At 40.4% G+C, this 56,065-nt stretch overlaps 1 protein-coding gene across 1 annotated transcript; it reads right to left on the bottom strand.

The window, feature by feature from the left end:
* Window positions 1-16,639: 16,639 nt before the first annotated feature.
* Window positions 16,640-50,991, bottom strand: LOC119412129 (3'-5' RNA helicase YTHDC2). The gene is made up of 26 exons (XM_037679104.1): window positions 50,832-50,991; window positions 50,377-50,467; window positions 48,205-48,392; window positions 47,388-47,590; window positions 45,101-45,267; window positions 43,840-43,939; window positions 43,606-43,762; window positions 43,168-43,275; window positions 42,932-43,080; window positions 42,500-42,611; window positions 41,852-41,978; window positions 41,558-41,623; window positions 39,910-40,088; window positions 39,167-39,263; window positions 35,043-35,130; window positions 34,789-34,869; window positions 34,622-34,704; window positions 29,437-29,542; window positions 27,632-27,751; window positions 27,246-27,518; window positions 27,011-27,137; window positions 26,708-26,913; window positions 26,229-26,439; window positions 17,155-17,243; window positions 16,884-17,003; window positions 16,640-16,795 (listed from the first exon to the last, which is right to left on the bottom strand). Exons 1-26 carry the CDS (start codon window positions 50,989-50,991, stop codon window positions 16,640-16,642), a joined length of 3,564 nt encoding a protein of 1,187 aa, XP_037535032.1.
* Between the last annotated feature and the right edge of the window lie 5,074 nt (window positions 50,992-56,065).

Below are 56,065 nucleotides of genomic sequence, written 5' to 3'. Positions count from 1 at the left end.
CATGGGTGGCATGCCGGGGCTTCTCCGGGCCTGTGGTGTGGGGCTTTAGGGATGCAATGGTGCGCTGGGCCGGCCTTCCTCAGCTGCTGCTCTGGCCCCCGGCCTGGGGCCGGCTTGCGGTCACTGATGGGCAGGTGGGGCGCATGGACGGCCCGACAGAGCCTCTGTCGGGCTGTCTCTGTGTGCCTGCTTGTGTCAGGTTGGGTTTTGGGTGGCCCCCCTCTCTTGGATCAGTTTTGGCCCCCCATTTGGTGGGTTGTGCTCCCCTCCGGTGGTGGGCCCCCCTGCCGCCGGTGCATTGGCGGCTCTCAGCAGCTGGGGCTGGGTGGTGGGGTGTGTGCGGGCCCGCCCTGGTGGCTGCCTGCGGGGGCCTGGGTGCCCTGGCTCTGTCGGGCCTCAGTTGGGGGGTGGTATGACCTCAGGACTCGGGGCTTGGTGTCCATTGCTGGATCCACTCTGGAGGGGCGGGTTGCTGGCGGGGTCTGTTGACTCATCGCTACAGCCTCCTGGGGGTTTCTGCATTGTGGTTGCTGGGGATCGCCCGGGGCTTCCCTTTGCTTCTCTCTCTGGGGGGTGCAGGTGTCCCTGTTGGGGGACTACCGGAGTTCCGGACTTGGGGGCCGCTGTGTTTCTGTGGTTCTGGTCTTCCCTGTGTTTCCATCGTGTCCTGTGGGGACGGGTTTATGGGTCCCCACATCCACTATTGAACCTTTTTATGGAGAAACCTTATAGTGACATCATGCTCACACAGGTGTTTAGATTCAGGTGTTTATCAGATACACACTCAGTTGGGTTGTGGTGGCCATCAAATATATATTGTATTACCATGTACGGTATAAAATACTTTCTAATGATGTTATAAGTATCATTATACAAGTTGTTTGTTGTTGTGGTTTCTCGGTTTTGTCGTTTTTTTCTCTTTCTGCAGATCTAGAGTCAGACTTCAATGATGTTGATGTGTGTTCTCTTTATCCCTCTCTCTCTCCTCTATTCCTATCTCCTTCTTTACATTTGAACTCTTCTCTCACTTTTCTGCTTTGTTATCTTCTTTGTTTTCCGTCCCCGTGTCCATTTCATCTGGAACAAACCCAAAGCATATTCTAATAAAATTTAATTTATATATCAAGTGGAGCATTAAGGCCAGCCATAATGCTCTGCTTGTGAAAGTAAATCTGTTGGGCTTCACTTTGACACTCAGACAATAATTCTAAGTGTCACAATGCCGGAGAGGACAAGGGAAAAAAAAAAAAATAATATGTACAGTAGGTGTAGGTTAATACAAGGCTTAGTATTCCTTGAAGAAATGAACATCATGCCAGAGTTTTAAACTGAGATTATCTTGTGTTTAAAAGTTTGAGAGGGTTGTAAAATAGCATTACGAGTATTGTGAAACACTTAGAGTATGTGCAAGGATGATTCTCAACTGCTGACACCTAAAGTTTTAGCTCATGTAACATCCACTGTGTTGAAGTTATTTTGTGCTGGCTTATGCTGAATGGCTGTGGATTGGCTCACAAAGTTAATCAGCTGTCGAGGTACATTCAGTGATGACTCTGAATGTTTCATTACAATCTGTCCATGGTTCATAAGATATTGTTGCTGACATAAAAAAAAAAAACAGGATTGACGCAAACAGTTAACTCTAATTTTTAGCAAATATTTTGTGCAATTTATTTATGCTCATAATATGTGCTGGGGATCAGTCTCAACTCCTGCCAAACAAAATTTCAAGTCAATATCTGTCAAATTATCAGAGTTTGGGGTACATTTTTAGAATCTATAGTCAGTTAGCTGTGGCAACCATGGGGTTGACTCCAAGCATTCCGTTGTAAATGTACATTTAATAATAATTCTCTGCAAGCTTTATTAACATTCTTTCTCTGGTTTATGAGATATTTCGATGACAGAAAGACTTATAAACGCTCACAAATACAGGTGACAAGTGATAATAAAATGCATATTTTATTAATGCACGGCAGCACGACATGAACAACCAAAGTCTGCAGCTAGAAAATCCATTGCATTTAATCAATTTGATATGGATTTTGTTGTTGTTGGTATCATAAATATCCACATGGCACATAAAAGCTGGACTCAGACAGGATTTTAACAAAGCATTTGTTTAATCACAGTAAAGCTGAGAACAAACTAGTCTGATAGAAGTTGCACCTATTGAGATTTTAGCAGCAACTTGATCCAACATATTTATTAGGTGTGCAAATTAAAGTTGGACACAAAAAAATGTATGTCTTGCAGCCTTCACATGGCATGCAAAAAATTAATGAACAAACGTGGATGACTTTCATACATTTACTAAATTTTAACGTATGTGAGTTGGTTATGCATTTTTCTTGATTTCTACTGGTTGTTGAGTTATTCTGCTGTTTTATCTTCTAATCCTACAGCAAGGTTGAATTGTTTATTACTCATGGGCAAAATTCAACATGAAAATAAAGACAGCTCTTCCTCATTTCCATCTGTTGTGTTAAAGACTACACTGCATTCATCTAAACATATATCAACACATTTGTTCCTTTTCTGTTTGTCAGCAGCTGCTACACATCAGATTCAAATGTAGCTGACCAAACCTTCCAACTGGATCAAACAGCTGGGAGTGTTGTTGGTCCCTCACTAACAGGCAGCTCTGATAAACCAAAACTGATAGTGTAAATCAAAACAGGAATGTATCTCTGTCCCTTTTAGGGATGAGTATCTTATTCTGAACAAAAAGTGGAAGAGAAAGTGGCTGAATTAGCATTTGATGAAATGCACCAGAAATTAGCTTGTCGGACGTTTATTTGCCAACGAAACTAATGTTTCTTGGTAGAACCAGTCTGTATTAACCTCAAGCCATAAGAGTAACTTATCCTCCACAGGCTTGTTCGTTTGCCTCATATGTTCTCAGAACCAATTTAAAAATGGCTCAGATCTTCTCCAACGAGTTCATTTATTTGGACTATGCAAGCAGCCCGACAGACTTATGACACAGTCATCATGGCTAATGTAATTAGTCTGTAGTTATAAAAGGAATGGTGGTAATGAATTGTTTAATTCTGGAGCAGGAGTAATCCCTTTTCCTGCTAAGTTGTAATATCTCACTGTAACGCATGCTCCCCGAGAGCTGATATTAGGATTACTTGTTGAACGCCGTATTTGTGGAGCCCAAGGTGATGGATAATTCAGAGTTGTAATAACAGTCATAGAACCGTGCACACAAACGCACAAACCATCACTCTCTGTCCTGTTGGCCCTGTCAGTCTGATCTCCCCCAGGCGAAGAGAGAGAGGAGGGGCAGAGGTGAAGAACACCAAGCAGGAGTGCCTCGGGTCTTTTACCAAGGGCCACATATAGACTCTCCTGTCTGCTGGAGGGTGAAATGAGCCCAGGCAGAGCATACTGAGCAGCGGATACAAGTTTCTTCAATCTTTAGCCCTCCCGCATGTGTTCCAGCTGATAAATAGCATATCTGTGCTGGGTTTGTGGAGCGGCGATGGTCCGTTAGTTTTATGAGTGTTAATGAACGTACCTGGTGAGTGTACAAACTGTGATACTAATGCTGTCGGACATGGAAGCAGTGCTTCAAAATTCACAGAATCTTTCACAGCTGATGTTTGCTTGGTTGACCGGGAGTTGCTTAAAACTGATCAACTTCTGGAGGATGGTGCAGGATGAGGAATGAAGCACACCCTTAGATCTGCTTTTGAACACACACACGTTAACTACAGCACTAAAACCTCTGAAAATCAAGTAAATAAGCTGGTTCTGGCATTCTCGTGAGCAAGTTTCATCCCTTAAGCCAGTATTTTGACGAGCAGTGACTAGTTGGAGACACAAAAATCAGCAGAGTTTGCAGGTTTGTGTAAGTAACACAAATGTGGCTGTGTTGCCAGGTCTGAGACCAACCACATCAGATATGTGGATGATACCACGGTCCTGGGTCTGATTAGCAACAATGAGGATCAGGCACATCGGGAAGAGGTGGCACACCTTGAACTGGTTTGTGGAAAATAACCTGGTTCTGAACGTCAACAAAAGAGCTCATTATTGATTCCAGGAAAATAAAACATCACACGCTGCATAAACAACACAGAGGTGGAGGTGGTGGAGACTGAGCACCAGGTTCCTGGGGCGGTGTACATAACCAATCAGCTGTCTTGTCAAGAAACACTGGGTCTCTAGTGAAGAAAGCCCAGCAGAATCTGCACTTCCTCCGTAGGCTGAAGACAGCACACCTCACACCCCATGCTCTCATCACATTCTGCAGAGGAACCATCAAGAGCATCATGACCAGGGTCAGATTAACACTTCGCTGTAGAGTCACATCATCACGACCCCAGAATCACCATAATCTGGCAAAATACAGAATAAATTTCTACAATATACAGTCAATATACTTAAAATTCTAAGTATCAAGTGTATTTTTATGTATAAAAATCCAAACGCTCATAGAACTATAAATGCTACTGTGTCCTCTTGTTGCTGCAAATCATCAAGACTGAGTGAAGTTGAACACACTTTGAACACCGTATGACACCATGTGTACTTGTTTAGCAATGTGCTGGCCATTGGTGTCAGAAGCATTTGTAATGTGTGTGTGTGTGGGGGGGGGGGGGGCACACTGATGGGGGAGAGGGTCTGGGGGTCCTCCCCCAGTAAATTCTGAATAAAGTAGATGCAATTTCCTGCATTCTGGTGTTAACCTTACAGTTGTTTAACATCTAGTTTTACCTACACAAGTAAACACTTGATTCAATAACTATTTTAAAGTTAATGGCACAACAAGAAGTAGCCTGACCAAAAACCTGACGGGCTTGTCAGCAGGTAAGAGGCATTTACCTTGGGGATAAATTGCGGTCGTCGATTGGTCAGTTGCTGACTTGATTGATTGACAGGTCGCACTGTCGAGGATCCGACTCGGTGCAAAAAAGCCAAACAAACCTGAGAGCTGCAGCAGCCGGCGCTGGGAGGAGGCGGGGCGGCCCAAATGCAGTGGAAGCGCAGCAGTCTTTCTGTGCAGCGCAGGACTCCAAGTAAAGCAGGAGATAACCAGATGCTTTGCTTGTGCCCTCACTGCCCTGGGCCCCTTGGAGATCATGGGCTTAGTTGCCCATACGGTTAATTCGGCCTTGCATCTCTGTTTGTGAAGGAAGCTGCCCAGCAGCAGACTGGATGGATCTGAGGAGGATGGTGAGAACAGCAGAGAAGATCATTAGGACACCCCAACCATCCATCCAGGACATTGGTCTCAGACACTGTCTGACCAGAAAAAAAAAAAGAAACGAGGCAACTCACACCCACAATATTATGTAGTCTGTTGACCTCTGGCAGGAGGTACCACAGCCTGAGGACCAGAACCACCAGGTTCTGCAACAGTTCCATCCCACGAGCTTGCAGACTGCTGAACTCAGGTCATTAATGAAGTGACCACAATAACACACACAGCCACAGACATTTCTAAACACCAACGTCTATAAAATGCATGTGAATTATGCACTCCCACACTGCTGAGAAATGACATTTTGTTCAAGTTTGCATGGTGCGCTGTACAATTTTGAATGACAATAAAGTTTTATATTATTATTATTTTTATTATAAATGTTGCACACAATTTGGGTGAAAGTTTTCCTGGAGAACCTATAATCATTGTATCAGCCGCAATGACTCTGTGACTGTTTTGAGAGAAAATTAGTTGACATGCTGGCATTCAGAACAAAATCACTGGATGACGTCTACAACGGATTAACTTTTAGAGTAGATCCCATTCATTGACCAGCACAGCTAACAAACCTGACCCTCCTTGGGTCTAAACGACCACTGAAACTTTTTTTGTTTGTTTTTCTCCCAAGAACAGCAAGAGTAAAGCAAACACAAAAATGGCTAAAGCTCAGTTAATTTTGCATAGATTGCCATATATGTTGGTGTTGTGGTAGCTGAGAGTCATCCCAAACACACACTTTGAGCACTGACAGCTCGAGTGAGCTCTTAGTTTGAAATGTTGACTGCAAACGCCTTAGTTTAATTTTCAGTATCCAAGAGCGGTAGCCCAGGCGTGCATTAATGTGATTTTAACTGGAACAGTTATTGATTTTAACCACACGTCATTTGAATTGTTTTGTACATTCATGTTTGAGTTTTTAACTGCTCTGTTTTCTTCCAGAGAAACTGAATGTTGATTCAGTATTAAAAAAAAATCAGATGAACCAAAGTGTGAAAGCCTGATGCTCCATTCATTTTGTGCTCTGGGATTGTTGCGAGTCACAAGACGCAAAACATAAACTGCACGTTTTCCAGTGACTGACTTAACAGGGCTGAGGTTCTGTGCCCATGCCCTGAAGGGTCAGATGTGTTTAAATTGTGCTTTCAAATGCAATCAGAAAATATGCAAATCTAAACATGTGAAAAGGTCAAACAGGGGCTACTTAATCCAGCAATAAAATGTATAAGCTTGTACATCTCAGTGCAAAACCTCCTCCCATAAATAAAAAACTATGACTTTGTTTTATTCTTTGATTTAGATACAAATGATGTGCTCATCCATGGTAGTAAAGGGAACTTGTTCACTGTTTTCCCATCGCTCTCCTCCACTCTGTGCACAACTTTGCAAATGAAATGGGAAATATATGACAGATTGATGCTGATGGGGAGAAAAAAGCAAGTGGAGCTTAGGATAACAAATGTTCCCTGAGGGGGGGCGGCTCTGGTTTGATATATTTAATAAACTTCAAATCCGACAGGCTGACAGAAGCAGCACACTGCTGCTTACTCTGCTCTGTCTCCACCGTGAGGTATGGGGCCTTGTCGAAAAGAGAAAAGTCAAACTTTAGACACTTTAAAGAATAATCAACAAAGTAAAATTAGCATATTGTGCATTGTTAGCACACTTACAGTAGGGGAGTGTGTATCACTGGTATAAAGTGATTTTTATAACAAAATCATTCACGTTGCTTTCTTAAACTGTAAAAGTTCATATAGCTTTGCAGCCCATTGAGTATTTTTGTCTAAGATTTTGCAGAGTTCTCCTTTCAAAGGTGCTGAATCAGCTTCAACATTTTTTATGCTTTCAGGATGAATTGAATCTGAAGCTGTATATTTGGACGTCGGGGTTGCAGCTGTGCTTTATGTGGTAATATGTTTGCTTGACTCTGTAGTCTAGAGGCAAACACCACTTCCTTTTTTCTGCAAATAATGAATGCCTGTGGAGAATGGTGGTTGGAACAGAAAATAAAGAATAAATTATTACCATGAGAAAGTTCAGGAGGGAAGCAGAAGATGCGATGAAATATAAAAAGTGACGATAATCTTAAAGAGTAGATTTAGATCAATCCAGGAAGAAACTGACAAACTGGACATGACGTCATAATCCTACACATAATGTTCAAGTTTATTCTGTTTGAGTCCCACTCCGCTCAGGAAGGAGGTTGAGGAGCATTAAGTGTAGAACCACTAGACTGAGGAACAGCTTCTACCCTGAGGCTGTTAGACTCATGAATCTCTAACCAGAATAATCACTGTGAAAAATCACATCATGTTGCTGCTGATCTGTTTCATGTTGCTGCTGATCTGTTTCTTGATGTGTTCATGCGTGCTCATCTGCTCACACAGACTCATGTTCGTGCTGCTGTTCAACGTAGTTTTTATGCTATTAGTGCTTAGTGTATTTTTAGTTTAACGTTTTTCTTAGTTCATATCTTAGATCTTATTACTGTTTTTCTTTTACATTTTATTGTTGGATGTAACTGGGACCCTGTATACACAATTTCGTTCCACCACATGTACCACATGTGGTGCAAATGACAATAAAGAATCTATGACTTTAAATAAAAATTCTTTACATCGATTTGACTGCTTCAGTTACTTTAAGAATAAAGGGTTTGGCTTGCAAATAACAAATAACCATTGAATTATAAACTATATATAATTATATTATATATATATATATACATATATATATATATATATATATATATATATATATATAAATTACAAATTATTGCCCTACAATAGTCCCTCGTTTATCGATATTATATTTATTTTAGTATTTTTATATATTTTAAGGCTGTATAAACCCTTCCCACACTCTTGCAATGTTCTAAACTCTTAAACCTACGTCATTTTAACAACATACGTACGTGTTGTTGCTACTACATTTTACGCACCAGCTGAAAGAGCAGCAGCTGCTCTCGGTTCTGCTCTGGTTCTGTGCAACCGTTGAGCACCCAAGTGCATTTTTGGTGGGGCCGGACGTTCAGGTGGCCGGTGCGGGACTGGTGATCAGATAATGAGATTTTAAAAGTCCCAGTGGGCTCCAGAGAGCTTCAGCGGTGCCTCCGCAACTCGGAGGCCCTCGTGGGTCGGCTACCAGCTCTCGTATTCGCCGATGGGTCTGGAGGTCAGGATCTGGTCCAGTTCTGGTCCTGTGCGGCTCTCTGAATCCACTGGGTGCTGAAGCTACTGTAATAATCACCAAACTTTTTCCGATCAGATCAAAACTTTCCCTCTAGTATTTCAGCAGAAGGCAACGGGGCTTCTGGGCAGGGCACTGTTGGCTTCTGGGAAATGTAGTTATTATGAGTGGGGCTACAGTGTAGGCTTATTGAGAGAAAACTACTAAACGGTGGTGACTGTCCAAAGTTGTTTTTTTTGTTAATCTTTTTTGCAGTACAGTATCACATACTGTTCCAGTCAAGTGAGTAATATTAAAGTTGACAATCACGTGTCGTGTACAATATTTTTCATCGTGTTCAATCTTAGTTTGAAAAACTGCGAAAGAGCGAGTCCGCAAAAGTCGAACCATGAAGTAGCGAGCGACTACTGTAATTTACATGTATAGGTGCAAAATGAATTGTAGGCGCCAGGTTATTTAAAAACTAACGTTATATAAACATTGGTATATGTTGTGTGATTGTCAGGTAAAGAGGAAGCTATCACTTTTATAATTCATGCAGAGGTAACAATGCAAATTCACTCAGTTGCTGTTAAAAGTTTGCTTGTGTTACTGAAGGCTCTGAAACTTCTTACAAGGATTGGAGGGTGAACTCAGACAGCTGACTTGTGGTAGACATCCCTCCCATGTCTGCTACACCTTCCTCCACCTATAAATTACATCAGCCTAGCTCATTCTCAATTAAAAAAAAAGCCTACCAGCAGGAAAGTGCCATAACATAATCCTGCAACATCTCTCAGGAGCTCTTTTTAATCCCCCCTTTAGTAAATTAAAGAGAGAAATTGAATTAGGGGCTTTTCTTGTCCAGTATTAAAGATTTAGAACAAAGTATTTGATAGGAAGAAAATACCTAGTCTCCTCTAGTCTGACATATCCTCAGAAGTCTAATCTCTCACATCCATGCGGTGTTTGATGTCCAATTAAACAGAATGCACACGGCTGAATATCCCTTTTAAACCCCATTATCGAGACAAGAGAAACACTCTCAGCTGCATCAGTTTTCTGTCAGAATGCCCATGATCTGCATTTTTAACAATGCAAGGATATATCAGAGCTTTAAGGAAGGATAAGGAAGACAAAACAATACTGGCAGGTAAAGATTTGCATAAAAAAAAACACATTGATACAGAGTTTAGGCTTTCCAGTACTTTATCACACTATTCTTGAGCAGCACAGATTAAAGCCAATAAACGTCAACTTTTCAGGGGATACTGGTGAATGGTTGTAGCTCAGGATTTAGGGAGTTTATTATTTAATCTCCTTCATAAATATCCAATACAGAACCCAACATTTTTCAGTCAGGTCATCTGGACAGTTTCTTTTTTTTGTGCTGAAACGTTTCACCTTCCATCCAGAAGGCTTCATCTGTCAAGGAAACACAACAAAACTGATTCTTCCCCCAACAGCTTACTCCAAAGTGGAACAAACCAGTTCTGCTTGTGATAAGATGGTCTCTTTGGTATGCCCCCTCCTCCATTGCCGGCCCTCTTCCTTGTTGACAGTCGTGTCAAACTGGTTGAAAACAACAAAGTCCATGCTCAATAATCCAGGTATACAATCCAACAATTTTCAGTCAGGTCATCTGGACAGTTTCTTTTTTTTATGCTGAAACATTTGCTGAAAAATGTTGGATTGTATACCTGGATTATTGAGATTATTGAGCATGGACTTTGTTGTTAACAAAGTCCATGCTCAATAATTAGATTATTGAGATTATTGAGCATGGACTTTGTTGTTTTCAACCAGTTTGACACGACTGTTAACAAGGAAGAGGGCCGGCAATGGAGGAGGGGGCATACCAAAGAGACCATTTTATCACAAGCAGAACTGGTTTGTTCCACTTTGGAGTAAGCTGTTGGGGGAAGAATCAGTTTTGTTGTGTGTTTCCTTGACTGATGAAGCCTTCCAGACCGAAGGCGAAACGTTTCAGCACAAAAAAGAAACTGTCCAGATGACCTGACTGAAAAATGTTGGATACCTGGATTATTGAGCATGGACTTTGTTGTTATCCAATACAGAAGTTACACTGTCAGATGTTTTCTTTCTCGTAACTAATTTCCTATGTGAACAAAGAGTACAATCATTCCTGCTCCTGATTAGATAAGGACACTAATAGTTGTGCTTCTCTGCATGTGGCCTCGTACAACGAGAATATAACCCTAAATGTGGATTATGCTCCTCCACGTTTGAGTCAAATCTGTAAAAGCTGCATTTTTTACGCAACAGTGGCTCTTCTGCTCAGTTCTGCAGAGCCGCTGCAGCGAGAAGGTGTCTGAAGTCTTGGGTGACGTGAGCCTGGTAATTGTGAACCTCTCCCTCCTCCATTCCTCCTCTGACTGTTGGGAGGAGAGCCAGCGAGTGTGTGCTGTGGTTCTGCGGAGCTCCATCGTTCTCTCTAATAAGCTCCTGTGGGATTTTCACGAGCACAGACACCACTACATGCAAACCATCTGAGAAGTGAAAATGCCAACTACTCTTGTGTATGCGTGTGTGTTAGAGCACTAAAATGTTGTGAACTGCTTTGGTTTTATCACTTTTTATATAAATAGTTTCCAGCACGTTTCGGGTTTTATTTAACTGCGCTAAAAGACAGGTTAGTTGGTAAAAGAGTAAAAATTAAACGCAGAATGACGTCACTGTATAAAAAGGACAAAGAACAGTGTTTAGCAGGTTGTGGAAGAGTGCTGCTGCAATCTGATTGTATGTGGTGTAAAGTTTCTGAAAACATGACATTTCTGTTTCACCCTGTCCCCCCCCCCCCCCCCACACACACACACACACACACACACAACTACAGCTTGTCTCCATCCAAAGGTGTTGTCTTAAAGGGACTGAAGATGGTTTGGTGAAGGTATCGATGTAATTAATTTTCTGGGAGCCTTCCTTTCATTTCATATCAGCTTTAGGAATCTTGCCCTTCGCAGGTTGTTGCTGTGAGCTGCAGGGTTTTTAAACCTTATCATTGGTCCTTTCTTATCTCCAACTTGTCTCTGCACCCTGACTGTAGGAAGATTAGCTCCTCACCTCTGCTCAGCTCCTGATTTTTCCCACTGTGAAGACAGAGAAGAGCCCCACGTGAGCTGAGATTACGTTACTCTCTAGGTAAGCTAACAGTGGTTTTCTTGGGGTATTCTAGAGCAGCTTCTATAAGAGTCTAACTTGGACAAGCTTCAGTCGTCACTTTGACACAGAAACGATGCAGAGAAAGGAGATAGAACGTGTCTTATCCTGTTAGACTGCATACATTTCCACTTATTGTCTTTACAGAGCAAAAGCTGTGATGTGAGGTTTTAATTAAAAGAGGAAATGTGTTTCGTATAAGGTTCTGGTTTGACGGCACTGCTGCATTATTGTAGTCGTGGGTCAGTTATTGTCTCTGGGCTGTCAGGAAGAAGGCTCAAAACAAGAAGAGGGTGAAGGCTCCAATGACGAGACCTTCTGGGAGAGATCACAAGCTCAGCCAATTAGCAGCCGAAGGGCTAGAAGTGAACTTTGACCCTGACTGCTGTAGTTTTATTCTACAGAGACATCTCATTTTGTTCATTAAGTGCAGTGTGGTAAATTTTATATCATCTACAGCTTGCAATTACTCAAGCATCAGAGGCAGGGCAAGGCCACAAACGCTCCAATTACAGTCTGACTTCAGCAGTTTGACATATAAAAGAAAGTGAGGTTTTTTTAAGCCAACCAGAAAGACTAAACTGAATTCTGTGAAAGATAAAAGGAAGGCTCGGGCCTTGTTCAAAACTTTCATCTCAATGCTTCATCACCCAGCCACCTTTAATTATTATTTGAATCCTTGTGGATTTTGTAGTTAAGGTTTTAAACATAGGATTTTCTTGTTTTAGAGATTGTAAAGTTTTGTCACAATCTTCATGCTATTTTTTAATGGTAGTTTTTCTTTTTTTTTTTTTTTGGAGTCCAACAATGTTCAGTCAGGTCATCTGGATGGTTTCTTTTTTTTTGATGAGATGTTTTGTCCTTCATCCAAAGGACTTCTTCGATCCGAGGAGCCACCAAAACAAACTGATTCCCACAAACATCATATTCCATAGTGGGAAAAAACAGTTTGCTGGTGCTAAGATGGCCTCCGGGGCCTGCTCTCTCCTCCATCAACTCCTCTGAGACTGTCATGCCAAAGTGGTTCAAAACACCAAAGTTCATGCTCAGTAATCCAGGTAGAAATCCTTATGCTTGTTGGTGGCTCCACAGATCGAAGAAATCCTTTGGATGAAAGACGAAACGTCTCAGCTAAAAAAAACAAACCATCCAGATGACCTGACTGAACATTGTTGCATTTTATACCTGGATTACTTAACATAAACTTCTGCATTTTTTTTAGATTTAGTTGTGCATATGTTAGATAAAGCAAACCTTATAACACTGTCTGCTGTCACTGAGAGATTTGAAAAGTGAATAGTTTTCCAGCTCACAAGGTTAATGTTCATACATACAGTATATGGCAACAGCCATCGTTGATTTTGACCTGGCAACCCAAAGAATATGGTATGGTATGGTATGGTATAAAGTTTATTCATTTAAAAAAAAGTACAAAACAATTCCATAACAATATAAAAAAGATACAAAAGATTTAAAATGAAAGGCAGCAGAAAGAAGAAAAAATCTTATTATATCTGCCCCTTTTTTCAAACAATTATTTCAATCATAATAATTTTCAAGTAACAGTACAAAATGAATAACTCTTTCTAATTTTTCTAATTCTAATACAAAACACACACTAAGCTACTTCATATATACTTTTTAACAATTCAGCTTTGATCTTTTTCTTAAATGTACACATTGACTTGGCATTTTTCACATCACTCTCTAGACCATTCCACAATCCAACTCCTTGGATTGAGGTAGACCTTCCCTTCAGACTAGTTCTGAATTTTGGTTTGACAAATATTTCTATCCCCTTAAGATTGTAACAACTTTGTCTTTTAACAAAATTTCTTTGGATATTTAATGGTAATGTGTTATTTTGAGCGCTATACATAACTGATAAAAAACTATAATCTACCAAATCATGGAACTTCAATAACTTCAGTTGATAAAATAATGTGCTTGATGGGTGACTGTAATGCTTTCTGGTGATAATTCTTACAGCTCTTTTCTGTAAAATAAAAATAGGTTTTGTAAATGTTTTACATGCTTTGCCCCAAACATCAATGCAATAGATTAAATGTGGAACAATAATTGTGTTATACAACATGTACAGAGCTTTATCATTTAATAATTCCCTGACTTTGTATAGTACTGCAATAGATTTAGATATTTTTGTTCTTACAGAATTTATGTGATTTTTCCATGTTAGCTGTTCATCAATGATTACACCCAAACATTTCATCTCATTAACTCTACAAATCTCAACACCCTCAATTTTAAATGGATCATCAACAGTTCTCTTTTTGTTACTAAATATCATGTATTTAGTTTTATCTAAATTTAATGATAATTTATTACGTTTAAACCAAGTTTGTATTTTATCAAATTCTGTTTTCATCAATTCCAACATCCGTTTTACATCTTTACCCAAACAGAAAAATGTGGTGTCATCTGCAAAAAGGACACATTTAAGGAGTCCTGATACATTCACTAAGTCATTCACATATAAAATAAATAACTTTGGTCCAAGTACAGAGCCTTGAGGAACTCCACAAGTGATATTGCAGAAGTCGGATCTTACACCATTTATTTGTACAAACTGTTTCCTATCTTTTAAATAGCTAGATACCCAGTGTAATGCTGGTCCTCTTATACCATATTTATTTAATTTTTCAAGGAGAATAGTGTGGTCAATAGTATCGAATGCTTTTTTTTAAATCAACAAAAATACTAACACAATACTGTTTTTGATCGACAGCAGTAGTTATTTGTTCCATTATTTCCATGAGAGCCATTGATGTAGAGTTTTTTGCTCTAAACCCATACTGACTGCTACTTAGAATGTTTTGTTTAGTAATAAATTTAACTAATCTGGTCACAAATAGGGCAGCACGGTGGCGCAACTGGTAGAGCTGCTGCCTCTCAGCGAACAGGTCCCTGGTTCAAACCCCGGTCCAGGTGCCTTCTGGGTGGAGTTTGCATGTTCTCTTCGTGCATGCGTGGGTTTTCTCCGGGTGCTCCGGTTTCCTCCCACAGACCAAAAACATGCATGTTAGGCTGATTGGTAACTCTAAATTGTCCCTAGGTGTGAGTGAGAGAGTGAATGGTTGTTTGTCTCGTTTGTCTCTATGTGTCCCTGTGATGGACTTGCGACCCGTCCAGGGTGTACCCCGCCCCTCGCACAGTGATTGCTGGACATGGGCACCAGCGACCCCGTGACCCAAAATGGAATAAGCGGGTAAAGAAAATGGATGGATGGATGGATGGTCACAAATAGTTTTTCTAGAATTTTTGAGAACTGTGGTAATAAGGATATTGGTCTATAATATCAAATTATAAAGAAGAAATAAACAATATACTACAGTATAAATAATACACTGCATACATATTTGGCAGTAAAGTTACACATAACTCACCAAGCAAGGCTTTGATATGAATGTTTCAGCTGTTCCTTCTGCAGGGGTCATCACAGCGAGCACAGCGTGTTTTCATTTAAACACTGAAGCTCTTTCTGATGCTACCTGGGCTTGATCCTGCAGCCTCACAATTACGAGGCTGCTGCACTGACCACTGAGCCACCACAGCCCCAGCCTAGATATGAATATGAAGAAAATTTAAAATAAAATATTTATTCATAGGCTAGCTTACTTTAAACAGGTAAAAAATTTTGATTTGGCAAGCTTTTTGTCAGTTTTAAGTTTCAAGCAATCTGCTTTCGGAGCTGAGAGGGGTTTGTCAGTTCACGGCCATAAAAAAGCATTTAAACCCCGTTTCTGACCGCACTGAGACACGTGGATAGCTCTGACACACGTGTCTGCTTTGAGATCTCACCTGTTTGGGTCGTCAGCCGCGCGTGTCCGCTGAGTGCAGCGGCAGAACGAATGTCCATTTGGGCGATGGATCACTTCCTGGCAGTGCAGTCCATCTGAAGCTTAACTCAACTTTTGACCTCTTTCAAGGCCGGTCAGCTCGCGGTGAAATGGCCATGTGGACGTGTACGCTTCCCCCCCTCTTTGATTAAACAGTTCAAACCTGGTTTCTGCCTGGGCGTTTTCCGTCACATGTCTAGCTCACCCATGTTTGTTTTTGCACAAGTCACCCCCGTGTTGTTTCTCTTGTAGTTTTTCAACTTTTTTGTTTATGATTGTTATCAGGGATATTACTGTTCCCACAAAACAACCTCCTACAGCAGTTTTTCTAACACATTTTATAACTAATAAAGTTGTCAAATTATTTATTGGTCATGATAATGAGCAAAAGGAGGGGATATTATAGAAAACTTGTATTTTACCTTGAATATAACCGTAAATATTGAAATTAGAGTTGTTAACGTTAATGCGTTTAACGCATGGTTAATCTAAAAAAGATTAACACGATAATATTACATAATGCAGATTAATCCATGACTATACTGTGTTTACATGTTTTGACCACATAGATGACACTTAATGAGACATTTGAGTTAACATTTGTAAATTAACGTTTGAAACAATTAAACATGTTCTTCAACATTTTATGAAAACCTTCATTTACATTTCAAGCTTACAAAGTGATTAATCATGATTAATCACAGCCTCGGAGTGTGATTAATCTGATTTAAAAAAATTATCGATTGAAAGCCCTAATTAAAATGCATATTATGTCCGTCTTTACAGTGGAAAATACTGTGCTCTGGGTGATTGTGAAATAAGGATGAGTCATGCATCTCGTCCATCAACATAGAACATTACATTTCATAATTGATAGGTCTTGTATAACTAGGGGTTTACTTGTTTTAATTTCTAGAACAGATGTAAACGATCTGCCAAATTATCGCAAAGCACGTCACGATGCCGTTTCTTTCTGACCCTTTTTTCCTTGTCTTTTATTATCACGTCTGTTTATTGTAATAAACAAATTCAAAGCCCATTTTTGAAGACATCTTTAATTTCACCTGTTTCAGTGTTGAGACAACTTAACGCAGGAAAATCCACAACATTTTGGCGTCCCGAACAAGGAACTCTGCCAGTTCGCCGGGGCGGACCCGACGCTGCCGGTGACTGAACTAGGGACCCAGGAAAAGCAGGAAAATCCACAACAGAACATTTGCTACTTGTCGTTTGTGGTGTTGGTGGGAAGCTTGGGGCTGTCCTTGAAGTTCCTCACAGAGCTCTGTGGGATGTCCTCTGTAGACATGGGTATGGGCCGCTGACCAATCCCTGTGGGCTGCTGCAGGCCAGCCTCCATCTCCTCTGCCCCTAGTACCTGTATGAAGCCAGTTTAAACCTGAGCCATTAGTCAAAGAAAATAAATATGTCAAAACTACAAACAAAATAATAAAACGATCACATACAGATATTAAGGTCTGGAGGATGGCCTCATCCTGTTGAGACCAGGGTTTGGAGGGACAACGGATCCTCCTCATGAACAAACTTTGCCACTTCTGCCTCAGACCAGACACCAGTCCTGCAGCCTGACGGCACCAGAGCCAACAAAAGTTCAATCATCGTTAAGATAGTTTCGTGAAACCTTGTCCATTGCTGGTTAAAAATGTTGGGAAATGCAAGTCTTCAAATATAAAAGTTTTTTAAAAAGTAGAAAAGCAGGTGTTGATGTTTCCACACCTGTTTCTCCAACTCAAAGACAAGCCAGTCATCTATCTTCATCTCCACCAGGTCCTCTGTGTCACTGTCACTGTCACTGAGCTCATTCTCTGGACTGTCTGCAGGTGGAGAAATGAGACAAACCTTCTTTCTGAAACACGTTTTTTTTTTTTTTTTACATTTTTTATTAAAGATAACAATATATCCCCTGGTGGAGCAAAAAGAAAACAAGAATACAGCACATTATACACCCATCGGCAAAACTATTATTATACCTGCAAACTCAGAAGGGATGAAAAATGAGACAAACCTAGTCTACACCCACCCCCCGAAAATTTTACAATTTTTAACAAGTAAATTAAATATTCTTGTATACTCCCAAGAAGAATATTAAGGTAAAAGACAACATGTTTCAGGTAAAATAACATTTCCTAACATATCCGAACTGGCAGCACGGTGGCGCAACTGGCAAAGCCGCTGTCTTTCAGCAAGCAGGTCCCTGGTTCGAATCCCGGTCCGGAGGACATTCTGGGTGGAGTTTGCATGTTCTCTACGTGCATGCGTGGGTTTTCTCCGGGTACTCTGGTTTCCTCCCACAGACCAAAAACATGCATGTTAGGCTGATTGGTAACTCTAAATTGTCCCTAGGTGTGAGTGAGAGAGAATGGACGTTTGTCTCTATTGCCCCTTTTCCATTAGTACCTGTAGTACCGGTACAGCACGGCTCTACTCTACTCGGTACGGTACAGGTTGTGTTTCCATTATGCTTTCAGTACCGGTTCCAGTGGGCGGGGTTCAAATTGACGTCACCACCTCTCACCAGCTGGTGGCGCTGAGACGCAGAAACTGTTTTCAGTACAGGTTGAGAATTTATGTTATTTTGAAGTTGTGTGTATGTATGTATGTGTGTATGTACATGTGTATAAATATATATATATATATATATACACACATATATATATATATATATACATATATGTATATATACATATATATATATATACACAGAAATATAAAATATATATATATATATATATATATATATATATATACACATATGTATTTATATACATATATATGTATTTATATATATTCATATACATGTATTTATCTATATATATTTATAGATATAAATATATATATATATATATATATGTATATAAATTAAAACTCTGATGAACCAGATTCTACAAAAACATTACATTTAAATTTTTATAGGTTTTCATCATCATTTGATGTATTTGCACTCATTGTGTCTACTTTTAATGTTCATTTTAAATGTGTGGTTTTCTTTCTTGTTCAAATATATACATTTTATTTTTAGCTTTGCTTCAAAGTTCTTGTTTTGTGATTTGTACGTTTGTGGGTTAAAATAAATTTGAACTGAAGGTCGTCTCTTTTCTTTAAACATGTTTGAGGGAAATATTCCTGAGATCCAATAGTTTTGTGTCTTTTTATGATTTTCAGCTGAGTTAACAGTCATTAAAGTGAAAACAGGATTTCATGATGAAGCTGGCACCGTTTATTTATTTATTTTTTTTATCTTCAACGCTAAAATATATATTATTTTTTTGCTGGTCTCGATCCTCTCCTCTGGAGACAGGACGGGCAGGCTCATCTTCCCAGCTCCAGCTCAGCTGGTGACTCCAGAGGCCGTTCCAAGACTCCAGCTGCGCGTAATCATGAAGGTCCGACCCGCGCAGACAGGCGGGCAGAGACAGGTCTGCGACTAACGGTGGAAGCGATTTTAAAAAACATTTTACGTGTAAAAATAATAATAATCATTTTTAAATAGCTTCAGCAATTTTTTTTTTTTGTATAAAAACAAAATATTATTTTATTTAAAAATCGCTTCCACCGTCCGTCCCAGACTGTCCAGTCCGCCTGACTGCCGGGTGGGATCGGGATTCAGCCTTCATGATTACGCGTGGCCGGGATCTGGCAACGTCCATCTGTGAGTCCCCATCTCCAGCTTCGCAGTGACCAGCGGAGCTCTGAGCACACAAGGCTGGTATCCGGAACCCGAGCCTCCGAGTCGGCACATCGAAGGATCTTCCGTGGTGAACTTGGAGCCGGGGAGATGACACCCTGCCCGGCCTGGCGCGCCAAGGCTCTGGAGGGAGGATCGGGGTACACCAGCAGAGCTCCACCCAGCTTGCTCTGAATTATGTTGTTGGCCACCAAGCACAAAAAATGCCAGCACATCAACATTAGACCAAGATGTTGTCAGTACTGTTTTTGAAATGTTTAAAATAAGTCCAGCCGCTGCTCCAGTCCGAGAAATTACAAATGGCGGATTATTGTTTTGAAAAGTTTCTGAAGGAGCCAGTGACTCCGCCCCCGACCAATCAGTGACCGACAGTGTTTTGACGTCACGTTTTAGTACCTCTTCGTTCCGGTTAGAACCACAGAGCCAAGGGTACTGAAAATAGTAACAGGTGCTAAGAACCGGTACTAATGGAAAAGCCTCAGAACCGGGCCGAGTAGGGTCCAGTCGGCCCGTACCGGTACTAATGGAAAAGGGGCATAAGTGTCCCTGTGATGGACTGGAGACCTGTCCAGGGTGTACCCCGCCCCTCGCACAGTGACTGCTGGACATGGGCACCAGCGACCCCGTGACCCAAAATGGAAGAAGCAGGTAAAAGATAATGGATGGAACATATCCTAATTAATACATACATTGGAAAGATGGCGTCAACCAAAAAATAAACAAACAAGCAACAAGAGCAGCAGCAAGCCAACCAGAGATACCAAATATAGCAGATAGGGGTGCACAATATTATTGGCATGATATCGATATTGGCCAATATTAGCGTTAAATTCAATATCAGACATCGGCCATTCCATTAAAATAACTCGCCGATATAACAGGTGCTGTTTTTGCCTGCAGCGGCAGCAAAACGCGATGACGTCACGTGCGCCCACCCGATCTCATGGCGGAGAGGAAAATTCAAAATTTCAGCGGTGTGGAAGTTTTATTTTTCGTTGGTGAGGATGTTGGATTCCGAAGATTTATGGACTACGTTGAGCCTCGCTACATCGTCCCCAGTCGGAGATATTTTTCCGACGTAACATTACCCGACTTACAAGCCGTCATTTCCAACAACATTGAGAAGCTAATAGCCGATAGCACTTGGGTGAGTTTTACCACAGATATTTGGACGTCGTGTTAGCCCTGCTAGCATGATTAGTCTTACGGAACAATGGACAGACAAACTTTGAACTTAAAAAGTCTGTCCTTCATGCACAGGAGTGCAGAGGATCACACACTGCAGCTGAACCTGGAACAAGCCTCCACAGGTGATGCAGCATCACAGGTGACTAATGCTAATAAATAACATTTAACACTTTTCATTTAATACAAGTTATGCATATGGCTGTTACTGAATATATGTCACCAGCTCTTACAGCTGTTGCACAATTTTTGTAGCAAATAAGCCTAAATAAGAGGGCTATGTTCTGACAAAGGAACGTATATAAAATATCGTTATCGGACGAATAATTTTTTTACATATCGGCCAAAAACCCAATATCGTGCATCCCTAATAGCGGAGCATTTTGATAATGGCAAAAACTAATTTCTTAAATGTTTTGGCCTGATCAAGCCTGTCAAGGGCCATGTGCCTTTTTCATCATTGGTATCAGAAGCATTTGTAATGTTGGGGGACACACTGGGGGTGGCATCTACCTTGGTGCCACCACAATGTCTACACTTCATAACTTTTATTCCCCTTTCCTTCATAATCCCCTGGGAATAACATCCATCTCCTTCTCCCCTTGTTTTTCTTTCCACTATTCCTTCCCCATCACTGATTTTAACTATTTTACTTTCCAGAAAACTTGCAACTTTGATTCTTTCTTCTTGAAACCATCTTTCTCCTTCAACGTATTCTCTATAACACCATCAGCTGGACTTTTCAAATCTTCGTGCAAAATCTTGGTGTCGCAGACAGCTACATTGTTCAAACGTTGATGTGCTAAGCTACCGGTGCACAACACAGACGCGCTAGCTAAGATGCTACAGACGTAGCGCTCCACTTTTCTCACACATCCTAAACCCCTCCCCACCACCACTGGTCAACAGCTGACAGCACTTTTTCGGGCTGGGGTCATGAAAAGTGTACGCAACACTGTCCAGTGATGATGCATATGAAGTTTCATTACATTATCTTGAGCAGGTCAGATGTTATGGGCGAGACAAGATCGTTTATGGACAGGCAAAGACTATATCATAATACGTTCGTCTTTGACGGGCGTACAATAAAAAAAGAACTTTGAGAGACCTTTGAAAAGAAACCACATTCTTACAATGCACTAATAAAATCTATTTGAGTAAAAAAAAAAAAACAATTAAGGTATAAGCCTTTAAATTTTATTTTGAAAATTATTACAGTTCTTAACCTCCTAGGATCTGGCATCCACATATGCAAGAGTTTGGGTCTTAGGAGATTTAACATGTTTTCTAATGGCAAAAGTTAAGGTTCAATAAGTAAAACTGTAAGGATGTTAGTTTTCTGTGGCCCGGTGTTGTCTGTTTCCCTCGTGCTCCTCGTTAGTTTCCATTGTTGCCACCTGTGTCTCGTCCCAGCTGTTTGTCATCATGTCTCGTCTTCTCCTTGTATTTAAGTCTCCCTATTCTGTCTTGTCCTTTGTCGGGTCGTCTTCGTTGGGTGAGTCTCCTGAGTCTCTCTGTTTTCCTGGTTCCCCGAGTTCCTCGTGTCTCCCGAGTTCCCCGTGCCTCCCTCCTTGTTTATGTAAGTTTTGCTGCCCCGTCAGCATATTTATTTTGTACTTTTTATTTATCATTAAAAACTTATTTTTGTATAACTGCCGAGTTGAGTCCCTGTTCTGCACTCTGGGTTCGCTCCGACCACAAATCCTAACAAAAACAAGCAAATGTTGAATGATCTGTTAACTGACTGTTCGTGATTGCAGTTAGTTTGGCAATAGCAGTTGAGAAGCTAAAACAGATGTTAATACTGAGATTTGTTTTAGGGTTGCAACTAACGATTATTTAAAAAATCAATTAATCGGACAATTCTTTTTCGATTATCGATAAATCAACAAAAAAAAAAACACCAAATATTTAAATTTCCACCCCTTTATTCCAAAATTGAACATTTGACTGACATAGCAATTCACACAAAAAACAGGTTGCTACTTGACTATTCTGTTAGTAAAATATTGAATAATAAAAAATAAAAGTTAGTCAAATAGCTTAAAAAATTAATGTACACAAAAATATATACAAATGTGTGTTTTATACCTGCACAATATGTAGCTACTTTGTAAAATGTGTCCTTGAGGGAAGAGTGTAACTTGGATTAAAAGTATGGATTATTGTAACCTGGATTGACACTTCCGGTAAAATGGCGCCCATGTACATGGCGTGCAATCCACCTCTGCTGATGGTGTTAGGATTATTTGTGTTTTGTTCGTTTTTTATCTGGGACATAAACTCGCTGCTGGTGTATGACCAACAACAGCTTCTGGATCTTAGTTTTTCTGCCGCCGATGTCGCTTATTTGGACAAATATGAGCGTACCTCTGGACCACCACCCCCTCCTCCCCTCCTGCTGGCAAACGTGCCTGTTTACCTCCGCTGCGCTCCATACCTCCCTGCTCGGAGACATCGTTACAGACGCCGGGGAAAACGTGCTGGGCGGCTGGTAAAGCTTAAAGCCCTGCGCGCTGCATCTTCCTCTTCGGTTGGTGGTCATGGTTTCCATCGCCAGCTTCCCACGTGCCCGGACCAGGTAAACTACAGAGGGGCTGTTATTGAAAACCTGCGGCCATTAGCGCGCGCAAACTCCACCGCTGCTAGCTCCACCGCTGCTAGCTCCACTTTGAGCAGTATCCGGATGTGTTTGGTCAACGCAAGATCTATTGCCAACAAAACTTTACCCTCAGGGACTGCTTTCAAGAGCACGAGTTGGACTTTTTCTGCATCACAGAGACTTGGATGTCTCCGGGTGAGTCCAGCGCCTTGACGGAATTATTGCCACCAAACTGTCTGTATTTTAACGTACCGCGGCCATCAGGCTGGCGCGGTGGTGGATTATTAACAATATAAAAAACAACTTTTGACTGTAAACAACTGCCCATCCCAGTTTCCTGCGCCAGCTTTGAGCTGAGCGTCTTTGAACTTGGCCATTTGCCTTCGACGTTATGTGCGCTTGTCTACCGCCCACCTCGATCTAAGGATTTCATAAATGAGTTTTCTGACTTCTTGGCTGAAATCACACCAAAATATGATCATGTTTTCATTATTGTGGACTTTAATTTGCATGTGTGCTGTCCTGAGAAGCCCTTGGTTAAGGACTTTTTAGATTTATTGGACTCATTTAATCTAACTCAGCATGTAAACGGTCCCACCCAAGAGCACGGACATACACTGGACCTTGTTTTAACTCATGATATGACTGTTAATAATCTTGAAATTGGTGATAATGTTTTTTCAGATCACATGCCAGTCCAGTTTGAGTTCACCCTCCCCCATCTAACACCTAAGCCGTGCATTCCTGCACGTAGTAGCCAGGCCATTAACCACTTCACTGCCACACGTTTCACAGATGCTTACAACTTTGAAATGATCATTCAGCCCCCGGTGTTTCTCGCCACCACGGAGGCGCTGACATCCCAGTTCAACTCTGTCTGCTTAAAGACTCTGGATCATGTCGCTCCAGTTAAAACTACAAAACCAAAACTCAAGAGCAGAACCTTGGCTGAGTGACGTCACCAAGGCCGTTAGGCAGCAATGTAGGAGGGCGGAGCGCAAATGGAGGAAAGACAGGCTGCAGGTCTCTATTCAAATACTTAAAGAGAGTTGGCGCCGTTATCAGAAAGCAGTAAAAGCTGCTAAATCCAAATACTTTTCTGATATCATTACCTCAGACTCTCACAACCCATGTGTCCTCTTCTCTACCCTAAACTCTGTTCTCCACCTCACTGAACCATCACCTCTGGAAGCCTCGACTGAGCTGTGTGAGAACTACTTACATTTCTTTTTGGTAAAAATTGCGACCACCTGGGCTCTCATTTCCCCTCCAACTCATGACCCATCCATTCCACCTCAATCTGTAGCTCTATTTGACCATTTTGAACCCATCACTCTATCTTCTTTAGAGCAGGTCATGTGCAGCTTGAAACCTTCTGGTTCCCCCTTTGATGTGGTCCCCTCTCGACTACTAAAGGAGGTTTTTCCTACTCTAGGTCCGTCCATTCTTGTTATAGTAATCAGTAGTTTATCCACTGGCGTGGTGCCAAAAACCTTTAAACATGCTGCTGTCCAGCCTCTCCTGAAAAAAAAAAAAAAAACAAACCTTGACCCCTCAGTCGTTTCCAACTTCCGGCCTGTCTCCAAACGCCCATTTGTTTCTAAAATACTGGAGAAAATAGTTGAGTCCCAGTTGAAGTGCTTCCTGGAGTTTTGGCCTCACTGCACTGGCTACCGTTTCACCTTCGAATCCAGTTCAAAATACTCCTGTATGTCTACAAATCGCTGAACAGTTTCTGCCACACCCCCCATCTCTCTGATCTGCTACAACCGTATGTCCCACCACGTTCCCTGAGGTCAGCGGACCAGTTGCTCCTCACAGTTCCAGGAACTCGTCTTAAGCGCAGCGGTGACAGGGCCTTCTCTGTAGCAGGACCAAGACTTTGGAACGAGTTACCTCTGCTTGTCAGACTGGCCCCCTACCTCTTGGTTTTCAAATCCTGTTTAAAAACCCACTACTATTCAGTAGCTTTCAACACTAGAGGATCTGTGTTTTGAACCTGTACGCTCCACACTGGTTTGTCGTCATATTTATTATCTGCATCGTTTTTATGTCTGTATTTTTTATTTACTTCATTTTGTATTTTGCTTCGTGTGTTGTCTGTTGTTCTGTCTGTACAGCACTTTGGTTGGCCTTGTAGCTGTTTTAAGTGCTCTATAAATAAAATGGTATGGTACGGATTAAAAGTCTGGATTATTGTAGTGAAGCCTTCGTCTTCAACCATCGACAGAGGCCTCATGTCAGTGATGATCATGTTAAAGATGCTTTCAGTGAAGACAGGTGCTTGCTGTGGTGTGCATGATGTATTTCCATCATGAAGGCTGTCATTGTTTGTTGTTGTTTTCTGGAATGAGAGTAAATATGTATTATATCATAATTTACAGCAACTCAAGAAATGCCTTGTTTCACTTACATTGTTAGGTTCAGGCAAAAGTATCTAAAAGAGCAATTAAACACAAACACACACACACACACACACACACACACACACAAAAACAACTTAATTACACACATTTGAGTAGATGCAATAAATGACTTTAATTCCTGTTTAAATGCAATTCATCCTGCCATACCTGCAGTGTCTTCAGACTTTGCCAGCAAATTAAAAGTTGAAGCTTAATCATTAAATTATCATCTTTGTGTTAGATTTATTTATAAACCACATTTAAATACTGCTTGTACCAATTAAATTAAATAAAATGAACACACATGTTCTCCATCACTGTCATTAATCAGCAAACAAGTAGCAGCAGCTTCACCACAGAGAGTGACGTTACGTTTTCTCAATTGGAAACAGAACAATGTGTTAAATTGTAGAGACTCACCTGCAACACACGAGTTGGGAGTGAGACGAGTTGAATCAGCTGTTCAGCTCGTTCATCCTCCTCGTGACTCCAACATGTTTACGTTTCATCAGCGTGGTTCTCCTGTGTCATCACTTTTTCAAAGCTGCACGTTGCTCAGTTTTTATCTTTATGAAGTGCTCCCACACTTTGGAGGACTTGGGTCGAACAGTTTTCTGTGTCGGTCATTTGTAAAATGTATTTAATTTCCTTTGAAAACAGCCTCTGCTTTGCTTCCGCCTCCCTCCTCACTCTGTTCAACTCGCGCTGCAGAGTTGTTTTTTTTCCAAACTTTATTCAGTCAGCATTGACAATGAACTGCAGGTGAACAAAACAGCTCCGCAGTGCCGTGAAAGACGCATAATCGTGTGACACAATGAATCGATAATGAAATTCGTTGCCAACACTTTTAATCATCGATTTTTATTGATTTTATCGATTCGTTGTTGCAGCCCTAATTTGTTTGCCTTCTTACCATTCTGTCTCTGTTCAGTTGGTTCGTGGACGGCGGTGCAGAAAGATTTGGCAGAACCTGCAAATATGGCCACCGTGGCAGAAGTGACCAGGGTGCAGCAGCGAACACTCGCCGTCCTGCGACCTCTGCTCATCTCGTCGTAGATTATCCACTCTGTGGGGAGAGCCTGGGCTGCTTCGGGGTGAGCCTGGGCTGCTTCGACAGAGCTGTTCTAAACACCCAAAACAGAAAATCACAAATCTAAAACATTTTATTTGATATTTATTATATCATAAAAAGTAAAACAATGAAGCAAAATTTGCTTTTAAATTAGATTTCTATTTCATATCATCTAAAAAGTCAATTCTCAGGTGTTCCACTTGTTGCGTATAATGTGCCCTTATATGTTTTCAGCTTTGCAGAGGTCAGTTTTAATTGCTGCGCAGGTGAGTAGAAAGCAGTAGCGAGGGTGGTGTTTGTGAAATGGATTTCCTGCCCACCTCCTTTAACTGAAATTGGCTCAGAACAGATGTAGAATGGAAGAGAAGATTCCTTTCTCTGTTTCTGGGGAGCAGGAACGTGTCCTTGTTGACATGGATAAGGTTTGGATACATGCCGGCCACCAACGCCGACTTTACAATAGCCCAGTTTTCAGAGTTCTGATTCACGTCACGGATGTCGCAGGCCCCACGAGCCCGCACAAAACCTGGAGGGGACAAAAAAGCTGCTTTACTCAATCATTCAACACGACCGATTAAAGTTACATAAGCATAAAATGTAAAGGAAATGAAACCAGAACTGACCAATAGCACGGAGATGTCCTATGACTTGTGTCCTCAAACCAAGGATCATGTGCATGGTAGCTTGGGACAAGAAGTTTGTCTCACAGAAAGATCTCTCCCAGCCATCACGGCGAGCTTTCTGCCAAGCCTGAAAAAACTGATCTTGTTGCAATTGAGTTGGCAATAACTCTGGTATTTAATGAATTGCTTAATGCCTAAACAAAGGTAGCAACAAACATACTGTACATCCACGTACCTGGAAAGCTCTGAGCAGGGCCATGTGGTCGCTGAAGGTGTTGGAAGTGAAACGTTTACGGCGCTGTAGAGCTGCATTTTTTTGAGAGCTCTCCGAGGGAAGAATAAAATGGTCCCGATAGGCCAGAGAACAGGCAATAGTGAGGATGGGGTCAAGACACTTCAGAATGACAGCACAGAGCACCATCTTGCCCAGATGGGGCTCCACAGGTAAATCAGCCAGGTGGTATCCCAGATCAGTCAGCTCTTCGTTCTGGCCCAGAGCATCTATTGTCTGAAGAGGAAGGTTGCAAGTGCTGATATAAATATTAGGATATTAAAAAATATTGTTTGTATGTGCAGCTACTTCAGATTAAGAGATAAAGGAAATAAAAAAAAAAAATATACTTTTAGCATTTGCACAGCACTCTGGATCACATGTGTTGGAGGCGGCTGCGGAGCTTTGGACAAGAATTCAGCAACCAGACAAGAAGGAGGAGCAAGCAGCTTGATTTTCAGACAAAGGTCCTGACAAACAAAACATACAACATATTAACTGCCACAGTGTCGTTGCAAATTAATAAAAAAAAAACTCCTGATGATTTTACATTGATTAATGCTGTGTATAGTTACTGTAACTACTGGCCACGAGAAACACGAAATGTTTGTTTCCTTATTTTGCACCAGGGCTTAATTTGAGCCAGATCCTGCTGGAACAAAATCCGGGAACTCTCTTATTTTGACAGGGTGCATTCTGGCAACTGTTTGCTTGGATCCGGCAACTCTCAGGCTTAATAATAATAAAATTATGAACAAATATGACTGCCTTGAACAATAAAACTTATGTAAACTGATTTGGGGAGCCATGCTTGAACCGTGTCGCTCCCCTCTGCTGCTGAGACGATAAAATAAATAACTCAGACACCTCCGCTGCTGTTTTTATGACGCTCTGGATGCTTCTCACCCACAGCACGCATGCAACAGAGTATAAACTCAAAACGAGTGATACCTGCCCCCTTGTTTCCTGTTTCGCGTTGACAATTTTTTTTAGTTTTATCGATGAGTTTGTCAAGCATAATTTGGATGTTTTTTTGGTTTTTTTGTAAATACAGAAGTAATGTTTAATAAATGTTAAGACTCTATTCTTTGCTAGCCAAATATATTTTCATGTTGTTAAACAACTTGTTAGGTTCTTGTGAGCATGCGCGGTGAAATCAAAGTCCACACAACTTGTTGGATGACGCTTCCTCGTTGATTTTTACGTGAAACAAAACATGTTGCATCATATACAGTATACTAATCGATAAAGTGCCTGGAGGTTTCACATGTGGAGTCAGACAGTGAATTCAGTGGAGAAGAGTCGGCTACGAACCGTCAAGTAAAGAGGAGGTGGGGGTGGGTTAGGATGTGAGTGTTTACAAATGTTATTCAAACATTTTCTGGGGGAGGACCCCAGGACACCCCCCCCCACACACACACACACACACACACACACACAATTTGCGTTCTGGAATCGATCGGTTTACAAATTAAGCCGTTTTGCACCATGTTCAAAAAACCTAATAAATAATAAAACAATAGTTAGAAAAAGGTACTAAAACACCACTAAGTTAATTTTAACATCTTTAAACAATTAAACAAACTGTTGTCTTTGTAGTTTCACTGAAGTCTGTAGTTAAAAAAAAAACTTTTAAAGAGTCTGTAGCTGATCGGCACGTTCAGTTCATCTCAATGATTTCCACCTTTCAGCTCCAGCTTTACTTCCTCACTCACAGTTACAGGATCTATGAGGAGATGCTGTCCTTGTTCTACACATGTAAAACTATTCAGCGTAACTGTGCTAAATTATACATTGGACAACTGTGTTTGTAAGTAGCTCGTTACTTTTGTGAAAACTTCTGAAGGCACCATTTGGTCATCACATTTGTATAAGGCTGAAGTAATTATTGATCATGAAAGTGTTGGATACCAGTTTTAATGTTTTCAAAGGTTGTATTAAAATATTTTAACTGCTAAAAACAAGCAGCAGCCCTGAACTTTTGAGATTTTGCAGAGGAGCAGTTTTACAACATCAAACACCTGCTCGTCTCTCAGGTTGCCACCTATAAAGGATTTTTCATTGCTAGGAATTATAAATATAAAAAGTATAAACAAGCATGTCTAACAAATGTTAGTTTGTGAAAAAGACAAAAGTTGAAATAATGTATGTGTACCTGCAGTGGCATCTGCAGCAGCTGTGGAACCTGGAACTCCAGCATGTTGTTGAACGTGAGACGACTGTAGAGGTAGAAGCAGAACCCTGGACAACATCGCCCGGCTCTGCAGAGAAAACACTCACTGCATTGGTTTATATTTATATTTTTATTGCTCTATTGTATATATTTTTATGATTTTAACAGTTTATATATATTTTTTTTTACAGTTTCAAATGATGTAATTTTTATGTTTGCTTTTATGTGTTATCAGTGTACACAGCACTTTGGTCAACGGTGTTGTTCTTTTTTTAAGGTGTTTTAAAGTTGTATTATGTTAGTGGTAAATCAGTGGTGGTGCCTCTATCTGCTGAAAGATGGCCAACAAAAACAACAGAAGGACTGCAGAAGCTTACCTTGTGTCATCATTAAAAATAAGGGACTCTGTTATACGCCTCTGTGAATTTTAATGAATGTCTGACTAAATAACGTCCTTTATTATTTTTTTCTAATACCTGACAGGCTGACGAGACTTTAACAAGAACAAGCTCCAACTTCTGGAGCATATGCGTCAAACTCAAGGCCCAGGGGCCAAATATGGCCCTCGTTGACATCTTATCTGGCCCTCAAGATGATGTTTCAAACATAAAATACTTTTATCACTTTAATTTTTTTTTTTGGTAATCTTTGATTATGATGTCAAAAGTGCAACAGAGAATGTCAAATGAGACCAATCAAACTCTTGGAAAAGATGTTGGGTATCTGACTTGAGTTAATGTAGATTCTGAAACCGGCGCTTAGTTTGAAAAAGGTTTTAATTGTGGCCCCGTTTTGTAAGTGAGTTTGACACCCCTGTTATAGAGGAAAGGCTGGAGGCAGCTGGGGTTGGTCTGATGACTGCTGGTCTCACATTCCGTCTTCACTCACACTCCCACTTCCTCTTTGACGATTGACTACATTTGTTCTTCCCCCGTCTCAGAGCCGAGAATTGTAAATACCGCCCGTCCACCCGTCCTGTCATGCTTGCATACAGTGGGGAGAACAAGTATTTGATACACTGTTGATTTTTCAGGTTTTCCCACTTGCAAAGCTTGTAGATGACTGTAATTTTTATCATAGGTACTCTTCAACTGTGAGTGATGGAATCTAAAACAAAAATCCAGAAAAATACAATGTATGATATTTAAATAATTAATTTCAAATTTTATTGTGTGAAATAAGTATTTGATCATCTATCAACCAGTAAGAATTTTGGCTCTCACAGACATGTTAGTTCTTCTTTAAGAAGCCCTCCTGTTCTCCACCCATTACCTGTATTAACTGCACCTGTTTGGACTCGTGACCTGTATAAAAGACACCTGTCCACACACTCAATCAATCAGACTCCAGCATCTCCACAATGCCCAAGACCAGAGAGCTGTGTAAGGACATCAGGGATAAAATTGTAGACCTGCACAAGGCTGGGATGGGCTACAGGACAATAGGCAAGCAGCTTGGTGAGAAGGCAACAACAGCTGGTGCAATTATTAGAAAATGGAAGAAATACAAAATAACGGAAAATCTCCCTCGGTCTGGGGGGCCATGCAAGATCTCACCTCGTGGAGCATCATTGATCTTGAGGAAGGTGAGGAATGAGCCCAGAACTACACGGCAGGACCTGGTCAATGACCTGAATAGAGCTGGGACCACAGTCTCAAAGAAAACAATCAGTAACACTACGCCGTCAAGGATTAAAATCCTGCAGTGCACGCAAGGTGCCCTTCCTCAAGCCAACGCATGTCAAAGCCCGTCTGAAGTTTGCAAATGACCATCTGAATGATCCAGAGGAGGAATGGGAGAAGGTCATGTGGTCTGATGAGAGAAAAATAGAACTTTTTGGTTTAAACTCCACTCGTCATGTTTGGAGGAAGAAGAATGATGAGTACAACCCCAAGAACACCATCCCAACCGTGAAGCATGGCGGTGGAAACATCATTCTTTGGGGATGCTTTTCTGCAAAGGGGACAGGACGACTGCACCATATTGTGGGAAGGATGGATGGGGCCATGTATCGTGAGATTTTGGCCAACAACCTCCTTCCCTCAGTAAGAGCACTGAAGATGGGTCGTGGCTGGGTCTTCCAGCATGATAACGACCCAAAACACACAGCCAGGGCAACTAAAGAGTGGCTCCGTAGGAAACATCTTAAGGTCCTGGAGTGGCCTAGCCAGTCTCCAGACCTGAATCCCATAGAAAATCTTTGGAGGGAGCTTAAAGTCCGTGTGGCCCAGCGACAGCCCCGAAACCTGAAGGCTCTGGAGGAGATCTGTATGGAGGAGTGGGCCAAAATCCCTGCTGCAGTGTGTGCAAACCTGGTCAAGAACTACAGGAAACGTCTGATCTCTGTAATTGCAAACAAAGGTTTCTGTACCAAATATTAAGTTTCATTTTTCTGGTGTATCAAATACTTATTTCACACAATAAAATGGAAACTAATTATTTAAAAATCATACATTGTATTTTTCTGGATTTTTGTTTTAGATTCCATCACTCACAGTTGAAGAGTACCTATGATAAAAATTACAGTCATCTACAAGCTTTGCAAGTGGGAAAACCTGAAAAATCAACAGTCTATCAAATACTTGTTCTCCCCACTGTACATGTTGTGTTAACTTGAAAAATAAGTGATACCAACTTCTATTTTGGTGTGTTGCTACATCTAGGCATAAAAATGTTATTTTCGAAAATTGGGTTGCCACCTCAAAATCCAAGATGGCTGCCACAATATACCGGTATGTCTATTTATCTGTCATGATCCCTGGTTCTCTGTCATCTGCCCCCATGTCATGTTTCTGCTGCTCTGTCATTCTGCCATGCCCCTTCTGCACTTTCAGCTCATCAGCTCTCACCGCACCTCTTCCTGGCCTTATTTAACTCCTCTCACTACTCATCATTGCCAGATTATCATACCTTTCATGGTTTATGATATCCAGCCATCTTGCTCCTGTTCACATTCACGCCTGACTCTCAGACCTGGTTCTTTGGATTCAACCTCACACCTTGTCTTTGGGATTTACCCCTGTGTCTGCCCCTCATCTGATTCTGCTCTTCTGACCGTGGTAGGACCACGTCTTCTGTCCTATGGGTTTTGGATTTACAGATTGCCCATTGGACTTGTTTCTGGACCTTTGATTCTCTGTGCTTGACCCCTGCTTCGCCTTTTGGACCATGACCCTGCATTGCCCTGCTATCCACAGCATTAAAGGCCTCCCTCTGCAGCTACCTTCCCACCAGTTATGGTGACTTCATTACTTCAAGCTCTAACAGGTGGCTCTCACCCCACCTACCTGTGAAGACGTGTTCCCACAGCTGGATCCTGACTCCCACTTGCAGCTGCAGAACTAATAAGTGTTGTGTTTTTACACTCTTGTTGTCTGGCTGAAATCTGAATCCATAAACCTGGTTCTTGACACCACCTTGTGATCTGGATAACTTCAAAACTAAGCAACATGCCAACTTCCATTTTGGTGAGTGGCTGATTCTAGGTGTAATACAGGTCACTATCAAAAATTGGGTTGTCAAAATCCAAGATGGTCACCCCCGTGTGTGTGTGTGTGGCCTCATTTGAGGAAACTATGCTTTCTAATAGGGATGCACGATATTGGATTTTTGGCCGATATCCGATATGCCGATATATTAAAACTCATTTGGCCGATAACCGATGCCGATACTGATATTTTATATGTGTTCCTTTGTCAGAACACAGCCTTCTTATTTAAGCTTATTTGCCACAAAAATTGTGTAACAGCTGTAAGAGCTGGTGACATATATTCAGTACCAGCCATATGATATGCATAGAACTTTAACTTATATTAAATGAAAAGTGTTAAATGTTATTTATTAGGATTAGTCACTTGCGTTGCTGTCTCACTTGTGGAGGTTTGTTCCAGGTTCCTAGCTGCAGTGTAGGATCCTCTGCACTCCTGTGCATGAATGACAGACTTTTTAAGTTCAAAGTTTTTATCTATCCATTGTGTCGTAAGACTAATCATGCTAACGGGGCTAACACAACGTTCAAAATGTCTGTGGTAAAACTCACCCAACAAGTCGTGCTATCAGCTATTAGCTTCTCAATGACGTCGGAAATGGCGGCTTGTACCTCGAGTAACGTTACGTCGGAAAAATATCTCCGACTGCGTGACGATGTAGCGAGGCTCAACGTAGTCCATATAAATCTTCAGAATCCAACATCCTCACCAACGAAAAATAAAACTTCCACACCGCCGACATTTTGAATTTTCCTCTCCGTCATGAGATTGAGTAGGCGCATGTTGAAGTCATCATGTTGCACGGCCGCTGCAACATCATCATGTTGTGCTGCTGCTGCAGGCAAAAACAGCTCCTTTTATATCGGCGAGTTATTTCAATGGAATGGCCGATGTCGGATATTGAAATTTAACGCTAATATCGTCCGATACCGATACCATGCCGATAATATCATACATCCCTACTTTCTAATTTTTTTGTTGCTTAAACGTATAGTTTCCTCAAAAATCTATGGTGGCCAAGGCAACCACTGGCTCCACCATTACACATGGTGGTGGATGAAATTGCACCCTCCACTCGCCAGGATACGTCACTCTGTGCCACCTCAGTCAAGCAAAAAATAAAATATAAACTGCCTCTGTAACTCCTACCCACTTGAATATCCTGCACCAAAAATATTAAGGTTTACTTGCATGTGCTGCTCTATTCCAGTCCAGAAAACAGTCCTCTCCAAAACTACAGACGTTCACTGTTCAAATCCTTTAGCGACGGGAGACATCTGCGTACCGCTTGTTTGCTTTGGACAGGGCTCCCATCTCCTTTTTGTTTTTGAATATTGTTTGTATTAAATTAATTTAAAGCATTGTAGTCTTCTGGACTTCATATGTTACGTGTAATTTTAGTCATTCCTTGTCACGCAACCTGATGCAAAACAAGAACAAGCAGCAGGAAGACCTAAAGCTGCTAGTAGAGCCCAAATATTAAAGTGTGTTTAGTTTTAATGACTAAAGTAAAACAGAATAAATAAAAAATGAGCAACAGCACAGAGAGAAAACTGCTAGTCAGATAGCACATTACAACAGGAAGTGACCGAATCTACCTCACCACAAACATTAAAAGTACCTTTAATAGAAAATCTACTCTAAGACTAAAACGAAGAGTAAACAAATGACGATATCACCTTCCTTTCCTTTGCAGAACTCTGGCCTTGGAGATCCAAGCCGTCTTGAACACGGAAACGCGACTGAGCGTATCGAAGGACTTCTGTAAAAACAAGAAATGTTTGGGTGTAAAATGTTACTGTAAGACTTCGTGCCACATTAACAGCAATTTTTTCTGTGACGGCACCTCTTTGACTTTTCCCGAATCAATAACAAAAACCACATCGCTGATGGTGATGCTTGTTTCAGCCATGTTAGTGGAAAGAATCTGAAATGACAAAATAAAAAAGTGAAATTCAGTTTATTTGCATTTCTTCCATCCATACTCAGACTTACATTGTGTAAATTGTATAATTCGCTGTACAACAAAAGTATGAATATTTGCCACTTTTCATCATGCATGTAGCAAAAAGACAAAGAGAACTACAAAAGTTGACTCACAATCTTCCTGACGCCAGGCGGAGTGGGCAACATGACTCTTTTCTGATCCATAGTCTGCCTGTCTGAATGTAGCGTGAACACCTGGAAACTGGGAGATAACACGCATCCAACCAACTAGCTGTAAGTTCGTGAACAAAGCAATGAGCACAAACACAAAGAGTAAAAGCTTGTTAAAAAAAAAAAGTGCTTATTGTTGTATTAATTACTCCTCTGGTTCAGATTAACCTGGTTGGTTTCCCTAAATGTCAAAAAGTTCTAACGTTGCACTCAAGACAACCTAGTGAAATTCATGAAATTATACAAAAAATACATTCGAGCAGAACAGACATTTACATCTAAGACGTTACTTCGTTTTATTTCTAGCAGTGGAATAAAATGACAATTATTCAGCAAAATTTCAATAACAGTTAAAACTATAATTAGGCTTTTAATGCGACAACAGTTCCTGTCCAGTATCCAAACATGGTAAGAGAATGAACTTATTGATTAAAGTATGTCCCACTCTACTGTCACAGATGGTGCTTTCACCACTTTCTGCTCATTAGTGTAGTTTTTATTTCCAGTTGATCTTTTAACTCCTAAACCAAAACAAATAACATAAATTAGTCTGTGGACAGCCTGTATCATATCAACTAGATCTTTAAGACTGTGCGTTTCATAACCTTTGCTCTCCTTTGAAGACTTCATGCACATCTGGAACCAGTTTGACTGCAGTCTCCTTATGTGCTATAATTGTTTTGTTCATTGACCATAACTACCGGTAATATTGAAAAAACGACCAGACAAATAAAAGAATTGTTGCAGTTGTCGCTAAAAAATCCCCTATAATGTTTGTTCATCATTGTAGAATGGTTCTGTTTAATGGTGAACCTAAACAAAACACAACATAAATATACAGTTTGTTTGAAGGAATGAACATAGCATAAGACTGTTGATCAATAATAAAAATAATGTCTGGTAAAAGGCAGAAGTGGCAATATAAACAATAGTCTTCTAAAAGCTTTAATATAAACATTGATGAGCTGATCAACAGTAGTGGTGTAACGGTACATGTGGGTGTATTGAACCGTTTCGGTACAACATGTTCGGTTCGGTCCACGTGCGTACCGTTTTGGTTATTTTCCCCCTCATTCAATTTTGTTAATGAGAGATTATGCGCCGCGGAACTAAAGTTCCTACGTGTGTTTCAGCACGGCGCTATTATCTTGCAGCACGCGTAGCATTAGCAGCCTAGTATCTCGTTGCGGTCTCCTGTTTGGGAACAATATGGCTTTCTTGTTAAAAGACAAGTGCAAATCCAACGCTGTGTCGACGTCGTTTCACGGATATTGGATCTGCGGCTGGCAACACGTCTGTTAACGCACTTGAAACGACATCATCTGAATGTCTCTTCTAGCAGCTTGGTTGGTGCAAAGAACAATAACAGCAGCATTTAAACAACTTTTATTAGGTCATTCAGATCGGTCCAGAGCAACAACACAAGATGTAGGAGTTTAAAGCTCTGGATCTACGTCCTAATGTTGTTGATGCACCGGCTTTAAGCTATGATTAAAGTTTATAGTTATTGAGCCCCACTGCCTACGACATCCCATCACGTCAACACTTCAGTTAAAAAGTTGTAGCATCACTTTATGAAAAAGCTAAAATTGATATTGTCAACAAGCCCGACCCCAGATTTAAAGCCCTGCCACATCGATGATGAGCGAGAGATTCAAACACCTCGTAACAGAAATGATGACGTTTCACGAAGAGGTACTCTTATTTTATTATTATTATCTAATTACAAGTAAATTTTTTTTATTTAAAATTATCATCTTATTAACTCATTTTTTATCTCTTTGAGCGGTTAGCAGTCTGAGGATGACAGCAGCTGAGTGTTTTTCATCCACCAGATTCAAATTCAAATATACTTTATTAATCCCAAAGGGAAATTAAGTGTTGTCGTAGCTCATCATCCTGGTTTCATTCAAGAGTTGTTATAGACGCTAATAACTGTGGGCAGGAAGGATCTCCTGCAGTGAAGCCAAAGAATCTGGTAACAGATACCGATCCGTCCACCTGGATCCAGCTTGCTGTCAGATCCAGCAGGCCTCTCGGTCCTCCTGGGCAGCAGGACTGCCCAAATGCTGGGAAAAATTCCTTCCAGAGCGATGGTCGCTGCTCCCAGCAGTCTGCAGAGCTCCTCGTCGCCATGGAGAGAAAGCTGAAGGTGCCAGGAGATGATCTTGGTCCTCCCGTTGTCACGAGCGGAGTTTCTCACCAGCTCCAGGATCTTGGTGACCAGGTACTCAAGCACTGCTGTCAGGTTGACGGAAATTCATCCACGGCACCTCTTTTTCAACTCTTTTGGGATTTGGGGCTGTAGTTGAGGTATTTGAGCTTTGAGATGTTAATCAAGTGCTCCTGATTGTTAAAAAACACCTTGTTGCCATGGTTACGCATCATAACAAATGCCCCAAAGTAAAAAGGTTTCAGTAAAAATCCTTGCAGCTGTACAGCATCCAATACCAGAGGAAGTAATCGTCGGAAAAATCGATTTACATCCAGAAAAAAAGTGGAATTAAAGTTTTAAAAGCAATAACTCAGAATGAAAGTAACAGAGCTACTCCAACACGCAACCACCCTAAGAAGTCTGTAATGACTGAACTTGTTTACATGGTATATTTTCAAAATAAGCATTTTGTAAGTCTTTATTTTGGCCTTTTTTGTACCGAAAATTAACCAAACTGAGCCCTCCTTGAAACTGAACTGAACTGTGATTTTTAGCGTACTGTTACACCCCTAGTGAACGCAGTAGATTACTGAGTATACTGGATATACAACAAATAATTACTGAATTTTTTTGCCCGATAAGTCAGTTTTTTTTTTTTTGCATAATTTTTGCATGCCCTGTGACTTGTTGTTGAGCGACGTATTTATGGATTTTTCCCATATTTATAAACCAATTTTTGACTGCGATATGACCATTTTCATTCATTCTGACTGAAAATATTGAACACTACCATTTTCAGCCGCTGGATGGCACTGTGCCATCCAGCCATTGAATCATGTAACAGGTAAAAGTGGCTATTAACGACACTACTGGCTTGCCATAGCCTGCCATCTTTGTTCAGCTCGCATGGAGCAACCTTCAAATCAGCTTCATTTCGCTGCGCCGCCCTGGCAAAATGCAGCTAATTTGACCGCTGACGTGCATTTATTAAGTAAAAGTTCAACTGAGACACACCTTTACTATACTTTTGAGCAAACAAATAATTGTTTAAGGTGGTTATCTTGTTAAATTTCTAAGTAATGTGCAGCGTTCCTCCTTCCTGATTACCTCCCTGTCTCCCAGAGCAGTGAAGCAGCGAATACTTTTGAAATACAGGTGATTTGACCATTAAAGTCCTTTTATTAAGTAAAAGTTCAACTGATACACACCTTTACTATAAAGTCGAACAAACAAATAATTGTTGTTTAGGTGGTTATCTTATTAAATTTAGAAAGAAATGCACAGTGAGTCCTACCATGCATGCGCTTACTTCCACGTATCGGCTTTTGAAATGCAGCTGATTTGACCGTCAAAGTGCATTTATTAAGCAAAAGTTAGACTGAGACACAACTTTACTATAATTTCAAGCAAACAAATAATTGTTTTTAAGTGTTCATCTTGTTAAATTCTTGTCAAAGTCCTCCCACGCATGCTCACGTCAGTGGTGACGCATAATAGATGCGACGTATATGGCAAAATGACGTATTTACGGAATTTTTCCACTTTTTTAGACATACTTGGACTGATGCGACTTATAGGGCGGTGCGAAATGTACGGTGGAAAATACAGTAAGTTGTGATTTTGCCTCATCTGCAAACTGCAAGCAAATAAATTCTTAATTTTAGTGTTTCTACCTGCAGTGCAAATGTGACCAGAGAGAAGAAAATGTAGATGCATTGGTCTCTGCAAAGCATACAAGTTACTAGAACCTTAAGAACCGTGTAATCTGAAAACATTTACCTTGAGCCAAGATTACAATCTGCTTGAGTTAAAGCAAACACAAACTTCATGATTTAAAACATTCATTCTAAAGGAACTTCCATTTGTGTGAATACTGCACAAAATCTCTCCCTTCCTTCTCAGACTGAGCTACCTCTCTGGGTGTGTGGAGAATATCTTGTCGTCATACAGGATGTGGTTCCTGAGGGAGACTATTTCATCATATCCAGGAAGAAAAATAAGGACAGCCCCTAAAAAATCAAGAGAACAAAAGCTCACATTCTGACAGGTTTTATGGTGTGGCTGCTGTGCAGATGAGTCACCTGTGTTACAATTAAAAGTTACACTAATTTCTATAAACCAGCTTTAACTTGGACCATGTTCACCACAGCAAGAAAAACAAACAAGATACTTGTGCTCAGAAAAGTTGTTTACAGCTATTGGGAGAGGCAGTTCTGGTAAGATTAGCTCAGGATTACAAAGACAGCAGGACTTTATGGAGCAGAGATCTTAAGTACGCACTGAGTGTGTTGGAAAACAAATGTGGCGCAGCAAGATGAGAGTTAGAGCCACCAGGTCTATGTCCATAACATTCACTCAGATAAAAAAGATTGGAATACCCACTCAATTTTGGCATGAGGTGTTATTCAAAATTACCACCAATGCAACAAATGCTTGTAAGGCATGTTTATATATTTTTATCTGTTTGTCAGATGTCAACTTGAAACAGCAAATAAAAAGTCAAAACTGATAAACTTCAGCTGTAATACAAATATATGATTTATATTCATTTTGACCTCGATGGATGTCACCGTAGTAATGTGAGACTTGTTTTGTAGCGGCTGTATCATTCTTCCATCAGCAGGCGGCTTGTGTGGCTGTATTCCTGAGTCTCACCTTCAGTGCCAGTGCTGCAGATGTTGCGGAGCAGAGTCATGATGAGCTCGTTATCCACCCTCTGACCATCGAAGCTGTGGTGGTACTGTTTGAGCAGCTCCTGCTCTTCGAGGCCCAGCTCTGCGGTGCCACTCTGTGACAACGCTGACTCCTCCGGGTTGCTCCTTTCCCCTAAAGGTCTGAACAGGAACAAGATAACGTACAGAATTATTCAGCACCTGCAGCCCAACAACCATCAATATCAAACTTGATGGCACAGTAATAAGAGGGGATCAAAACTGCCTTTAATGTAAAGTTTTCTGAATTATTTTGAGCAAGATGAATGTGTTTTAACTCCAAGCTGCCGTCAAAATAAATCAAATCAACAGTAATAAGTCAACATGAAGAGATGTCAATAGACACTTATATCCAAAAATATATATGTTCTCCATGATGTTTTCTCTGAGTTAATGTCCGCCTTGTTGATAAATGCTTGAATATTGCCAGCTTTTTTATACTGATACATTTGTAGTCTTGATTCCTGTTGATGACAGCTTAAAAAAGGTACATCTTGTTCACTATAAAATTAAGTGAGTGCTGTGTTCATTTTTGTTTTTTTGTTCCATCTGACTTCAAAGAAATAAAATACTTACAATCAAACTTTTTCCCTCTTTATAGTATGTGTACTGTGCATAAATAATATTAAATGAATGACGTTAATTAAGAAAACAGGTGAAAATGCCATATATTGGGAAAAGTTTTAAAAGTGCTGGATCTGAGCATTATAAACCATTCTTGTAGCAAATCTGCCACAAGTTTAAGATTGTTGGACCCAAATGCAGATGTTGGTAGCACTGAAAACTGGAAATAGAATTTATTTCAGGGTGGAAATTTAGATTTCTGAGGTCCTCTAAGAAGATGCTGCAGCAGGAGGAACGTTTTTTTACAGCAGTCTCAACCATATCATTGTTTCACAAAAATCTAAATCAGACATTAGGTTCAAATTTCATGGATACTCTGGCCTAACCCACCTTTGGATCAGTTGTATATTTGCATTTACCACAGATAATCTATTTTTCTGTGCAGCTAGCCAGCTCCAGAGGCCATCAGACAGGCTTAGTTAATCCTGGAGTGTTTTCATTGCCAAGCCAGGATTCACCCTGACCAGAAATGTCACAGTGACAGGTAATCCACAGACTGCTACTCATATTTTTATTGAAAATGAAATGCATTGGCCTGCATCACAGCGGTTGTTGAAAAGATTGAAACTAATAAATCAACATGTAAAGTTGCTTCTCCTGAGGCAAGTGATGAAATCAGTATATAAAGCCCAAACGAAACGTTTCTCGATTTTTAGGTGACGTGACGGTGAAAGGAGCACTCAAAATGACTAGATGTTTCAGACATGAAAGAGTGTTTAGAGGCAGGACAAGCCTTCACGATGCAGACAGCCCTGGATGAACAATATTAATTTAATGGAAAACTAAAATGTTATCTGTGCATGATGCTGGGTCCAAAGAAAAACATTGTACTGAACATAAAAATGCAATGAGCATCCCACCGATGATGATGTATTAAAATGCAGCATGACCTCACAGCGGCAGCTTCCCACAATCTGTTCACAAGCATGACATCAAAATATGTTCATGTCTTTCAGCCACACACTCACATGGAAGAACTGAGCAGATCCAAAGCTTCAGCTTGCTTGAAGTGTTTGGCAAAGTCTAAGGCAGTCCTGAAATGAAACGACAACAAGAGTCACACGTGCGTAACATTTTCACAATAATGGCTTGAAAGTTTAGTCTGCGGTCCAAACGGTGACGTCACTGTTTAGGATTTTAAAACTAGCTGCAAACTTACTTGTATGCACAACATTGGAAAAACAAAAGTATCTCTAAACAGAAGAATCACTATTTTCAGTTGTAAAAAGACAGTAATGCCACTTCCTACAGTTTTATCCTACCATCCGTTAACTGCCTTCATATTGATGTCAGCACCCATGCTGAGTAGCTGCTGTATTTGTGGAAGGAATCCTCGCACTGCTGTCGCCATCAGAGCCGTGCACCCTGTCCCACTGTGTGTGTAGTCCACTAGATAACACAGTTCAGGAGGACAGGTGAGAGCCTTACTTTAGGACATGAAGCAGGACTGAAGCATATGAAAATCCCTGACACAGCAACAACTGACTCCATATGAACTAATCTGTAGGGGTGGGACTCTACAAGCACCTCACCATTCAATTTGATTAGAATTGAGAGGGCTGCCATTTGATATTAAAACAATTATCATCACATCTAGATGTATTTAATCCCACTTCAAACTAAATACTGAGCATAAAATCTCTCTGACCTAAAAGACAAATATCCCCTAACATTATACAAGGAGGGCACCCCACAGAGCAGATACAGAACCGAGCACTGCCTACCAAACTGTCTCCCACCCCTGGAGGTAGCGATTCATCTCCCTCACACTGATCCATTTCCTTCAGCCCCTCCCTGGTTGACAACTGTGTGTCGTGCCCCACCCCCCGACAAAAATCACGGAAGAGATGAGCACCCCGCCCCTGCTAAGTAACCTAGGGGAAACACAGCATCAACCATTTTATTCATACCGTGAACAGGTTCGTGGAGGAGGTTGTGGAAGAGCTGACCAAAAACATCCCGGGCCTCATGGAGGAAAATGTTAGCAATGCAGGAGTCCGTTTCCCTCACCAGCCACAGTTCCTGATCAATGATAAGGTTTGTCACAACTCAGTCACTGATCTGAGTGAAACAGTCACAGAAAATAGTTCATTATAGTAATGAAGCTTTGTTTGTTGGTTAAACCGAGCCAGTAAAACTAGAACTTTTTTTTTTTTTAATTAGCTCACTTATCTTTGTAAAATACTTAATGATGATGCTGCAAATCTAGACTTTAAAAGCACATCTTGTTTGTTTCAGATATAAAATCGCAAAAAATGTTGTAGGGCAATAAAATAATGTTAAACGACAAGAAGAGCCAGTGAGTGGAACAATGCGTAGACATCAGTGAACGTCTGGATTACCAGGTGGCTGGTGACCGGGTTATATCCATCTACACAAGCATTGGCATGGAGGCCTGGAGCTAAAAGACAGCTGCGATATTTCCCCCCATCTATGAGGCTGGTCTCCACTGCCTCACACCAATCCATCAGACGTCTCCGCGTTCTCTCCTCTGAAAAAAACATCATTCGTGAGACACACGGAGGAAGTTAGGAGGCGGCCAGCCTTTAGTTTTAGATTCATCAAGAAAGGTCCATACTTTTCTGTGCCTCTTCCTTATATTGGATCACATCCATTCTGCTAAAGCCCGTCAGCTTCAAAATGTCTTCCAAAAAATACTCCTTGACGCCAAAATTACTTGCTTCAACTTCAGAAAAAACAACAACAAACGCAATTGAATAAGTGACCGCCATCACATGCCAAAAACACTGATCACACAGAAACACTAAATTTGCTTTGTTTCAATAACGCCTCATCTTGATTCTGAATTATTATATTTATAAATTATTCTAGATATCCATTTTAGAAGTTGTTAGTCCTGTCAGAATTAAACTATTACTCCAGACTGAGTTCATTCAAAACATTTACAACATGTTAGTTAATAATTCTTTAATTTGTCCATCAAACCCCACTTAAAAATGGACGGAATACCTCTTTAATGCTCATCTTTAGAATTGATTACGTGCAGTGGACTTACGATAGATAACAGGGCAGGAGCTGAAGTACTGACGTAATGGGTCTACATCCAGAGCTGCGCTGGAGAGAATCAGTTTGAGTGTGGGGATCTTCTGAAGCAGGTCCCTCATCTTGGTGAGCAGGAAGTCAGTCAGACTGTCACGCTCGTGCACGTCATCCTGTTGACATCAAGCTCTAAGCCTAAACATAGCTGAAGATGATTCAGTTTCTCTTGTTTTGTAGCTATTCTGCTTACCAGGATGACATGAGTGACAGTAAGGCTGAGGTCTCCTGGGATCAATGTTCTGAGGAGGACTCCACTTGTGCAAAACGTCAACAGTGTCATCGGAGAGGTCCTGAGATTGGAAAAAATTAAAGTTATGAATGTTTCAGAAAACAAAAAGCTCTCAAAGGACTCGTTTTTATTGTTTGTCTTAAACAGTACTGGTAGTTTTGCAAACGGACACTGAAAGTGTTTGTTTTTTTTAGGATTTTCCTTCATTTGTAAAGAACCATGAAGTTTAACGTTTTTGTTAAACGTAACCTAAGCTCTATAACGGATCTCACTTTTTCTCACACTGCATAACAAGATGGCACCGCAGAACACCCGCAGACAAAATGGATATTTTTCTACCTCAAACCGTTGTGCATTCACTGAGTTTACAGGAAATTACATTTTATTGAAATGATTTAATGCATCAGTTTTAAATCTCAGACTCTTGAGTACAGCTGACAAACAAAACATAGAAAATACTTTCACCCTTGAAGTGAGGAGTTCGGTGACCATGGTTTATGCAGCATAGTGGCATCACTTGAAATTAAAAGGCCTGCTCTGTGTGACTACATTTATCCTTTGACAAAATATTTCTGCTAAAGTGTGATGTCACATCCACAAAGCATGAGGGTATACTGAATGGTCGGCTGAATCTTAAAAAGCTGCAGAACATACAAGACAAACAACATTTTTGACTAATTCTGTAAACTCCTGCAATTGCAAAATTACTACATAAAGCTTATTAATAAAACTTTGTATTGTTTCACATATGACCTGGTTTGTGGTCATGTTAATGGATCCTATTTCCAGGGGGATACATCAAATGTAATGTTTACTTTTATTACGCAGGACCAGTCACTCGTCACGATAGCCCCTTTGTTAACATGGGGTGTCAATACAGAGGATTTAGTCCGTCCTTCCATGTCCTTTACAAGGTTTTCTCTTTCGGGTTATGGGGAAGCTGGTGTCCAATCACTATGCAAGGGGTGAGGGACATCCTGGACAGGTCACAGCTCCATCACAGGGACACATACAGTAGAGACAAACAACCACTCACATTCGCACATGGACAATTTAGAGTTACCAGTTAAGATAATTCAGTGCCGATTATTATGATTATATGAACACGGGGGAAAAACCAACAGAATTTTACTTGTAATATTTTTTGTACAATACATTTGTTTGCAGGTATATCAATGTTATTTTAACCAATTCTAATCTAAGTGATCTTAGTGAAACATACATGCTCTCCAGTCGGCTGTGATAGCCAATGGTCTGACCCACGCTTTCCCCTCGCTCAGCTGCCACTCTCTCAGCCACAGCGATAGCAGCCAGGCGTCTGGGCTGCGTGCAGAACATCCTGCAGGGCTGACCATTCTCGCTGCAGTCCTCCAACAAAAACTGTGGGATCTGGACAATTCAAAGATATAGCAAAAGATTTATTACATTTTATTTAATAATACTGTTTGTTTAAAGCTCTTTAATACACATTCATATCTTTACAACACACAGAAAGTGCAGAACGGCTACTAAACATCCTCCCAGTCAAATCTTCCAATAATTGTTGAAATATTTTACCAAATAAATAATAATAAATTAATAAAAAAAATTCAATTTAAAAATGTGATTTGGCTGAGGATCAGATTGGTGTTGGTTATTATTTAGGAACAAGTTTCAATTCAACAGTTTAGTGTAATATGTTTATATGTTTATAATGTGTATAATATGTTTTATAATATGTTTTGTTTATTGATGTTGCTGTTGTCCATTGTTGTCATCTTTCTTTGTTGAAATCAGGTCTCTCTTGTAAATGAGTCCTCGAGGCTCAATGGGATTTACCTGTCTAAATAAAGGTTGATTGAATATGGTTGGTTTATTTTTGAGCAATCTTTGAGGGATGAAACAAAAACAAAGCTAACTGATAAAGATGTGGGGTACACTCCAGACCAGCGACTTGTCGTTTCTATTAATAACATTTTCTCTTTTTTATAAGTTTCTTTAGAGACTGAGAAATTAAACAGGGGTTTCCAGTTGTTAACCAGACAACCAGCTCTCGCCTCAAGGTTGTCCGGCGGACCACCAAGTGAAATAGACATGGATTAAAGCTCTCCGTCCGCAACTGATTTCCATCATCTGTAAAAAATGAAAGAGGGAATGTGATACAGGAATTAAACTGGTGCTGCTTTCAACAAATAGAGAACAAGAGCCACAGTTTGACCCAGTCAGAGCAGGGCGGGTGTGCGCTGTACTCCTAGAGCCAGACAGGTGCAGGTCAGAGCACCAATCAGTGTTTCCTGTACTATTTTCCAAGTATGACGCCTCTCTACCCTAACTGAAGGTGATGACATGTAATGAATTATTAAAAAGGTAAGTGTTCGCACACGACCAATTCACTGCAGCCACCCCAAACTCACGATTTTTCTCTCTGTGAGTCAGTTTCAGGTGTTTGTAGTTAATCATCCATCCATCATCTTTTACCCGATTCTTCCTTTTCAGGTCGCGGGGGTCACTGGTGCCCATGTCCAGCTATCACTGTGTGAGAGGCGGGGGACACCCTGGACAGGTTCAAGTCCATCACAGGGACACATAGAGACAAACGAGGCAAACTCTCCCACTCACACCTAGAGACAATTTAAAGTTACCAATCAGCCTAACATGCATGTTTTTGGTCTGTGGGAGGAAACTGGAGTACCCGGAGAAAACCCACGCATGTACGGAAAGAACATGCAAACTCCACCCAGAAAGGCCCCTGGACCAGGATTTGAACCGGGGACCTGCTCGCTGAGAGGCAGCAGCTCTACCAACTGCGCCAATCATAATATCTGCAAATTTCAATTACTCTGTGTTTTAGCAACAACAAGGTGTTTTTACAGTTTGGAAGAGCTAAACTTGATTATAATTAGAACCAAACCAAGATGTAACTGTACTGTGATACATCTAATTTAACAAATGATCAAATATGGAAAATAATAAGTACTAAACGACTACATGTGTACAAGGAACACGCTGGAGGAACAAAGAAACACGTTTGACACCTAATGTCGATTCAGAATCACCAGTTAATGCATGCATGTTTACTGTGGGACAACGGAGGAAAGTCACACATGACAAAGGAGAACATATGAACTCCACACTGAAAGGGCCCAGATGATTTTGAAAGGTGACCTTCTTTTTGTTGTGTGGGCATGTGATACCAGTACACCAGCATCCACCACAATGGGTCTAACTCAAGAAAATAAAAATCCAGGCACCTCTTTTAAAAATACTGGGCGCAAAAACACGTTTCAACACCCAGTCATTCCACTGGTAGAGGCAAAAACAGATTAAATGACGTGAAACTGTTCAAATAAGCATTAATAAAAATCTGGAGTGACATCCTGAAAGATATTTGCATGCTAGACACCTGAGTAATCTCACAGATACAAAAGGTTTTATAGATACAGGTGTCACAAATTCCCCAAACAAGAACTGTACTGACATTTGTGTCGGGTCCTTTGACCATCTGACTGTTTCTAATGTATCAGACCCACCTGGGTAGTTTTTCCAGAGCCGGTCTCTCCCACAACAATTACTACTCGGTTTTCTCTGATCAGTTTGACAATCTCTTCTCGATGTTTATGCGCAGGCAGAGAGCACCGAAACTTGTCCAGTTCTGATGGAGTCCTCTTCTGAGGGACCATAGGAATGCCGTTGTTTAAGCCCCCACATGCCCTGTTCTTGTCGTAAGTGTGTTCTAAAAGAGGAACAGAAGATGACCGTACATATGAGTACAGTACTTATAGTTAGTATATTATCTGCAGTAGACAGCACTAAAAAGTAATTATGCAAGTTTAGAACATAAGAGAGGAAGTCTTGTGAGGGAAATCAAGCTAATCCTAGCTCTAACCATAACCTTAACGATTACCAGTACAAGCCTAGCCTTAACCATGACTCAACTATATTTAAATTATTTTATATGTGTGTTATTTTGTATACGTTCCTGCCCTAGATGCGCTCTTTCTTTCCATACTAAGCACAGAATACAACTAGCAAACACACAGTAATAATCTACCTGTGAGTACATGCACCTACCCGGATGTCACGTAACATTCACTGCACCAGAAGAAGTTTATTTCAAATAACCTAAGAATTGACCTGATCTCAAGTTCAGCGTGCCTCGTGTTGGTCTCCATATCCAACCTTGAGCAGTCACTGGGCATCATCGAAGATTACCGACAAAAAATATGAGAAAAACGTAACCTAAACTCAATTTAATCCTAAACCTAACCTCGCCTGATGTTCCATATTAGGCCTGTGCCTTGGACCTCATAGGAACTACTGGTCCTGTACACACACATGCACAATTACCAGTTTCTGTAGCCGAGCTCATGCTGCTTCTGGGCTGCATGTCTGCACATTCCTTCTTGTTGATGGGAAACCTCTGAAGGAGACTGTAGACGGTATACAAAGAACTGTGGGAGATTGAAAGGGAGATGTTTGGTGGTTTGTCTGAAACATCCCTCTTCTTCACGGTCAAGAAGCGACTGGATCCCTTTCTGGGAAAAAAATAAATAAAGAAGCCTCTGTTAATGTACTTGATTAAAATATAAAATAAAATTTTACATTACTATGGGTCTAACGACTGCAAATGGACTGCACTTGTATAGAACCTTTCTATCTTATCAAGCTACTCAATAAATAAATAATAATAATAATATAAACAACTCATGGCTCATCCATCAATCAGCCAATTGGGTCATGTCCAACCTTACTTTGAAAAACTGTGATATAGCGAATCCTCAAAAAACGAACCGTGAATTAGCGAGGGTCTACTGTATATCTGTACGAAGACTAAACAGTGCTTTATTACATTCATACGCTGATGGGACACACAGGAGGGGTTCAGTGTCTTGCGCAGGGACACTTCAGCATGTGATTGCTGGTAGAGTCAAACCCCCAACTCCTGCATTGGAGGACAACTGCTCTAACCACTCAGCCCCAGCAGAAAACATCCGTGTGGCTAATACCACCATATTAAAAAAAAAAAACAAGAGCTCTGGAAGCATTGTTTATCTCTTTAAATGTTAATAATAAAAAAGATGACGATGACAAAAAAATTAAGTAGCTTCAATCCTTATGCATATAATGTAATTAAAAGGTAACTAAATGGTTAAAATGTGATTAATCATTTTTGTTGGTCTTTGTTGATTTTAGAAGAAAAAAGAAACAGTTTGTTTAGGTTTTTCTTGTCCTGTGTAAAAGCTGCTGTTTACTTGCTTTCTTCTATATAAGGTGCCAACCTCGAGCAAATAAAACAGATGGCTGGAATGAGGCAGAAACATGAAACTTGTCCCAGTGTATGAAATCAGTATGAAAATACATCCTCCCCAAAAAGTGCACTGTTCAAATTGAAGGTCACATGTCAGTAGGTTGGTGGAAATAGAGGATTGGACTCAAGTTCAGACAGACATGAAGAGTTCAAAGGTTAAACTTTAAAAAATAAAAAACTTTATTTTAATTAACTAAAACAAAGTGGCTGGCGAGACAGCCAAAACCTCAACTAAAACAAAACTAAAAGATAAACTCAAGCAACTAAGTCAAATAACAGAATGTGACATCAGCATTTGGTGACCTTTTAAAAATTCACCAATTCATTACTTTTCGCTGTATAAGTCGCACCTTTTTGAATAAATTAGCATGTTCTGTGACTTACACAGTGAAGTAACTTATTTATGTTTCTTTTCCCATATTTATAACCCAATTTTTGCTGAGATCTGACGATTTCATTCATTTTGACGTGGAAAATATTGAACACTACCATTTTCAGGCGCTAGGGGGCGCTCAACTAATATGGCAAGCCAAGTGTCTCATTAATAGGTAAAAGTGGCTATCAATGAGACACTTGGCTTGCCATACAAGCCACCTTCATCTCGCTCCGGAACTCCTGGAGCAAACGTCAAATCAGCTGCATTTCACCGCGCCGCCCAGAAGAAATGCAGCTGATTTGACCGTCAAAGTGCATTTATTAAGGAAAAGTTCAACTGAGAAATTGTTTAAAGTGTTAATCTTGTTAAATTCTTGTTCAAGTCCTCCCGTGCACGCTCCCGTGGCCACCATTTGGCAACCAATTGATTTTTGGCACAACACCGACCTCGTTTCCGGGTTGTCAGCGGCGACGCATAATAGATGCGACTTATACGGCGAAGCGACTTATTTATGTATTTTTCCACTTCATTAGACATATTTGGACTGATGCAACTTATACGGTGGTGTGCCGTGTACGGCGGAAAGTACGGTAAATAAAAAGATACGGTAAGTGACATTCAGTTCTTATATTTAGTCTGCATTAGTTGCTAAATTAACATAAAATGTCAGAAACTGTCCTATGGCCATCAGTCACTTAAACTGCAAAGAAATGAGCCGATTCTTTTACTGTAATAGGAATCCCTGTAAAGGTATGGTGTCATCTTTAGCTCCAAGGGTCCATTTGACGGAGCTTCTTTTGAGTGAATGTGAGACAGATCTACTGAAAAAACTTACCCTGTGCTCTTGGAAATGTAGCCCATGGACTTTGCCGCTTGATGAACAAATGCCCTCTCAGCACCGTAAAAGGAGGATGGAAATTCCATCTCTGCACAGTCAGAGGCAGCAACGAGTAAATGAAAGCATACACCATATAAACACCTTCTTACACTGACATACACTTACTGTGACAGTGATATTCACTTATCATTTAATTTGACAATATTTATTATTTTGAAATCAAAGACAGAGAAAGGGGAAGTGATTAGAGTTTGAGATTGACATAGAAGTGTCCATGCCGTCAATAAAAGTTATAACAAAACCAACATGAGCATTAGTGAATAAAAACCTAAGTGAATAGTGACAAGGATGCACCACACACTCCAGTTAATATACTTGTGCATCGTATAAAGAGACCATAAATAAACATATAATATATAATAAAGCAGAGACATCAGGAAAACAGTCTGTACCTTTCTCGTCACTGTAGCGAAACCTCTCCAGAGAGCGGTTCACTGACATCTTGATGAATTCGTCGACCGGAAGATTTTTGGAGGCCTTAGCGCCGGAGCCATGAGCTGGCATGTTCCGGGTGTTGGGCATTTTTTGAGACGTTCCAGCAGCATTAAACATGATGTGCTGCAACAAAACAAGCAACTGTCTCATCAGATGTCACCAAAAGCTATGAAATGTAAACACAAATGCTCTTGTTTTAAAGAAGCCTCTCAAAATGCAACTAAATAATCACTGTGCAGCCCACATGACTGTAATGCTTCGATTTCCTCTGATACACTAAACTTTTCTACAGACCTACAAAATAGCAGCAGCAGAGATTTGTGACCACCCAACTATCTTTCGTTCAAGTGGGTACTACTCTACTTTGTACGTTTCTCTTGATATTTAAAATTTGTAATTAACTAGGAGTATTTAAGATGTGAAAATTGGACAGACTTGGTTATTACAACTTACTACAGCTATTAAAGTTATTACAACCACTAAAACTGTGCATAGGCAAAAAAATACTATTAATGACAATTCATTGGTGTAACTTTTAGTTGTGACACTGGTTTGGCTCATAAAACAAACCAGCAAAGCTCTGCTGTGGTTAACGTGTGGGAGTTCTGGTTCTGCCAGCCACACCCACTCTCTCCCACAGCTGCAGCAGTTTACTGATCAGCCACCACTGCACACCTGTACCTGATTTGAGGGACGACTCTGGAGGAGCACAACAGCCTCACCTACACTCCTTCAGCACTGGGACAATATCATACCTATGGTAAATGGTAATGGGCTGAATGGAGCCTGAAGAGACATCTACTCAACAAGACCTGATCTTCTCTCCAACAGTACTCACCTCCTCTCACACTAATGAACCTTGCTGGAACCAGAACCTCTCCTCCTCTCCTCGGATTCAACCTACCAACAAAGACTTTTTTCAGTAAGACATGCTACTGTTCTCCTCTCTATGAAACATACCTGAAAACTCAGAAGGGATGAAAAAGGTGACAAACCTAGCACCTGCCCCCCACCCCACAAAGATTGTGATTTTTTTTACACGTAAATTAAGCATTCTGGTATACCCCAAGACAATTTGGGGAAAATACTACATGCTTCAAGTCAAGTCAGATTTACTTATATTGCACATTTAAAACAAAAACTGTTACCGAAGTGCTTAAGAAAAAGATCACAGCATCAGATCAAAATGATTTAATTGCAGCACATGGAATAAAAACACAAAACATAATTAGAAACAATGAAATACTAAATCTGATCGCCCTGTCAAATGTCGCAGAATAATAACAAAAAAAAAGCAAACGCAATCAGAAGGAATGAAATACTAAACCAGATTAAAAAGTGTTGTGTTTTATTTAGTGTTCATTGATGTGATTAATCAAAATCTGTTAAATGTGAAGGTTAGTGCTCTTTATTCAGAAGACACATCACATCTACATTTCAGGATCTGGTTATTATAGACACAGATTAAATGTTAAATATGAACAGTTGTAAACACTCAAATAATACAGCACATATGATGGTTTAGTGCTCAACTTTAACCTAAATATTTAAAAATTAAACATTTTTAATAATCACAGTAAATGTTATAAATGTTGTCTTTGGTGCATGTTTGTCTTCTAACTATATTAGTGTGTGTGCATGACAGGGATTAACTTAAAACACTTTGTAGAACGGTGCTTTATTATCCTTGTATTAGTTGACCCACAGTTCTGCCACATTCAAAATGGCGGACGCGGTGATGTCCTGCTGCAGAGGACCACGCGCTCTCCCCCTCCTCCCTCCGCCCGGTCTACAAAAACCCGCGAAGAGATGAGCACCTGACGGAGTGTTTCTAAAGGGATATTACCGAGACATCCACCACCACCACAAAAAAAAAAAATAATAAACTTCTTAGGATCTATGATTCATGACATATTTTAGTTTGAAATCGGCGAATTTCGCTGAAAAGCGAGAATTTACAGGGATGCTATCACGCGCCAGCTCATTGACTCAAAAAGTGGAAAAAAGGAGGGAATCACTGCCCGCTTTTTTTTTTTTTTTACTTTTATTTATTTTATTCACTTTATTTATTAACGTAAATAAATAAAAAAATAAAGGTACTTTATTTTTAACGCGTGTCACTATATTGGCGCCTGCTTTTTTTTTTTTTTTTTTGGGAAACATGGAGCTAAACTCTGTATCAGATGGGCTGACATAAAAAAATAGTTAATGTGCAAAAATAACATATTTCAGCAAATGGGAGTTAATTTCAGCTCGTAGGATCAGAAGTGAGCGCCAATTGTTACACGCACGCATCCTTACAAACAAGCTAGCTGTAAGCTCACTTGTGATAAAGAGATTTAAAAACTATTTTATTATATTTCAATTTAATAAAAAGTTCCGTACAAATTCTTCAGTAATGATATCAGTGGGACTTACGTGGTACTGAAACACCTGAACGCTTTCCTCTTCTAACTTTAACCGTTAGATTTTGTCCACGCAAAACCGGATGTTCCGTTCAGTACCACAATAAGAGAAGCGAAGGAACATCCGCTCTGGGTCTTTCAGAATAAGAGATCCACTGGCTCAGATAAAAACCGCCTGAAACCTTTTAATTAAATAGTGAGAGTGATGATTCAGCTTCTACACTACTGTTTTCCTTTTTTATAGTTTCTTCCCTACATTTTTTTGTGCAATCAAACTATTTTGGTGCTATTTAACCATTAATTTCTCAAAACATTCTGTGTCATCAAATAGTGTGTGCAGTGGATTTTATTGATTTTATATTTTCCAACTTTTACAATAATTCCCTTTAAAAATACATTTACTTTTTTTTCAGAAACAATGTTCTGTTCATGTAATCTACTTCATAATAATTTCCCTTTAGAAATACATTTACCTTTTTTCAGAAACAGTATTCTGTTCATTGAAATCTACTATACTTGCTCTATTTTTTGTCATTTCATGCCAAGCTTTTAGTTGCTGTTTCGCTAAGAAGTCAAGTAGAAACTTGGAAGAATGCTCTTGCTTTTATAGGAGACCACATTTTATGTGACACAGACATCAGATGGAGAGATGGAACAATGATGAGCCTTCACCTGATCACATTTATCTGCCAGGAACTGATCACTGACACCGACTGCTTACGAGAATGTGCAGCATCAGAGGTCAGTCCCAGGTCGACCTGCTGGTCACAAAACCGGGCCGCAGCAGGCACTGACTCCACATCAAGATGGGCCCAGTGTATCCTTATGGAAGTCAGCCTGTGTTAACTGAGCATGTTATCAGGTCCTCCCTTACAGAGCTGCAGCAGTCTGGAAGGAATGGAGCTGTCAGTTTCAGTCAATGAGAGGAGACAGTGTTGAAGTTTTTTTTATTTATTTATACCTTTATTTTACCAGGACGAAATCTACTGAGATCATCAATCTCTTTTACAAGGATGTCCTGAAGATAAGTTGGACCAGGAGAAATGAAAATACTGAAGAGAAGAATCACTATGCTAGTGTGTGTGTTTAAAGTGTAGCTGTTCCTTTTTTTTCCACACCAGAGAAACGAGATGTCTGTAACCCTATTGGTGGATTTCCACAGGAGCAGACCCACCTCACTGACCCCGGTGAACATCCAGGGAGTGGACATTGAGACCGTGGACTCTTATAAGTACCTGGGTGTTCACCTGAACAATAAACTGGACTGGTCTCACAACACTGAAGCACTTTACAGGAAGGGTCAGAGCAGACTCTTCCTGCTGAGGAGACTGAGGTCTTTTGGAGTGACGGAGGTGCTCCTGAAGACCTTCTTTGACTCAGTAGTAGCATCATCTATTTTCTATGGTGTTGTGTGTTGGAGCAGCAGCTTATCGTCAGCTGAGAAGAAGCAGCTAGATAAGATCATCAAGAAGGCCAGCTCTGTGCTTGGACGCCCCCTCGACCCAGTGCAGGTGGTGGGAGACAGAAGGACTCTAACTAAAATAACATCATTGCTGGACAACGTCTCCCACCCCATGCATGAAGCTGTTGCTGAACTGGAGAGCTCGTTCAGTGACAGATTACTGCATCCTAAATGCACAAAGGAGCGTTACCGCAGGTCCTTCCTCCCAGCAGCTGTTAGACTCTACAACCATCACTGCTCCCAACAAACTCAATAAGGATTAAATACATGCTGACCTCTGCTAAAACACACACTCTGCCTGTAATACTGTACTGTCAATAGTCTGTCCTTATCAATGTTCCAATGCATATTGAACATTATTATTGATATTGTTTATCTTACTTCTTTATATGTTGTTTTTTATTTTTTTATATATTGTTTTTAACATTTTAGGAACTTTTTGCGTGAATCTTTTTATCTGTTGCTGCTGTTACACTTGAATTTCCTATCCGTTGGACAATAAAAGCCGTTTCTATTCTATTCTATTCTATTCTTTATGTTTAATGACATGATGTAATTCTAGTTGGTCCGCTTTGAGACATGACATAGGAGGAGTATGTTTTATCTGTGTATGCACAATTATGACAGTAGATATTAAGAACAATAATTTGGGTTTTGTCTAATTTTTTTAAGAACAACTGGTGAATGACTGGGCAGCACTGTGGCACAGTTGAGCTACTGCATCTCTGCAAGAAAGTCATGAGAAAGACAAAGAGGAAGTCCAAAGAGATATATGGATGCAGTTAGAGAGGACATGGAGATCGATGGAGTGAGGACAGAGGATGCAGAGGACAGAGATGGAGGAGGGTGGCTCACTGTGGTGACCCCTGAAGAGGTAAAAGCCGAAAGAAGAAGAAATGTGGTAAAAACTGATGAGTCAAGACTTTTGTATAGAAGAGTCAAACAAACTGGTTTTATTTGACAAAATTAAAAAATAAAATTAAAACAACTTGTTGCTCATAAAGTTAAACTAATAAATAAAAACATCTGACAATTATGTTGTGCAAAAGTAAATAAGACAAGAATAAGTTTATCAGTTATCAAAAAGCATCAAATGGAAATAAATCCAGCTGTTCTGCAGCTGTGTTACATCTCTGTTGCAGCTATGTTGCATCTCTGTTACAGCTGTGTTACATCTCTGTTACAGCTGTGTTACATCTCTGTTGCAGCTGTGTTACATCTCTGTTACAGCTGTGTTACATCTCTGTTACAGCTGTGTTACATCTCTGTTACAGCCATGTTACATCTCTGTTACAGCTGTGTTACATCTCTGTTAAAGCTGTGT

This window comes from Nematolebias whitei, chromosome 7 (genome assembly GCF_014905685.2).
Source record: "Nematolebias whitei isolate Nwh7 chromosome 7, NemWhi1, whole genome shotgun sequence".
In the NCBI taxonomy this organism is placed as follows: domain Eukaryota; kingdom Metazoa; phylum Chordata; class Actinopteri; order Cyprinodontiformes; family Rivulidae; genus Nematolebias; species Nematolebias whitei.
The sequence above is the reverse complement of the archived record's forward strand: the minus strand, read 5'-3'. Positions and strand labels throughout refer to the sequence as shown.

What these genes read in the sequence shown, in the direction of transcription:
- LOC119412129 (XM_037679104.1), bottom strand. Translation starts at nt 50,991, where the DNA reads ATGTTTAATGCTGCTGGAACGTCTCAAAAAATGCCCAACACCCGGAAC. An exon ending in GCTCTGGAAAAACTACCCAG is followed by an intron (nt 45,268 to 47,387) that starts GTGGGTCTGATA and finishes TGAATTGTCCAG; the next exon opens with ATCCCACAGTTTTTGTTGGA. An exon ending in TCTTTGAGTTGGAGAAACAG is followed by an intron (nt 17,004 to 17,154) that starts GTGTGGAAACAT and finishes TGGTGCCGTCAG; the next exon opens with GCTGCAGGACTGGTGTCTGG.